The sequence below is a fragment of the Benincasa hispida genome, chromosome 5 (genome assembly GCF_027475165.1).
Source record: "Benincasa hispida cultivar pf3 chromosome 5, pf3_genome.v1.1, whole genome shotgun sequence".
In the NCBI taxonomy this organism is placed as follows: Eukaryota; Viridiplantae; Streptophyta; class Magnoliopsida; order Cucurbitales; family Cucurbitaceae; genus Benincasa; species Benincasa hispida.
The window spans coordinates 32,535,098-32,603,630 of NC_143482.1; the positions used below are offsets into that span (position 1 = coordinate 32,535,098).

Genomic DNA, 68,533 nt, shown 5'->3' on the forward strand with positions numbered 1-68,533 from the left:
AACGTCCTGGAGGATGAAGCAACATTTGCCTCATCCTTCTTCCTCTCCTTACTTTTCAGTAAAGATTGGTAGGTCTACAACTCATTGAGAAGAGTTGTAAGGTTATATTTCACTTTGTTAAGAATCACATTACTAACAAAGTACAGGAAGCTCTCCAGGAAAGAATGAAGGATTATGTTAACTTGGTTGCCTTCATTGATGGTAGACTCATTCAACTCCGCCACATTAAAGTGTACCATCATGTTAAGCACATGTTCACGAACAGAGGTGTCTTCTTCCATTTTGGAGTTGAATATGTACTTAAGAGTCTCATGCATAAGCTGTTCAGATGGTTGTCCAAACATCACCCGCAGGGACTTCATGATCTCACATGCTGAGACCATAGGCTCATGTTTCTTGGCCAAGACTTCAAAAAGACTTGCCAAGATAAAGGCTCGGGCCTTCTCATTCGCCCGTGTCCATCGCTCGTATGCCTCCCGAACATTTTGAGCGTAATTGAGAGCTGGAATAGGAGGACAGACCTCCATAAGAGCGAACATGAGATCCACGATGATAAGAATCATTGTGATCATGTGTTCCATGTTGAAAAGTTATCGCTAGTTAATTTTTCGGCGCTAAGCAAAGCTAACGTGGCTGTGGCCATTTTGAAAAGTTGTTGCTGAAAATATGAACAAAACTTTATTAGATTTTGCTAAACCATGTTTAACCAATTAGTTTTGCAAAATAGTTTCAAGTACCCTAAGTTAAAAACTTCTATTTTGCAATGATGCCTCAGTGAGGCAAGACAAACGTCACCGGTGGGGTGATCAGATGTCCCTTTGCTGGGATTCGACATTCTCAACTATTAGGCAGAACCAACTCTTAGAACTGAACCTAACAGCCATCATTTATTCGGTCAGAACTGTTATCCTTTAACAATTTCGCGTAAGTGTGACCCCTCGCTTTCAGTGCCAGAGTCTCGCCCTAATGAGCCCATCATAGGGAAAAGGCAGATTAGGACAAGAGACTAAGTTACCTTATCCTCTTACAGGAGATCAAATAAAGAAACACACAAAAACTGCCATCCTTTAGGGGGACACTCCCAGGGTGCATCGAGGCGATGCGCAGTAACTTTATTCAATCCAATGAGGGAGACCGAGGGATATGCTGTCACATTTTCCGCTCCCACTTACTATGAACATTCTCTCCATCCACCTTGATATTACCTACCGAAACACCATCTGTTAGGGGGACATGCCAAAGGTGCCTCGAGGCCGAGGGTAGATCTCACGGTGTGGACTATTTAGAAGAAATGTGAAAGGTTTAAGTGAAGCAACTTATGCCCCAAGTACCTCCCACTGAATGTTCTACCTAGGGGTTCATTAACCTAGACAATCCAACAACTGATTTTAGTCTAAGTCGTCTTTTTAAGTCCACTCATAAATAACTTTTGTCTATGAAATATGAACAAGTTCAAGTAGTCACATTTAAACACTTTAATGGACTGTCCTTAACTTGATGCATGCATCAAATCTATCTAATTCATCTTTCTAGGTAGGGGTGTTATGTTTCCGTCAACTTAAATACCCCAGCCTAGACAGAACCCGCCTTAAACAAAAGGCCCCTTATAGATAGATTTGCTACACTTTAACCTTTTATTAGTCAATTTAATCCTATTAAACTGATTAAAAGATTAAAGCCTTAGGGTTGCTAATCATATTAGAACCATGATCTTAGGTCTATATGATCCAAGTTTTAAATATTTTAAAACATGAATTAAACCTAAGTGAGCATGCATGTCTTTCTTATTACTTTTAGTTCTAATTTCTCTTTAAATTTTAAAAAGAAACAACTAAAAAAATATCGCGCACAACTAGGTGTTTATAACACTTATAAAAAAACCTATGTGTCATGCTTCATGCAATTTTCGATCATTATTATACATAACTTTTATATATATGCGTAATAACCAAGAAAAACATGATTTCTATTCACCCTTATACTATAACAATTATAATATAAAGATGATGCATGTTAATGCTTTTTATGCATGCATAAATATAACTCTTATATTATATGATGCATTAGCATGCTCTTACATAATTAAATCATGCTTCTCTAAATTATAACATTTACAATAAAGAGATGATGCATGATCTATGCATAACCTAAGGTGGGATTTACTATATGTGCATACCATATGACATATAAAAACCATACATTGCATGTATTAAACTAAGGATTAATGGATCGGGATGAGCCTTTACAAAAATTGGAATGAAATAACCCTATCTATTACATTTTCCATCGAGCGAACCGGGTCTTGAACCGCCAGGAGAATTCCATCGTTTAGTAAATGCCGAAGGTAGACGATCGCCCAGCACACACTAGACGATAGGCGCAAAAACTAAACGATCGCTTAGACGACAACGAGGCGCGAAGCCTGATCGTCTAGGCGATCGCTTAACGCAGTGAAGGGTAAACGATTTGTCGTGCGTTGCTAAGTGATCGTTTAGTCAGTTACTAAGCGATGAAGCTTATTGAACTAAACGATCGTCTAATGCGCGTGCGCGTTAAACGATACGCAAGCATCCCATCGTCTACACGACCCAATACTCAGCAATCACTTACCTCATCGTCTACACGACCCGATACTCAAAGATCGCTTACCCCATCGTCTAGTCTTCTTCCTCGAGAATTGCAACTCTTGCTTCGATCTTTTTCACGAATGACTCAAAACTCAAACTGACTATGAATTACAAACTTGATAACGATTAATAATGTCCAAAAACGCAGGGACCTTTACAATCAACTAAAAATGTAAAAGAATTAAATCAAACCGAGGCTAACATCCCAGAAAACTCCATTAATCCGCACATCCACAACAATTTAATGATTAAACAGAGCAGATATGCACCCACCAAGAATGTATATGCAATTCGTTGCAACAATGAAATTGGAATATCAGAACCTGGCTCTGATACCAATTGAAGGAACTCTTAACGAAGAGCATCCATGAGTGCGTTCGGATCTTTCCGATTTCATTGTGAACGAAATACAACACACATTCTAACAGATAGTTATGTAATTTAACACTAAGTAACGGCATGCTTTGATAAATAAAAAACAAAGGATTAAGTTCACATACTAGTTGAAGACTCTCTTCAATCTCGAACTCAACACAGCGGAAGAACCTTTACGTTCTCTATCACTCAGCAAACCAGTCAGGTACGGCAGCAAGATCGTCTACATGAACGGCAGCAACACGAACAAGCACGAGCAAGCAAAAGCGAGGACGACACCACCAATTGGATCCTTTGGTATTCTCGGAGTGAGAATCCAAAGTGTGGTCTTTGGTGAAATTGGTAGAGGTAGGAGGAATAGGCTGATCATGTAGACGATAAGCAAGTGGGAGAGAATGCTATTGTATAGCGAAGTGCTTATCGTTTAGATAAAGCTACACGATCGTGTAGGTTTACTAAGCGATCATCTAGTAATAGGTAAACGATTGTTTAGAAAACACGGCATGCTAGGCGATCGTTTAGGAAAGCTAAGCGATTGTTTAGAGAAAGGCGTGCGATCGTTTAGATGCGAGGCGTGTGATCGTTTAGATGATGAGACTCTATCGTATAGGCTCTCAGCTAGGTGACCAATACTTTTTCACACGGATTGCAAATATTTTTGAACTATTTGTCAAATGAAACAAATTTTCATTCTATTCTTCGGATACAACAACCAAATACGGCTTCTCCCACTAACGCACGATTGAGGAGAATATTTCGGCCAATTATCTCATAATGAACCAATTTAATAATAAATGAATATAATCATTTATATTCTTACCCTATAGTTTGATATCACATATCTCCTATAGTAATTTCTCCTCCACTTGATATAAATCATATTTATATCTAATTTCCTTTAAAAATAATGTATCTCATATATTTAGCCAATTATATCATATATAATTAACCAGTTCAATTATATCATATATAATCGAACCCCTTCTTGTCAATTTGAACATTTCAAACTGACCAAACACTGATTCTCGACTTTATCCAAGCTACCTAGGGGACCTTATAAACCTGTGGCTCGAAGCTTCAATGGTACGTGAATAGCTGACTAAACTCTTTAGCCATGAGATTCACCATCCGTTAACTACTAGGCATTCTACTAAAGACCAACAGCTGAACTCTTCTTATAACAGATATATTTCTTTGTCCATCGGATATAACCATTCATGAGCACGATGACCCTTCACAGATGCTCGTAAGTACAGTTGGCCAATTTACCATTTTCCCCCTGTAGTTACATCTTACTTCTTAAGTACCACTGATTCCTCTAATGAACAATACAACATATTCCAACTATGTGTGAACACCTCTTGGGCCAAAAGAAGGTATGTGGCGCCAAATCGTTCAAGCCCTGAAATCATCCCTTAATGAAGCTATCTATCTACTTGCCTCTACTTCGGGAAATGAGTGAATTACATATGTAGCTAAGTTCCCAGCTCCCAAATTAGACGAATCCCCAAAATGGTAGGTTTGAGTCGGTGAACTGGCCACTCGCACTCATACAAATCAAAGGATCGCTCTCAATGGCAAGTGTTCTCAACTCACTCAAGATTAAGGTCATGTTACCTATGATCATCCTAGAGAAGTGAAGTCTCTGTCATGAACGATGTTATATAACGAGACGTTAACACTTCGTGGTCAGGTCTTATATAAACTCTTTGTATAAGACTCCCCCGCTCGCATGTCCCCTACACGATTAATCAAGATCAGACCATCTGTGACAAGTCACAACACTTATGACCATTCCACAAAACGAGCGGCATCCGTAACATTACCAGGATAAGGTTTCCCTCCTATATCCATATACTACAGACCATTTTGGTTATCACTTAAGACATGATCCACTTGTATGTCACCACATACATGCTTAAGTTACATACAGATAACTATGGATTTTATGTTTATTGGTTTATGGTAAAGCAAATAAAACATACAATTGAGCAAAAACAAGATGTGAAGTAAAATATCATATATTATACAACACAAGTGTTCGTATAAACTATTTACAAACTACAGGACACAAGACTTTAGGGCATCAAACCCAATATAAATTGATGCAGAGTTTTAGTAATTTTAGCCTAACTACAATACTCGCATTTATCAAATTCATTCATGGATAACTTAGGTATCATTTCTAGCCTAATCTTGTTGCTAATTAATTTCTTATTAACATGACAAAGTATAGCATGCCAAACATTCATAGAACATAGCATATACACAGTAGATTTCATTTTATTAATGTTTAAATTTAATTTGAACATTCCCTCAGTTGCATACCTCTTTCCTACGAATACATTATTTTTTTAAAAGGTATATAAATTTACCCCTATGGTTTGAGTAAATCTGGCCTTGTTGAGGAGATAGCCCAAGACCAAATTCTTTCTTATCTCTAGAGTGTGCAGGACATCTTTCAACATGAGAGTCTTCCCAGAGGTAAACTTTAGCTCCACCTTGTCGATTCCAGCAACTTTCGTAGAGTGGTGATCCCCTAACAGAATATTCTTATCCTTAGTTTCAGTATAAGTTTTAAGTAGACTAAGGTCGTGACAGACATGGTGTGTGGCACCAGTGTCTATCCACTACCCCTCAGAACCACCGATCACATTTACTTCTGTGATCATGACAACTAACGGTTCTTCTGTCAGGTTTGTCTGACCAGTAGGATGACGCCTATTCCTACAGTTGTTAGTTATGTGTCCAGGTTTATTACAGTTAAAGCAAAGGAATTGTACCATTTCTCCCGAGGGGGGTTTCTAATTCTTTTGTTGGTTTTGGTTGCTAGAACCACAATTCTGATCTTTCCTTTTTGTCCCCTTGGAATTTTGGTCAGACTTTATCATGGCAGAGGTGGATCTCCCAGGTTCTACTTCCGTGCTTCCTCCTCAATCCTTAGTTAGGTGATAAGACTCTCCAAGGAAAACTCCTTGGTTTATGCCTCAAGGTGTTCTTAAAATCTTTCAACAAAAGGGACAGTTTGTCAATAATAACAACAACTTGGAATTGTTCATCTAGAGGCATACCTTCAGTTATTATTTCATGGGCTATCTTCTGCAGTTCATGTGACTAGGCCTCCACAGATTGGTCATCTGTCATCTAGAACTTGAGGTAACAGCTGATAACATATTTTTTTTACCCGGCCTTCTCGGTGTCGTATTTCTTTTGCAAGACATCCCAGACTTCCTTTGTTGTCTTCATCGTGTTGTAGTAGTCATAAAGATCATCAGTCAAACCATTTAATATAAAAATTTTACAGAAAAAATCTTTCTCTTCACAATCAACAGCTTCTTTTATTTTTTGTTCAATTGGATCTTCTATCGGGACGGTTGGCTTATCCATGGTGCAAGCATCGGTAACTTTCTTGATAGTAAGGAAAAACAGTATCTTCTACTTCCACCGTTTGAAGGTCGCTCTTTCGAACCAAAATGGACGGTTGAGGTTAAGTGTCATAATATCGTTGTTGCTGATGAGAGCCATTACAGAATTGGTAGACAAATCGCATTAAAAATGTTGGAACTGACTACCTTTCGACGGTGAAACTCGATAGCAGCAAATAGTCAAGAACCGACGATCGTAAAAAATGTGGAACCTGCAAAACAAAAACTCGTTACGGGCTAAGTCATGGATCTCACTCTCTTTAAGACGTTTCGTGGCTCTGCCCAGGTGTGCAAGTAGGTCAACGGTATTGTCACGTTGTGTTCAAGATAAAAGAGTCCCAAAAAAGGTCTCGATCGGAAATGCATCATCACCGACCGGAAACTCACACCGTTCAGACTGATTTGCTCGAAAAAAGATTGAAAAATTTAAAACTGAAAAGAGGGTTGAGAGAGTAGAGAGTATTCTGAGATGAGGAAATGAATGAGATGATTGAGGTGGCTAAAGCTTTGCGCCTTTTATAGGTGCAGAGAGCCAATAGAAAAAGACGTAGACAACGCTCGGCCATAGAACGTGCAGAACCGCAAATTGTGTGGAGCCATTGAACGTGCACGCTAAAGACTTGACTGTGCTCATCGCGACATGTGGAGTGTTGAAAAAGTAATAATAAAATAATAATTAATAGTAATAATTTTTTTTCAAAAAATAATCACACGCTCGCCTCGCCATGTCCGATTGGAAGCGGCGATGCGCGCATATGGGGTTTCTAGTGTATCCATATTGTCTATTTCCTCATTTCCTCTAAAATATGGGTACCCTTTAGGGCTCAAACCCAAAGTCCAAGATGAGAGTATATGAAGGAAAATTCACTTCCCAACTTAATTGATGTAGGATTCTCAAAAGCCTTTTTTTTTTTAAACTCAATTTTCACCGACGTATAAATTTTCTTTGTTTAAATATTTTAGCTTACTCTTTTATTCGTTTCTCGATTTTTAGTATCAAGGCTTAGTACTAATTCGGCCACTTTAATTTTTCATTAGAAAAATAAAAAATAAAAAAGATTTAGTAATGTAGATAGAGGATTAGGATAGACAACGACAGGGAGATGAGAGAGAAAAAAGAGAGGAGGGAGAGGGGAGAAAATTAAAAAATATATTTTTTATCCATGACATCTCACCACAAAGCCATCTATAATTTTTTATATTAAATTTAAAGATATTTTTTAAAAAATGAATCTTATAAATCTATTCTTAAAAGTCAGTACCAAAATAGTCCATTTGAAATGAACTAAATGCACATATTTTTTAAAACTGAGGGGAAAAAAAGTTATTTTTCCAATTATTTGTAGAGGGGAGTTGAGAGGCAAATCGAAATTGATTTTTTCCGAATTTTGTTCACTTACCTTCTCCCTCGTGAACGCATCGCACAAGCCCCCACCCCCCTTTGTTCACCTTCTCCAGCCGCCGGCTTGTCTTCCTCTCCGGCGACGTCCAGCCACTGTGGGTGGCGTGTTTTCTTCTGTCTCTCGGTGATGACCCCAAACGGACTAAAGTTAATTGACTTGCGAGAGCCATGCGTTTGTGATCCCTGGTCTGAATACCCGTAGCCGGTAAACCTCAGATTTGTGAATTTGAACCTTCTCTCTCTTCGGAGGCTGCGATGAGCTGCTTCAACGACGCCGCCGCCGCTAGCCCCCTATAGATGAATGGGTTCTCTATCTCACATGGTGCCCCTCTGCAATGCCCTCTTTCTCTTCCCAAGTCCTCAAAAAACCCGCTTTGTTTCGCCCCAAATCCAAGCAACGCCCGGATTCAACTCGCCTCTGTATCGTTCAGTCCCTTCTCAACCTCTCTTCTCAAGGTCACCTTCCGGAAGCCCTCTCCTACCTCGACCCATTGGCCCAAAGAGGCATACGCTTACCCACTAGCACTTTCGTCAACCTTTTACGACTCTGTGGCAAAGCCAAGTTCTTAAAAGGAGGTAAATGCGTTCATTTGCATTTGAAACACACGGGTTTCAAACGCCCTACCACTATTGTAGCCAACCATTTGATTGGTATGTACTTTGAATGTGGCAATGATATAGAGGCACGTAAGGTGTTTGATAAAATGTCTGTAAGGAATTTGTACTCTTGGAACCATATGCTTGCTGGGTATGCTAAGTTGGGAAATGTACATCATGCTAGGAAGTTGTTCGATAGAATGATGGAGAAGGATGTTGTTTCGTGGAATACTATGGTTCTTGCTTATGCTAAGAAGGGGTATTTCAATGAAGCTATTGGGTTATATAGAGACTTCAGGAGATTCGATATAGGGTTTAATGAGTTTAGTTTTGCTGGTGTTTTGATTCTTTGTGTGAAGCTTAAAGAATTGCAGCTTGCGAAGCAGGTTCATGGGCAGATATTGGTTGTTGGATTCTTGTCTAATGTAGTGCTTTCTAGTTCTATTGTTGATGCATATGCTAAATGTGGGGAGATGGGATGTGCAAGGAGATTGTTTGACGAAATGCTCGTCAAAGATATCCTTGCATGGACCACAATGGTCTCTGGATATGCTAAATGGGGTGATATGAATTTGGCAAGCGAATTGTTTCACCAAATGCCTGAAAAGAATCCTGTCTCTTGGACAGCTCTGATATCAGGCTATGCAAGAAACAGTTTAGGGCACGAAGCACTTGATTACTTTACAAAAATGATGAAGTTTCGAATTAATCCTGACCAATATACATTCAGTAGTTGTCTCTGCGCTTGTGCCAGCATTGCTGCACTAAAGCATGGTAAACAAGTACATGCCCATTTGATTAGAACCAACTTCAGATGCAACACAATAGTCGTCAGCTCTATGATTGACATGTATTCAAAGTGTGGTATGTTAGAAGCTAGCTGCCACGTTTTTTATCTTATGGGAAATAAGCAGGATGTTGTATTGTGGAATACAATGATATCTGCTCTAGCTCAGCATGGTCATGGGGAAAAAGCAATGCAGATGTTCAATGACATGGTTGAATCGGGATTGAAGCCTGATAGGATCACCTTCATTGTGATCCTTAGTGCGTGTAGTCATTCAGGTCTTGTGCAAGAAGGACTTCGGTTTTTCAAGGCCATGACCTATGATCACGGTGTTCTCCCCGATCAAGAACATTATGCATGCTTAATTGACCTCTTGGGTCGAGCTGGATGTTTTATTGAGTTGGTAAACGAGCTAGAGAAGATGTCTTGTAAACCTGATGATCGGGTATGGAATGCGTTACTCGGAGTCTGTAGGATACATGGTAATATAGAGCTTGGAAGAAAAGTGGCGGAACACGTAATTGGGTTGGAGCCTCAATCTTCTGCAGCTTATGTATCTCTTGCAAGTTTGTATGCTCTTCTTGGGAAATGGGAGTCAGTAGAAAAGGTCAGGGAACTAATGGAAGAGAGATTTGTAAGGAAAGAACGTGCAATTAGTTGGATTGGAATTGGAAATAAGGTACATTCTTTCATTGCATCTGACAGATTACATCCACTGAAGGAAGAAATATACTCGATATTGGAGCAGTTAGCCAGCCATACAGAAGAAGATTTTTCAATCATTTGAAAAGAAGTTGTAAGTTATTGCCCTGCAGGTTGTTTTCGAGGTGACCTGCTGCAGAATCTTGCCTGTTAAGAATGGAAATTGCAGGTTAGTCCACAGAGAATGTGAAATTTCACACAAGTGATCTAATACGTAGGATGATGATAAAATGCTCGATATTTACACCACGGCCAGATTTTTTTTGCTCTGAGTCAACATTTGCCAAAGTCGAACCAATGGGTATTACTCCTTGATCTTAATTTGTTTATCTCATTCTTAATCAATAATAATGGCTAGAGTTAGTTTCTAAATTCTACTTCTTATGTGTACAGTTTTTGTGTTGTAAATTTTGGTCATTGTAGCTTTAGCCAATATTTCCATGATGCTTTTAAAGGGTCGCTAAGGGAGTCATCACCTTCAAATGCTTCAGCTTGTTACTTTAGAAAGCAACTCTTAAGATTTGTTTGATTACTGTTTTTTTGTTTGTTTCTTTTGAAAAAGAATAACAAAATTGAAATGTGTTTGATAAATTTTTTTTCCTGCTTTTCGAGTTGAAATAAAATTTAGTACATAGTTTATAATAAAATATGTAATGTAACCATTATAAAGAGTTTAGTTTATAGCAGTCAATATAATTATAACCTAAAAGCAAAATTTAAAGAATAACAGTAATAAATTTTAGGTTAAAATATAACTTTGAAAGTTGTTTTATTTAAGTTCCTATACTTTTAATAAAGCTTTAAAATGCTCCGTATCTAAGATATACGAATTCAGTTTCACCTAATGTTCCACCGGAAATGGGCAGATTCGCGGTCAGTTTTTTTTTTTTTTAGTGAATGTGTACTTTACATATGCAGCCTTTCTTTCAAAATTACTCATAAAAAAGAAAAGAAAATTAATCATTATCTAGTAGTTAAAAAATATTATTTTTTATTTTGATTTACACCATTTAATTACCGACCTAATTTCAAATTTTAATTAATTTATAGATAATTTGATTTTAATTTTAATTTCAAACTTAAACCAAGATATTATCTTTTACATGTGTGTGTGTATATATATATATATATATATATTTCAAATTTGATTTGGATCTAATTCACCCAATTTCATACTTTAATTTAAACCAAAATATTATTCTTTTATAATTTTATTAAGATCACAATGTTTGAAATTTGCCATGGTGATTTAGATAAAAATTATTCCTAAAAAAAATTCGCTCACTGCCACGATTTAGGAATTAACAAATTAAATCCTTGTGCCAATCTTAATTTTATTTGATTTATATTGACAAAACTAAACCATCTTCTTAATGGACCTTTTTAATAAATTGTTTAGATTTTAAATATTTAGTGGAACATTAAATGCCGCACTTGTGGAAAAAAAAAAACCATAGAAGTACATAAAAAAGTGGGGAAAAAAAAAGATATAAACGTAAAAAAGGATGTAAATGTTGGGAAATTGCCAAAAGACAGATTTGAGTGGGTTGAAGACTTTTGGGATAATTTTTCAAAATTATGGGAGTGTTTGGGGCAATAACTATCTTAAAACTATAATAACCACCTCTTGTTATAGTAAATATTATTTTGTATTCTTCTATTAATTATAGTCAATACTATTTTAAAATCCTCATTTACTATAGTATTTACTATTTGCTGTCGTTTTTAATATTTTACATTCATCATTTTTTTATTCTTTGTTACAAGATTTACTATTTTCTTCTCAAACTAAAATAGTCTACACTTTAATGCATATTATTATAACTCAAACTAAAATAATATAATTTAGGATTATAATAACTCATTCCTTACCCAAATGCCCCCTAAGAGTTTTAAAATAAATGGACATAACATGTGAAATGTCCATTATGCCCTTAATGAGAAAAACATTTTTTTTTTGTTCTCTATAACACACATTTTGGACTTACATACTTTTCTCTCATATTTTCTCCAACTTCTCTCTAATTTATCTTCTCTCAAGCTCTCTTGTCATGCCCCAAGATTGTTAGAAAGTTTACCAGTCGCTCAATCTCATTCTCTTTGTGGTAAGTTTTTATGATTTCTTTTTATAGAGATTGCAAAAATGTTGAACTTCCTAATCTTCTATTATGTTTTATTTGGATACATTTATGAAAGTTAAGAGTTTAAATTGATATATTTATGAAAGTTCAGGGTTTAAATTAATACACTTATGAAACATCAAAGTTTATATTGATATAATTATTAATTTGGGATCAAAGTTCAAGGTTTATATTATATAATTCCCAAAGTTTAGGGGTATAATAATAATAACAACAACAATAATAATATATTCTTGTTAGCATACAACTTAAAAATCATTTTGGTGTGAATTTGAGGAGCGCGGTGCTGTACAACGAGAACACAAATATGGAGAAAATATAATATAATAATAATATATACACATTCTCGGCTAGCCTCGTGAATTGAAAGAATTTCAGCATGATTTGAGGAAGTGATTGTTATGTTCTGTTTCACCGATCGTTATAATATAACAATTCTTCCATATGTTAATAGATAATTTGTTTGAGATCTAGTTTTGTGTGAATCAGATAAATATTCAAAATTTGTATAACCAACTAGATCAATTGCACTAAGATATGGTACTTTAGGACCAAGAAGTTCTTATTATCATCTTGAAGTTGAAATATATCTTTTTACATCTAGTGAACGAACTTCTATTAGAATATTCATTGGATGTACTTTGTCCATCTAAAATCTTTTCAAAACTTTACCTGTATAAGTTGATTGATGAACAAATATCTCATCTACTAAATGCTCAATTTGCAAGCCAAGGCAAAGTTTTTTTTTCCGAGATCTTTCATCTCAAATTCTTTCTTAAGATTGCCTCTGAAAGTTCTTCAGGAGTCCCGATTATATTTAAGTTATCAACATATACAGTTATAATAGCAAATCCTGACTGTGATTTCTTTAGAAAAATACATTGACTTACTGGATTGTTTTAATATCCTTCTTTCAACAAATATCCACTCAGACGATTGCACCACATTCGTCCTGATTGTTTAAATCCATATAGCAATCTCTATAACTTTATTAAATACAATTCCCGGGAATTTGATTTATATGTTTCAGGTACCTCAAATCCTTCTGGGATATAAATGTCATTATGAACATATCCATAAAAATATGTTGTGACTACATCTATAAGATGCATATCCGAACTTTCATACACAGTCAAACCAATTAATTATTTTAGTGTAATTGCATCCACCACTGTCTCCTCATAATCAATTTTAGGTCTTTGTGGAAAAACCTTGTGCAACTAATCTTGCTTTATTTCTTATGACCTCATTATTTTCATTTTTTTTCCTCACGGATGCCCATTTGTATCCCACAGGTTTAGCACCTTCTGGTGTTCATGGTCCAAAAACCTGACACTTTGAAAGTAGGTTTAATTCTGCCTTGATTGCTTCTTTTCACTAAAGCCAATCTTTTCTATGCAAACATTCTTCAATAGATTTTGGTTCAAAATCCTCATTTTTAGATATAATATCAAGAGTAACATTATATGCATTAATGTTGTCGATAACTACATGAGTTCGATTTCATCTCTTTCCTGTCATGACATAGTTATTGAAATATCATTATTATCTTTATGTATTTCACCTTCCTCATTAGTCATGTCATGAATTTCTTCATGGGTATTTGCATACTCAACTAAGTCTTCTTGACTATTAATTATTTTTCTTTTTCGAAGATTTTTATCTTTGAAACCCACCGGTCTGCCACGCTTCTGGCGTGTTTCAGACTCATTAGTTACAATTTGTTGTATTGAGATATCAAATTTCGATGGAACATTTGCAGCTGGTATATGTGACTTAGTTACTTTCTTTGTATCTATAAGTACATCTGGTAATTGATTTGCTATATTTTGCAAATAAATTATCTTTTGAACGTCAAGTTTACCTTTATTCGTACGGTGAACTAAATGAGACAATAACGATGCATTCCATGTAATTTCTTTTTCCAACTTCTTAATTCCTCCTCTTAATGTTGAAAAATTTGTTTCATTAAAATGACAATCAGGAAATTGTGCACATCACCCGTCAAGGGTTCAAAATATTTGATAATTGATGGGGAATAATATCCAATATATATTCTTATCCTCCTTTGAAGACCTATCTTAATACGGAGCAATTGGAACATATACTACACATCCAAAAATTCTTAGATGGGAAATATTTGGCTCATGGCCATAAGCTAATTGTAATTGTGAGTACTTATGATAAAATATTAGTCGAATGCACATAAGTGACACTGCATGCAAAATAGCATGTTCCCATACAGATGTAGGAAGCTTAGCTCTCACAAGCGATGGTCTAGCAATTAACTGCAAACGTTTTATGAATGATTATACTAAACCATTTTGTCTATGAACATGAGCTATAGGATATTCAACACTTATCCCAATTGACATACAATAATTATAAAAAACTTGGGATGTAAATTCACCAGCATTATCAAGACAAATGGTTTAATTGTATAATCAGAAAATTGTGCTCTTAACTTATTTATTTGAGCAAGTAATCTTGCAAATGCAAGATTTGACTTGATAATAAGCACATGTGTGACCATCTGCTGGATGCGTCTATTAATACCATAAAATATCTAAGTGATTCACTTGGTGGGTTAATAGGTCCATATATCACCATAAATTTGTTCTAAAAATACAGGTGATTCAATCCCCAATTTGACTGATGATAGTCCAATGATTAATTTGTCTTAAGAGCAAGCATCACATGATAATTCATTAGATTGAAGAATCTTTTGGCTCTTCAATGGATGTTCATTTGAATTTTCAATAATTATTCTCATCATTATAGACTTTGGATGATCTAATTTATTATGCCAAATTGTAAATATGTCTGGATTAATGAAGTTCAAGTTCATTGTTGCATATGTTTCAATTACTCGTATATGAGTATATTATAATACAGGAGATAAAGCAGACAAATCTTCTAGTATACGTTTTTTATATGAGACAGTAGATGTGATATAAAGATACTTCATATTATTTTTTCTGTTAGTCTCAATATGATAACCATTGCAATGTATATCTTTAAAACTAAGTAGATTTATCTATTATTGACTAGAAAACAATGCGTTGTCAATTGTAAACTTTGTTCCTCTAGGCAAAATAATATGTGCTATTCCAAACCCTTCAATTAGGTTTGCAGAACCTGATATTGTATTGGCTTTTGCTTCCAACATTATCAGTTTTGAAAAATATTTTTTTTACTTGTAAGTATTGTATGTGTAGTTGCATTGTCTGTCAAACATAAATCTTTTTTACTCATTATTTAGTCACCCAACATATGAAAATGATCCAGGTTTCTTCATTAAAAGAAAATAATTATAATAAGGAAAACAACATATGGAATATATAAAGGTTAACATTTACTAAGAGGGAAAAAAACTTGGAGATGAATTAAAAAAACAACATTAAGTCTAGATATTTGCAAAGTCAAAGGAAGCACTTGATATTCCATCAATTCTACTGATTTTCTCTTCAGGAGATTCAAAAAAGTGTGCCACATCCAAATTTGTCATATGGGATGGGTCAAATATGTCATTATCCTTGTATGAAAATTTTTCTTCCACATTTTTCTCTTTTTCCTTCAGGGATACTTGGTAGAGATCAACTAAGTGTTTTGACGTACGACATGTACATGACCAATGTTCAATCATTCCGCATAGGAAGCATTTATTTTCAACACTTTTTTAACTCTTATATTGTGGAGCTTTTCCTGTGTGATCATAGTTTTGTGTGTGTTTTCCCGGTTGATCGAGATTTATGATTTTTCATTAATAACTCATTATTTTGTTCGACCACAAAAAGACATGAGATTAGTTCATAATATTGTTTAAAACCTTTCTCTCGATATTGCTACTGTATGAGCATATTCGAGACATGAAATGTAGAAAATGTCTTCTCTAACATATCAGCATCAGTAATTTTCTCTCCGCATAACAATAGTTTCAAACTAATTTTAAATAATATGGAGTTGTAATCACTTACTGATTTGAAATCTTCTAGCCTCAAGTGCATCCACTCATAACAAGCTTTAGGAAAAATAACTGCTTTTTATGATCATACCTCTATTTCAAATTTTTCCACAAGATACGTGGATCTTTTATTGTAAGATACTTCATTTTCAATCCCTCATGGAGATGATGACGAAGGAAAATCATAGCTTTTGCTTTGTCCTAATTGAATGTCGTATTTTCTTCTTTAATAGTCTCTCTAAGATTCATAGCATCCAGGTGGATTTCAGCATCAAGTACCCATGACAAATAATTAATACCGTTAATTTCAAATGGTGGAAATTCTAATTTTGTGAGATTTTTCATGGCAGCACTATCATAAAATATTATATTTATATTAGAAATTTAATAGATATTAAATATAAAAAACAACATTAGATTTATTAATTATAACGAAGGGGGACAAACCAACATACCTTTAGCGAGGGAAACAATAGGAGCTTGTGTTGATAATGTGTTGTAAATTTGAGGAGCATAACGTTACTCAACGACAACGCAAATATGGAAAAAAATATAATGTAATAATAATATATAATAAAATAAATAAATAAATAACAAAAAGTAAATAAAATAACAAAGAATTAATTTCTCCACTTTCTCTAATCTTTTTGGATTGATCACCAATATGTGTATCTTTCAAAACCCACCAAATGCCATTATTTATATGCAATTTTGCAAGTAGGAGGTAGATTACATGGACACTAATAGTGTGTAATCTTGAAACAAGTGGACAATAATGGATAAGTGACACATGACCAATGAACATTATAATGGACATCTATATTACACGTAATTTAACATATTTATAATACATTCAACATCTAAGATTTAAAAAAATATCTAAACTGTCGCATTTAAATTTTTTTACAAAATAGAAATGTGTATATAAAGACTACATATAAAATGGAAGCTGATTGTGTATCTGAGAGATGCGCATTCGCACAAATGACAAAAAATCTACCTTATATCTCTAATCAAATTTCTTTTTTAAAATACAATATATATCTTATTAACCCCATTAAATCAGGTTTAACACTTAGTTGAGTTGGCAAATAAAAATAATAAAAACATGCCAAACAGGTTAAAAATTGCAAAGTCACACTTGGTTAAAAATATCATATCATTTTTTATTCGTTAAATTCCGCTTTCCTCCTTTCTTCTTCTTCTTCAACCTCTTCCTCCTCCTCCTCCTCTTCTTCTCTCTCCTTCTTTCCTCACTCATATTGTTCGTCGTTCAATGCTCGTTGTCGTGCCAACGGTCAACTACTCTTGTCTCGACCATATGCTCGTTGTTTCTAAGTTAAATTATGGAAATGAGAATTGAAAATTTGTGGAGCTTTTTTGTGCAGAGAGCTACAATTGAGTGTGTGAATTTGATGGATGTCTTTGTGTTTTCTTTTTTGGTTATATTTTTTTAGAGGGAGGATGCAAAAACAACAGAGTGGAGAGAACACAATAGTAAGGTATGCCGAAGAATAATAATAAAAAGGAAAAATTAGAAAAAAAAAAACAAAAACAAAAACAAAAACAAAGAAATGGAATGGGAAGAGAAAAAGTTGATATTGAAGAGATTACCTTGATTTCATTTATCAATGAAATGTTTCTTTTAAAAAAAATTACAACGAAAACATGTGGCATCATCGGAGTTTGCCAACTTATGTCTTCAATTTTAATTTGGGACATAAGACAACTTTTTATTAGTCTATACTTTGATCATTTGCAAATTTAACATTTATTTGATAAAAGACATACCAATTTTTGTTTGGTCCAAAGTTTCTCATTTGATAACATCAATAAAGGTAAAACTAAAATAATGAGGACAAAAAACAAAAATTAGGTTTATGGTTTTTGCTATACTTGCAAATTCCAAAAAATAATGGCTAGATTTACAAATATATTTATAATTTTAACTATTATTCTTGCAACTGCCCATATATATATATATATATATATATATGTACAAACGCACTTTATGATGGGGAAGTTTCAAATAACAGAGGAAGTTAATATTGAGAAAACAAATAAGTTAACAATTAGGTTGAGGTGCGGATATCTCGCTCTCTTTAAGTAGATTCAAGCCTTCTGCAATGTATGTTGTATCTCTTTATAATATCAACCACTGGTGCAGCAAATATTTCTCTGGCCTGTCCCCTTCAGGATACAACCCAACTGAAATATTGAGTAGCTCAAACCACTCTACACTGAAAGGTTGAGCTCAAGGCTCTACAACTAAGAACACCCTTCTTTTGGCCAATTGTTCTTAAAGAACTAATGAGAGAAGAATATATATATATATTGTTGAATTTGTGTATCTTGAGGGAAAGATACTACCACTATTTATAATCAAATTTAGATCTTGATTTCTAATGTTCATAATAAATAACATCTAAATCTAAGTGTGTTAAACTTTCTATTTAAGTATATAAATCAAGTATGTTAACATCTCTTTCTTGAACTCCATTGAAACTCTAAAAGGAAGTTGTTTAAATATTGAAAATGTAACAACATTCCCCCACTCATTTTTAATACATAAAATAGGCATCAAAATAATATTGGTCAAAAGAAAGATTATCATGCATCATAAAAGATGACTTTGCATTCAACCTTTACTAGTGAAATAATAATCTCTATTCCAGTGGTAGTAGTGGTCTTTGACCGACACTATAAAACTAATAGGGAAATAGAAAACTTATTATTCACACATAATTATCCAAGTGTTGACATGAGTTTTATTGGTTAGCACTTTAAGGCCTTGTGCAGATCCCAGTATTTCATGAATGTATTTGAGAATAAGCCTTATATTCTCATGAAGAGCGGCCTCACTCTCACACTCATATAGGTAAAATTTGTCAAAGGTGCTCCTATAACATAACACACCTCGCTCATAAGAGCTATAAATTTTATTAAGAGTTTTTTGAAAAACTTAACCCTCCACATCATTATAGGATAATGCACTCACATCATAGGGATGGATCAAAATATAAAGATGGTGCATTTCTTAGTCACCTTAACTGTCCACATCATTATAGGATAATGCACTCACATCATATGGATGGATCAAAATATAAAGATAGTGCATTTCTCGGCCACCTTATAATTCATTTTTCCTTTGAACCTAGTTCCCATTCTCTCTGATCACTAGGTGGGCATCCTTATATATGGCTCATGAAAATTATAAAGGCTTCAACTACATCCCCTTCGATGTGTTCCAAACCCTTTCTCTAGTTAAGTTCTTTGTTAATGGATCTGCAAGATTACCACAAGGTTTAACATAATTTACATTAATGATCTTTTTACTCAAATAAGATCTCACGCTATTGTGTTCTCTTCTTATAGATTTGGATTTACCGTTATAAAATTATTTTTCACTCTACAAATTGTGGCAGTGTTATCACAATTTAACAAGATTAGAGGTACTAGTTTCTACCACATTAGAATTTCATATAATAAATCTCTTAACCAGTTGGTTTTCTCACTAGTTGAAGCTAAAGCAATAAGCTCTGCTTCCATAGTGAAGTTAGTAATAACTATCAAATAGCACCACCTCCTAAGGTAAAAATTTACGCTGTAGTAGATAGAGAATCACCTGTGAAGGGAATTAAATCCCGAGCATATTTGAGTGAAAAAATTACATCCATTCGATTTTCCATTTTAAAGAAACAAAAGACAACATACTAAAACAAAGTAGAATATGATAAACAACATACTTAACATGCATTATAAAGGAGAAGCAAAAGAGAAGAATGATTCGTACCTTCGTAGACTCTCAAGCTTCTCGAAATTTCTCTTGTTTTCCACATGAACGTCTCCTCAACGATCACCGACACTACCACAAGAATAACCTTCTTATTCCCTAGGATTCCAAGAGTTGTATGAGTGGTCTCCAACATTTAGAAGAGGAAGAAGTAGAGAGATTGTAGAGACAGTGTAGCGAGGAATTAATTTGGTGGCTAGGGTATGATTTTCACAAAATCAATTCTTGTCCTAAATGGGCTAATAAGTTGAATTTATATGGAGAAAGGTTTACCCCTTCTTCAAGTATTTCCCTTTTAACCATTGATGTCAATTAATTAAATAACCCTTTTTTAATTAATTGGCACATTAATTAAATAATCATATATTAAATCTAATTTAATGAATAATTAATTAATTAATATATATAAACATCACATGTTTATATTCTTCCACCTCTCTATCATTTCTTACTCAATTAATTGACCATTAATTTATCAATTAAGTAACTATATTAAATAATATTTAATATGGAGTTAATTAACATATAAATAACACATATTTATATGTATACATCTCTTTAGGATCCAATTCATATAAATCTAATATTTGAATTTCATTCAAATATATCTCTCTTACAATTGAATTATAGATCACATCTATAATTAATTATATATAAATCAAATCAATATACAATTTCCTCAATTGACTTGAACAATTCAAATCTTTCCTCATTAATATTCTTTTGTGAGCTAACAAGTGGACTGGTGGACCTACAGATCAGAAACTCTAACGATGTGAGATTAATTGGCTAAACTCATTAACCAAATTAATCAATATTTGTTAATTGTAGGTACACTCCACTGAAGACCCATAACTACACTCTTCTCACTGTAGATATATTTTTGTGTCCATGGATATAGACTAATAACAACAAGTTAGTCCTTCACGAGTGTTCGTAACACCAACTCGGCCAAATTACCATTGACCCTTGGGTTACCTCTGTATCCTTAAGTACTAGTGCTCCTCTAATGAACAACTTGTTTATGGTCTAATCATTAAACAGAAACCCCTCTCGGGCCAATGAGAGGGTAGGGTCCTTTGTTCAAGTCCCAGAGACACCACCTAAGGGAACACTCATCTACTTACCCTAATGTCGGGAAGGAGTGAATTTCGTCTTATATTATTATGTTCCCAGCTCCCTGCTCGGTCTTGTCTCTAAAATGCTAGGCTTATTGAGTCGGCGAACTGGCCACTCTCACCTATACAAATCAAAGGATAATTCTTTGTGAACAGGAGTTCATAATACACTCAAGATTAAGATTAAGTTACCTAGGTCATCCTATTGGAATAGAAGCCTAACTAGTCAACGGTGTTACATCTATTGGTTACTATTTCACGGTCTAATCTTATGCAAACTCATTACATAGGATACCCCCACTCACATGTCACCTACACGAACGTGTTGGATCTTTACATTTGTATCAAATACAAAGTGGGTTGTATCCATAGTGTCACCAGGATAAGGTACCTAACCTTATCCCTATACTATAGACCCTTTAGGTTATATCTTGAACATTGATCCCTGTATGTTTCCACATACTATTGAGGACTCATAAGACAACCTTGGATGTTAGTTTATTGGATTTAGGGTTGTTAGGACAAAATAGAATACAACACAATGAATAACATTTATTGAAATAACATCGATAACTCTTTATTGATGACAGCCAATTAATTACATTTACTATCTATGAGTTTTTGAGCATAAAACCCAAAAAACTCCCACTTGAACTAAAACTCTAGTCAGTGGGATATACATAATATCAATATCCAAAGCAACGGGAATGGTAAATAAATACAATAAACTAGGGCATTCATATACCCATTACACATCTTCCACTTGCCCTATATTATACAATGTACATGTCTCCTATACCAAGATTCTCTATATGACTCTCAGACACTTTAGCCAAGAGAGCCTTCGTAAATGGATTAGCAATGTTGTGCTCTAAAGCGATCTTTGTGACAATCGCATCTCCTCGTTGCACAATCTCCCGTATCAGATGATACTTCCTTTCAATATGTTTTCCTCGTTTGTGGTTACGAGGTTCTTTAGAGTTGGCTACTGTCCTACTATTGTCACAGTATAAGGTGATAGATAAGTCCATGTTTGGAACCACTTCCAAATCACTTAGGAACTTTTTTAACCAAACTGCTTCCTTTGCTGCTTCACAAACAGCTATATACTCAGCCTTCAGTGGAGTCTGCAATACATCCTTGCTTTATGCTATGTCATACTACAGCTCCCCTGTTCAAGGTAAACACTGATTCTGACGTAGATTTCCTAGAATCCTTGTCAATTTAGAAATCAAAGTCAATGTATCTCGTAAAGATAAAATCCTTAGACTCATATACCAGCTTGTAGTCCCTCGTTCTCCTAAGATACTTGAGGATATTCTTAACAGCAGTCCAGTAGTCTAATACTGGATTGGACTGGTACCTACTGACTATTCCCATTACATAACAAATGTTTGGCCTAGTGCAGAACATAGTATAGATTAAGCTGCCTACAACTAAGGTATATGGAATACGTCTCATATCCTCAATTTCTTGAGGTGTCTTAGGACACTACTCCTTAGACAAGTGAACCCCGTGCCTGAAAGGTAATAAACCCTTCTTAGAGTTTTGCATCAAATATCGAATCAACATTTCGTCTATATAAATTTCATGAGACAAAGCCAACGTTTTGTTCTTGCGATCCTTAATAATTTGGTTCTCAAGTACATACTGCGCCTCTCCCAAATCTTTAATTTGGTATTGAATTGCCAGTCAATTCTTAATATCAGTAAGGTACCTTACATCATTCCCAATGACTAAGATATCATCCACATAAAGTACTAAGAAAAAGATACTTTACCATTAATGATCTTCTTATAGACACAAGATTCATCAACGTTTTGATCAAAACCAAAAGATTTGATTTCAGTATAAAATCTAATATTTTAAGATCTTGATGTTTGTTGTAACCCATAAATGGATCGATTTAGCTTGTATACTTTTTGCTCCTGACCTTGGGCTAAAAACTCCTCGGGCTGAGACATAAAGATGTTCTCTTCATGATTGTCATTCAAAAAGGTAGTCTTGACATCCATTTTCTATATCTCATAGTCATAATATGTGGCTATGGATAAGAGAATTCTTATAGACTTAAGCATAGCAATAGGAGAAAAAGTTTCCTTATAGTCAACCCCTTCCCTTTGGGTATAACCCTTTGCTACAAGTCTAGTTTTGAAAGTCTATACCTCTCCAGCTATATCTCTCTTTCTTTTATAGATTCATTTATACCCTATGGATTTAACCCCTTTAGTTAAATCTACAAGTTTTCATACTTAATTGAAGTACATAGACTCCATTCAAGGTCCATGGTTTTGACCCATTGGTCCTTGTCTACATCATCCATTGCCTGTTTATGGGATAACGGATCCTTAATACCATCATCTGGTATGACAACCTGAGTTTCAATTAAACCCAATTAACAGTCAGGTTGTGATATAACCCTCCCAGTGCATTGAGGCACTCTCAACGATTGAGAATGACGAGACAGACTTTAAGTAATGGCTTCTTCATTAACTCTTGATGAAAGACCAACTGCATTAATAACCCTTGTTGATTCTCCATTAGCTTCTTTTAATACTAATTTTCTCCGTGATTTATGATCTCTCATTTGGTCTTCTTCCAAGAATGTAGAATTTTTCGATACAAACACCTTGTTTTCTTGAGGACCATAGAATAGACCACCTTTCGTTTCCTTAGGGTAATCAATAAATTGGCATAACCTTGAATGAGGTTCCAACTTCGTAGGATTTATCACTAACACACGTGCAGGACAACCCCCGATTATGTAGTAACGTAAACTAGGATTACGCCCCTTTCATAACTCGAAAGGCGTTTCAAAAACACTTTTCAAGGGAACATTATTCAAGATACAAACTGTAGTCTCTACTTCATACCCTCAAAACGAGCTAGGAAATTGAGCATAGCTCATCATAAAACAAACCATGTCTAACAATGCTCTATTTCTTCTTTTTGATACACCGTTCTGCTGAGGTGTACCAGGTATTAAGAGTTGAGATTGAATTCCATGTTCTATCAAATAGTCCTAGAATTCTAAATCTATGTACTCTCTACCTCAATTAGATCGAAGTTTCTTAATTGTTTTACCTAACAAGTTTTTAACTTCCGCCTGTACTCCTTGAAATTTTCAAAGACTTCAGACTTATGTCCCATTAGGTATAAGTAACCATACCTCAAATAATCATCTATGAAAGAGATGAAGTATTTGTACCCTCCTTGAGCTTTTACATTCATTGGACTACAAAGATCTGAATGTATGAGCTCTAAGGGCTCTTTGGCTCTATAACCTTTTTCACTAAAATTTCTTTGTCATTTTTCCTTCAAGACATGATTCACATGGAGGGAATGAATCATCTTCTAACTCGCTTAGAAGTCTATTCTTTACTAATCTCTCAATCCTATCGTGATTTATGTGACCTAATCTCAAATGCCAAAAATACGTATTATTGTTACTTGGAGAAATTCTTTGCCTTTTAGTTTGAGCATTCATAGTTTTAAATGTCTCATGATTTAAAAGTGCTTTTGATTCAGTTGGTCTTAACACATATAAATTTTCTTCTAGTTTAGCTGAACAAATTGTGACGTCGTTTTTCATAACGAATGCTTCATTGAATGAAAAAGAAATAGAATATGATTGTTCAATTAAACAAGAAATAGATACAAGACTCCTCTTAATTTTGGGAACTATATTAAAGTTTTCCAAAATTAAATATTTATTTCTGAAAAACAACTAGCAGCTCCCATTGCACGAGTTGAAATGGCATCTCTAATTCCAACATTGAGTGCCATTTCACCCTCCTCGAGCTGCTGGAAGGAACTAATTCCCTGTATAGAAGAATAAACGTGATTAGTGATTCCCGAATCAAATATCTAGGAATTATGGCCATTTTCCACTAAACAAGTTTCTAGGACCAATAAATCATATTTAATACTTTGCTAAAATTGGATTTAGATGCAATTTACTCATAGAATTTGTTTATGTTTCAGCATGTCAAACTTGGTTATACAACTCTTAACCTCCGATAAATTCAATGGAGAGGGTTATTTAAATTGGAAGTCGAACATAAACACAATACTAGTAGTTGATGATCTAAGATTTGTTTTAACGAAAGAACGTCCTCCTCTTCCCAATCCTAACACAACCTGAAATGTTCGGGATATCTATGATAGATTGGTCCAGGAAAATGCAAAAGTTAGAGCCTATATTTTGGCAAGCATATCTGATGTGCTTACCAAAAATCATGAAACTGTGGTCACCGCGAGAGAGATCATGGAGTCGTTGCAAGGGATGTTTGAACAGTCGTCCTCATCGATACGACATGAAGATATTAAATACCTTTATAATTCGCGTATGAAGAAGGGGACTTTTGTTAGAAAACATGTCCTAGACATGATAGTCTACTTCAATATAGCGGAGACAAACGAGGTTATCATAGACGAGAAGAGCCAAGTGAGTATGATAATGGAATCTCTACCGAAGAGTTTTCTGACCTTTCATACAAATTCTGTAATGAATAAGATTGATTAAAACTTGACGACTCTTCTCAACGAACTCCAGACTTATCAATCTTTAATGAAAAATAAAGAAGGGGAAGCAAATATTGTTTCCCAAAGAAAATTTCAGAAGGGTGTTTCATCTAGTTCAAAACCCTCTGAAAAGAAGTCTGGATCTTCGAAGGATAAGAGTGTCCAGATGAAGAAAAAAGGAAAAGGGAAGAAACAGTCTCTTGCTACTAAAAGCAAGACAAAAATTGCAAAAGGAAAATGTTTCCATTGCAACGTCGACAGGCATTGGAAACGCAATTTCCCTGATTATCTTACGGAAAAGAAAGCTGAGAAGGAAAATCAAGGTAAATTTGATTTACTTGTAATAGAAACATGTTTAGTGGAAAGTTCTCACTTAACCTGGATACTGGATTCAGGCGCCGCTAACCATATTTGCACTTTCTTATAGTAAACTAGTTCCTGGAAGCAGCTATTAGAAAATGAATGACTTTCAAGGTGGGAACGGGTGCAATCATTTCAGTAGAAGAAGTGGGAGACATCAAGTTATTTTGTGGAGAACCTTACATTTTACTTGAAAATGTATATTATGTACCTAAAATGAAAAGGGACTTAATCTTTATATCTTGTTTACTGGAACATATGTATAAAGTCACTTTTGATATAAATGAAGTGTTCATTAGTTCAAAAAGGTGTTCAAATTTGTACAGCTAAACTTGAAAATAACTTGTATGTGTTAAAACCAACTAAGGCAAAAGCCATTTTGAATATAGAGATGTTTAAAATAGAAAAAACTCAAAATAAGAAAAGAAAGATTTCTCCTAATACCTATTTTTAGCACTTAAGACTTGGTCACTTAAATCTCAATAGGATTGGGAGATTGGTTAAAAATGATCATCTAAATCAGTTAGAAGACATATCTTTACCTCCATGTGAATCATGTCTTAAGGAAAAGATGACTGAAAGATCTTTTTTAGAAAAACGTCTTAGAGCTAAAGAACCTCTAGAACTTATACATTCAGACCTTTGTGGTTTGATGAATCTCAAAGCTCGGGGAGGATCTGAATATTATGTCAATTTCATTGATGATTATTCCAAATATGGCAATGTTTACCTAATGCATCATAAGTCTGAGACTCTTGAAAAGTCCAAAGAATATAAGACTGATGTTGATAACCTATTAGGTAAAAGGATAAAAACACTTTGATCAGATTAGGGTGGTGAGTAGGATTTACAATTCTAGAACTATTTAGTAGAACATGGAATTCAATCTCAACTCACAGCACCTGGTACACCACAGCAAAATGGAGTAACAGAAAGGAGAAATCAAACCTTGTTAGACATGGTTCGTTCAATGATGAGTTATGCCCAGTTACCTCAGTTCTTTTGGGGGTATATAGTACAAGCTGTTGTACATATACTGAACATGGTTCCCTCAAAAAGTGTTTCAGAAACACCGTATGAACCATGGAGAGGACATAAAGGTAGTTTGCGTCACTTCAAAATTTCGGGATGCCCGACACATATGTTGGTGCAAAACCCTAAAAAGTTGGAAATCATGCTTTGAAACATTTTAAGAATAACTCATTTTAAAATATTTTGTCACTCACAGTTACTGGTTATCTTTCAAAGGTCTATAGGCTCTTCCAATCTCTATTTGGCCTAAAACATGGATTAGTATCCATTGGTTAACTTTTGGACAACATTGTTGAGGTTGATGCCCTAAATCTAGTAGGTTTCTATAGTTTGTAAATATATTGAACAAAATCATTGTTTATTTAATAAAATATATGATATTTTATTCAAATTAATTGTCTACTTAATAAAATATATGATATTTTATTCCATTTTTTAGTTGCCTTAACCACAAAAAAAAAATAAACTACCATCCAAGATTATCTTATAACTTAAACATGTATGTAGAGACATACGGGTGGATCATGTTTAAGTGACCTAAATGATCTGTAGTAGATGGATAAGGTTGGGTACCTTATCCTGGTGACACTATGAGTATGGCCCGCTTTGTAGATGTTACAATTATTGGAAAGTGCTACAAATAATATGATCCTGATAATATATATAGACATGTGAGCGGGGATATTTTATATAAAGGAGTTTTTATAAGACCGGACCACAAAATTTTTAGTCTCATTATATAACGTCGTTCATAATAGAGACTTACATTTCACCAAGATGACCATAGGTAATATGACCTGAATCCTGGGTGAGTTGTGAACTCCTGCCTAGGAGGGCGGTCCTTTGATTTGTATGGGTGAGAGTGGCCAGATCCCGACTCAATAAGCCTACCATTTTGGGTATTCGTCTGATTAGGGAGCTGGGAACACATCTTCACAAGAAGGAATTCATTCCTTCCCCAAGGTCGAGGTAAGTAGATAAATTGTTTCCTTAAGGGCTGATTCTGGGGCTTGAATAATGTGGCGCCACACTCTCTCTTGACCCAAGAGAAGTTTAGTCATAGTTGAACTATGATCTATTGTTCATTAAAGGGATCAATGGTACTTAAGGAGTTAGATGAAACTACAGGAAAAAACGATAATTTTGTCCTAGCTGTACTTACGAGCAATTTGTGAGTGGTCATCGTACTGTTGATTGGTTATATTCAATGCACACAGAAATATATCTATAGTGTAAAGAGTGCAGTTGTTGGTCTTTAGTGGAATGCCGACAGTTAATGGATGGTTAATAATTTAATTAAAGAGTTTGATTAATTATTCATATACCGTTGGAGCTTCAAGCTAGGTTCATGAGGTTCCCTTGGTAGCTCAATAGGATTAAATGAGAATCAGTTTTTGGATTAACTTGAATTGTTCAAATTAATAGAGTGATTTAATTATATATGATATAATTATGTTATTTTAATTATATGTGATATAATTATTATAATGTATTTGATATATTATAGCTTTAGTGAGAGGAAATAAATATTTGAATATGATTCAAATATTATTAATATGAATTGGATTCATAATTGTTAAATTTAATATAAATTTGATTTATATTAAACGTCATATAAGAGAGAAAAGAAACTATAGGTTATATTGTATATGATACAATATTAAAACTATAGATTATATGTTATATTTGATATAACATATAATTTAATATATAACATATGATAAGTAAGTTATCATATACATACATACATAATATGTATGTATGTATGTATTAAATATTATTTTTAAATGAGGGAGGGAGTTACAACTCTCTTCCCCTCTTTTCTCTCCACCCACGTAAGTGGATGTATGGATCTTTTAGATATAGACAAGAGCGAGTCTCCTTCAATTCTTAATCTCCCTTCCCCTCTTTTCTCTCCACCCACGAAAATGGATGTATGGATCTTTTAGATATAGACAGGAGCGAGACTCCTTCAATTCTTAATCTTCATCGTTTTTTAGTGTGAAAAAGACATAAATAGTTCTGCAAGTTTTGGGTTGTTGGTGAATGATCTACAAACTTCCTCCTCTCCTCTCATCTAATTTCCCTCATTCCAAAATAGTTAGAGCCCACCACTCCTGGGTTCTCTACCTGAGAATACTAAGGAAATCATTGTGGTTGTGTTCGTATTTTGTTCGAGGGATTCTTGAAGATAGTCTTCAAAGGTATGGGTTTCTGAAACTCTAAGTTTTTCTTTTGTTAAAGCATGTTGTAATTTATGTAAATGCATTTCTTGTTCTTTATTTACTGTAAAAACTTACATTCAATGAAAAATGGGAATTGGGACGATCTTGCTTCTGCTCAAGGTTCTCTTCTCTTAGAGTTCCTTCACTCACACACTTAACAGCTTCTAAATATTCCAACCAGTTATGTGTACTCTCTTAATTCCTAACTAATCCTTAAATTCTGATTTGAGTCCATACTTAGTCGTTTTTATAGCTTAAAATTCATAGCACTCTTTGATGGACTCAAAAATTGCTTACCAACTCCAAACTCCAAAATTAGGCCAATGCCAAGCCCATGGCAACTAGGCATACGGCAAAGATAGATGTGGGCGTTGGGACACACACAGGGTGCTTAAGCACGCACACAGGGCGTTTGGATGGATGGCAAGGCCAGCAGCACGCGTGCACAAGCTGGGTGTCAAAGGCATGCGGACTGGGCGTCGAATGAACATGTGTCTGGGCGAGCGATCGCATCCACTATCGCACAGATGGGCACTGTTGCACACATAGTAGGTGTGTTTTGCACAGCTGACGCGTGCGTGAGGCACTCCATTGATAGACCAACTCCCCGTTTAACTTCTTCAACCTCCAACCAATATCCTATTCTCGAACACCTAATTTCCAGCTTGCTTTTTCAGTAATCAATTTATCATTTTCAACCACGACAACTTCAAATTTCTTTTATAAACCTCTTAAACAACCTTTAAATTACTTACCTCCAAGTTTGAGCTTCTAATTCTTCCTCAAGAGCTCACAATCCACCAAACTTCTCATCTTGCTTGACTTTGCTAGACCAACCTTGAGTTTTCTTCAATTTTCAGCAACTTTTCAGCCAAATTTCTCCAAGCAGCTTCGGTCTCCTTCTTCGCAGATCAAGCTTTGATTTGGTTGCAAAAGTTATCCTTTTGCATGAGTAAAATGGACAAACCAAGCTTCTCTTCTTATCTTCTATTTATAAAATCGACTGCATGCCTCATTTGCATAATAATTTGACATCTCATGCCACTAATTGTCGTCTTAAGCCCAATATTAAACCACTGAGTCCACTAATTAAAATTAAGAAATTATTTTCATAATGCTTAACGAATAAAACATAATGGAGATGGCCTTCACCTCAAGCATCTTTCTCGGCCACGAACTCCCTGCTTATCGCCTCATGCCTAATTACTCTTCATCACCTCATGCTTGCCACAATGCAAGACCTCCCAACGCCTCCTCTCATGGCTCAGCTTGCATACATCTTGTGGATTTAAACTCTTAATCATTCCCACCATGAGTTCCTATAGCCAACGCCTAGTTCCCATACTAGGCCACACTTTCCTGCATATTTCATTCACTTCTCTACCCTTTCCAAGCTCCACGCCTAACCTTCTTTTACCAATCATCCTTAAGTTTTACTAAATGTTTTAAGAATACTTAACTCCTAAAGCAACCTTCACATAGTTCTACTTGGGTCTTTTCAAGCTTAACACTTAGGCAATTTTCTTCTTCCACTTCTCATCTCATTAACTCTTATGCCTAAAATACTATTGTTAAATTCACCAAGTACTACAAAGCATTCATAACAATCAAGTTAACTTCAACTTAAGGAAATTTATGGACTAAGGTTTAGGGTTTACAAGTACTGTCACACCTAAATATGACCTCTAATTCTGAGTTTTATCAATTGACAAAATATCACACAAGAGAGTAATAAATTCTGCGTACTTAAACTGTTTAGCGGAATTGATCTAACAACATGGCAGCAAATCGTAAGAGCCATTAATGATATTTCCATTCATATAACACAAACATCCAACTTCAACACCACCCATTATAGTTATGGACTAAAATCTAATATTAGTAAAAAAAAAAAAAAGTCATAAGTAAATGATAGACAATATTTTAAGGAGAAATACAATAAAATATAACTTATAAAATATTGACAAGTTTCGTCAAATTTATCTCACAAATACATCATAAAAATAGGCAAAAAGCTATAAATTATTTACACAATTCATTTGGCAACACTGCAACTTTTTAGGGTTGTTCTAGTTGACACGATTCTTATGCCCAAATGTTATACAATTAAGTCTCCTTGAAGCTTGTATCATGAGCTCGTGCACAAATTCTCTGACCATGCAATTATAGGCATCAATTCTTCTATTTCTATTCCATTTGTGACTTAGTAGCGTCTTTTGTTCGTATAGTAAAAAATCTCTCAAAATAGTCCATCGTTCATCATTCATTCTAAATTTTCCTTCTCAACTAATATTTTGGAATTGAATAAAATACTAAGATTGTATGCTTCACAATGTGCACTAGGTCCAATTCATGACCCGCTCGGACCTTAATTTCATATAAATCTTCTACCATCTTATTCACTTTAATTTTTTGAGCATTTATCCTTAATTATTTTTAGTGTCCTTTATTAACTTGGGAATAGTTTCTAAAAAGAAATACATAAATAAATAAATACTTCAAATATTATTATTTGCTTATATATTCTTCTATATAACTTTATAAAATATTATGATTTTGTAATTAATATTACTTAAGTTAGATGCTACATCAATATATTTTATATTTTTATAAATGTTAAATTACAGGTTTTCTCTAAATTTTAAATATAATAAATCTCTAAAATTTTAATATTGCGTCTAATAAATCACATATCTCTTAAAATTTTATCGATTTTTAGTAAAAAAAACAAAATTTATACAATACAAACTAGATAATTGAGCACCTTTGGTCGAGGATAGAATGCCTTATCAAATATTCTACCCTTTAATATAGTAATGAATATCATAATAACATTTTAACATAGTAACATCTTGATCCCTTTATACAAAAATGAATATCTATGAGATTTACCGTTGCCTGCAAACCTCTACTAATTAACGAAAATTTATAATACCGAACTACTCCTATCACTACAAAGACGTAGCAACAGTGGCAAGTTTGGATCGATCCACAGGGTAGCGTGATTTGTTAGTTGGGCTAATTTGCTAGTTATAGCAATAAATGGGGGATTTAGTGTGACATAGAGAATGAGTGTGAAATTAAAATAAAGTGACGGGTATTCTAGCTCTTTGGTGTAAATGAACTCCTATGTAATTTCTCATCATCAAATTATTTAAATTAACTCATATTGAACATGGTTGCACAACAACTTACTTGATTAGCCCTAACAAGCATCTACAAGGGCAAACAACTAATTAAAACTTAATCATACAAGCGACCCAAGTCTAAGAAACTTCTGAAGAAGTCCTAATTAATTAAATGCAATCAATTCTACCAAATTTATAGCAATTGTGAAGAATCAATTAACACTTGCATTAAATTCCAAGTTTCTATTGTGTAGTTAATTAATTGGATAGCCAACCTAATTAAACTGGTTTCTCTGAACTAAACCAAATCAAACAATTTAGGATTCAAGACTAGACTAAAAACCTTAGCATGCAAGACTGAATTTTCGCTACTTAGTGACTTAAGCTAGACGAAGAAATAATACATCGTGCAAGCCCAAAAATCGTTAACAATCGAAATACATTTAAAGGAAAGATCGTTTGACACATAAATCGAAGAATTAAAACAAATTCAAAGATGCATAAATACAATATGAAATTAATACAAAAAATCCTCAAAGTCATTACATAGGTTTACATCCCAAGACCTAGAATCGAGCAACTCACCTCATCGTCTTCATAGACAAAGGAATAAGAGACGAGCCGATCCGAGCCATGGAATACAACCCAAAATTTATAAAAGCTAACCTAAAATAAGATGCAAAAAAAATGAAAAATAAGTTGGGTTGACGGCCTCTCTTTTCTCCATCTCTCTGCATATCTAAAACCCTAAATAGGAGGGTGTATTTATAGAAAAATTTGGGGCAGCACATGGCGCTTCAGCTGCGCTTTGACTTTCTGTTGGTGGGCATCGGACATAGCCCTACTCCCCCCTACGATTCATTCATGTCGCGTGCGCCTCTCTTTTTTCCGTCAGAGTTTGTAGCGCCACAGCACTTCAGGGTAGCACCGCAGCACTCTCGCTGTCTTCAAGCACTGCGCATAGCGCCTAGTTAGCGTAGCAACGCTCCCTCCAAGGGCAAAACTGTAACGTTCCCTCTTTTGCAGCTATTTACTCCGTTTTGGCCCGAAATGCACCCAAAACGTTCCAATGGTCTCTCTGCTCATTTATCTTTCAAAAACACTAAATAAAGCATTAAATACCTAAATACCAACATGATTTAGGTGAGAATAGATAACTCCGTTAGAGGGCTACCAATACACAATTCGATTTGTCCACATCTAGAACTCTGTACATGCAATTATTTTTTAAGAGACATGTATACACAATCTGATTGAATATTTAAATAAAACATATAAAACCATACAATAAACTGCAAACAAAATATATATATATATATATACATGCACTAAATCAACTAAAAAGTTTATTTTCTCAAAAGTAAAGAAGAAGATGAAAAATCATTTTTCTTTTTTTTCTTTTTTCCTTTTCTTCTTTTCCTTTTTCTTTTTTTTTTTTCTTTTTTTTTTTTTTTTTTTTTTTGAGGGGAAAGGATGAAAAAATCATGTTAATCCACATTATATATATTATATACATGCATTGGATCAACTAAAAAAGCTGAATCTTTCACAAGATAAACAATATTAGATAGAAAATCATGTAAATAGTTTTAGTAATATCTAAGGAAAACCTAAAAAATGTATTCTAAAATCTGAATTTATACATGTATGCATTTGATGAACTTAAAAACACTAAATCTTTCACATAATAAACAATATATAAAAAGATCAAATAAATATTAATAATAATATCTAAGGAAAACCTAAAAATGCATTCTAATATATATATATATACATGCATTTACTTAAAAACACTTAGCCCCATTTGATAATTATTAGGTTTTTTGTTTTTATTTTTGAAAATTAAACCTATTTCAGCCACATTTCTTGCAATGATTTACATCTTTCTTAAGTAAAATAGTTTATTCTTAGCCAAATTTTAAAAACGAAAACAACTTTTTGAAAGCTACTTTTTAGTCCTCAAAATTTGATTGGTTTTTTAAATCATTGTTGAAAAGTAGATAACAAAGGAAGAAATTTAGAAGTGGAAGAAGTATCCATATGCTTAATTTCCAAAAACAAAAAAACAAAAAATAAAATAGTTATCAAACGTGATCTTAATTTTTCCCAAAATAACAATAGATGGAAGGTCATATTAACAATATTTATAATAATTAAGAAAAACTTAACAAAGCATTCTACAATCTAATCAAGAACAAATATATACGTGCATTAAATAAACTTAAAAAAACTAAATTAAGAAAATAAATAACACCTTGAAAGTGAAGATGAAAACTTTTAAAGGAGGGAAGACATTTGAAATAAGTTGGAAGTGAAGACGGAAGAAGAACAATTTGATTTTTTTTTTTTCTAATTTCGGATATATAATTTGGTAGTGTGAGAGAGTTGGGTAAATAAATAATAAAATAGAGAGAGAGTAGGGTGTTCAAAAAATTCGATGACCTGAAAAAATCGATCAACTCAATCCAACCCGTGCGATTTGGGTTGGGTTATCAACTCATTTGGGTTGGGTTGGGTTGGGTTCAAATAAATGAAAATTTTATGAGTTGAGTTGGTTCGTGGGTTCACCTAATATAACTCAAACCAACCCGAACCAACCCAAATTTATTATCAACTTTAAAATATATACTTTTTGTTACTTATAACACAATTATTTATACATATATTGATTTTAATTTTATTTAATTTCAATATTTTTTTAATAATTTATTCTTTAACAACTCTTAAAAGTAGTTTCTTTGCACTTTAGAAAGAAAATTTTCACTATATAGATTGAAATTGAGTAGTTAATCTTAATTCAATATGAAATAATTCAATCAGATTTTTACATATTTACGTTTTGTTTCTTTTTAGAACAAAATTTTAAATAAATGATTCAATTAACCCGAATCAAACCAACCCAAATATTTCAGGGTTAAGTTGAGCTAGGTTACTTTCTTAATAAGGGTTATTTGGGTTGAAGAAATTTACAACCCGAATAATTGAGTTAGGTTTAAAAAGTCTTTCAACCCAACCCAACTCAACCCATGAACACCCCTACGAGAGAGTTTGAGAGAAATTTTTTGGAAATCAATATCTAATTGAATTGTTGCATCAAACGGAATTATCGTCACACCACACACGTCTTTTCAACTTTAGGAATATTACAACTTCCAAAATTATGGAATTATAAACTCCATCAACTTGGACTTTGTCAAATTTGGGTGGTTTGTCATTTAGGTCTCGTTTGGTATTCATTTCATTCTTTGTTTTTTATTTTTCCAAATTAAGCGTATTTCCTCTTTATTTCTTACGTTGATTTACATTTTTTTTTTTAAGTACAATGGTTGAATTCTTAATCAAATTTTTAAAAGTTACATTTTTTAGTTTTCAAAATTTAGCTTGATTTTTTAAACTATTGGTAAAAACTAGATAACAAAAAAAGAAATTTGAAAGTGGAAAGAATGTCTATAAGCTTAATTTTCAAAAACCAAAAATCAAATAGTTTGTTAAACAAGACTAATGATTGATGCACTTTGAAAATGAGGAAATGCTTTCATATCCGCTACTTGAACATGTAAAAATCAATCAGCCAAAATTTCAATACTAAGGACTTGTTTGCATTGAAATGAGAAAAATGTATTTTTCAAAAAAAATCATTTTTATTTAAATACATTTGACAAAAACCGCTGAAACCACTCTCCAAGGGTTATTTTGAGTGGTTGTCAAACACTCTAATTTTTTATAAAATTACTTATTTTTTAAATTAAACACTTGAAAACGCATTTCAAAAATACCCTAAATTTGCAAATAACTTTGAAAGTGCCTTATTCTTTTTTAAAAAACCCTATAATTGCACTTAATCCAGCTATGATATAGCTTTATTTTAGAGAAATATAGAAGTATGTCTACTTGTTCATTACTACACTAATCCCATGTCATGCAGAGGGTACTAGTTGAAATTGAAAAGGTAAAATTTTACCAAATGGACTTATCAACAAAGTACAATGATAGTATAGATCAAGCCTTATTAGAACAATACTACCATTTTTCCATTTAATAAGATATATATATCCCACCAAAGTTTGATTGATTTTCAATTATTTTTAGTTTTGAGGGAACGTGGCAAATGTAGTCAAAGTGTGCTTTGGATATTATAATTAAGGTGTAAGTTAGTAACAAGATAAGGAGTTTGTTAAGAGAGAGTTTTATAACTAAAACGAGGGACGAAAGGTTGAAGGCAAATATAAATTTAATTAGTTTAGACTTAGTTGATTTATCTCAAGATTTCACTCACCAGGTTTTAGACATTAGTCTTTATTTTATTAGTTCTCTTCGTCTCGGTATCATAGAACGGAATGCCTCGTCTTTGTCTTAGTATCACTCCAATAAATGGGATAGATGAGCTAAAAATATTAAAAAAAAAAAAAAAAAAAAAATGTCTCTCAAGAGAATAAGTCAAAATACTTCAAATTACTTACCTTCATCCTACAATCCTCGCCATTAAATATTTAGTATATTCAAGTTATATCAACAATACACCATTTACCATTCTTCTGTTAAAAGATTATTCAAGAACAATGTCCAAACTAGGCAGGTCCAAGCCCAAAAGGGTATAAAAGCTTCCATAGGGGTCACACGTCCCAAAAGAAAATGTCAAACCATCGAATTCTAGATCAAGTAGATAAGTTCATAGAGTTTCATCAAATAAAAAATGGTCATTGTCGATAGTGCACATATCTTTAAGCAGGAGTTAAAAGAACAGATTTTATAAATAATCCAACACTGATAATTTCAGCAACGCTTAAAACTTAAATTCTGGGACGACTTCCCATGAAAAATAGACAGAATATGTGCATAATAAGTCAACACATTGCACTCACCTATAGTTTCGAAGATATCCTCCTCTGACAATCCTCAATGTTGAAATAGCTAAATTGATGAGGAAGCCGCGCATGGCCAATTTCCTATATCATATTCCTTACTCCACCTCTAAGCCTTGCATCTAAAGAAATTCCAAACATTCAGCCCACTTACAATCATAGAATCTACATAGTATCACCCTCTCTAGCTCTCTATCCCCAATTCTCACTTAACCATGATAATTTAATAAAAATCCAAGACACCCAAATATTGCAAGATTAAACATATTATCCCATCAATTTATTCAAAGTGCACACAAGAAAACCCCAACGCTCACAAGTACTCTTACATAAATACATACTTGCAATAGAAACAAAATGGTTCACAAAGTTGGTTCGTTGATGTACCATTACTTGCCAATAATTCTGGATGAATTAAATCACGCATCTTGATTTACTAATTTAATTTCCTCTCTAGTGTATTATAATTAGATTGCTCTCACAGCATTAAAAAAGATTCAGTCACAGGACGGCTTTCAACTTTTAGCAAAATGTTGTTGGTGAAACTACACAATGACCTATTGTGAAGAATAACATCACAAGACGGCTTAGTGACAGCACGTTCAATACTTGCTGTTTCGACACTTAGTGACTGCACGTTGTCGAAACATTATTGCATGGAAGTTCTTGAGCGACCTTGGAATGAAATAACTTGACCCTACTTTTAAAAAAAATTTTAAAAAATAAAATAAAATAAATATATGGATATGGCTTCTACTGTGATGTACTATTTTCGTTCGGAAAAATTTTCTTTCTTTGTATGAACTCTAATTAGCTTCCAAACAAAGACTCTAAACTAAATATGATGTCTATGGATTTTGAATTTCATCTTCAACAATTTTTTTCATTTACAAAGTTCCAATTTTGGTCAATTGAACAAGTATGTGGAGAGCCGGGTTAAATCCTAAACCCTAATACAATCCATTCTAAAGTTCCATGAAACTAGAATCAATAAATATCACAAACTTAGGTAACATGGTGCAAAAAATCAAAATAATAATTAAAAACAAAGTCAAACCCAACCCTACACTGTAATAAGATTCTCAGTAATCCATAATCCATATTCCCAACGGCAAAACCCACTGTAATCAGATTCCTAATAATTCTGATTATAGGATAAAGCATCTGGAAGATAATGGGATTTTTTTGTTTATAACGAACGCATTCTTTTTGGCTGTTTTCAGGTCAAGGAACAATGTTTGGATTAAATTAGAAGCAAGGCAAGTGTATTGTAAATTCAGCCACCAAAAAAAAAAAAATCTGCAGTGGAATCCCTAAAGAACAAACGGCTACAAAAATTAAATACAAATTAAAATGGAAAGTTTTGCTGACCAGAAATTGTTGAGAGCTTCATTCAGTAGTGTGTATCTGTAAATACATAGTTAGAATGGTAAGTTCTGCTGATCAGAAATTGTCTGGAGCTTCATTCGATGGGGTGATACCGATCAGATACACACACACACCTTGGAGGAAGTTTTCTCAGTATAAATAACCAACGCTGATGGAACAAACTCTACCAACTGCAGAAGTATGCACGTCGAAAGATGTATTCTTTTGGTTTCCGGCTGATAGAACTACTTTTGATGAAATTAGAAGGGATCATACTAGTAAACAGAACTCTCTAATCAAAGTCCTAATCTATTGTTGAGAGCTTCATTCAATGGGGTGATACCGATCAGATACACGCCTCGGAGGAAGTTTTCTCAGTATAAACAGAACCAATGCCGAAGGCACAACCTCTACCAACTGCAGTAACATGTGCATCAGATGTATCAGAATTCTATACAACCATAAGTAAATAAATTAGAAAAAGATGAGAAAAAGTTTGTTCAACTTCAATGGATAGGTTAATAAGACCAGAGACGCAAATAACTACTTTCAAGATAAGAAAATCCAATAAAGAACACAACCCCGCAAAACTACTCTAGTTGCTACAATTCGCCATCAGTTTTGGGTCTCGTGGGCCTTAATTATCACGTTGACTCAGTTTGGTTGGTTTGAGACTCTCATTTGAAGACTATTTTCAAGCCCAAATTGAAGCACAAGAGAAGACGAGGGAAAATTTAGTGCATTGTCGTACCATCGCAACAGGCCACCACAAAGCCCAATGTCTAGGCACCACCCTAGCACTGTGGCACCTACTTGAGGCGTGATTTTCTCTCTTTTTCTGGAGGAATCAGGAGTCAAAATCCTAGTATTCTGTAACTCCTTGTTATGGAAATAATAAGATTAGTAGTAGAATATTAGTATGGAAATTGGGAGGAACAGGTAAGTAATTAGATAGCAAAGTTAGATAGGGCTTTTAGTTATAAATAGAGGATGTGGAAAGGAAAAGAGGGAAGTATTTTGTGGGATTTCCTAATACGGGAATTTGGGAGAGTCTAGCCTTTTCGAAAGGCTAAGAATTTCTTGTTATTTTCTATGATATTATAGCATATTTCAATATATTTCCATATTTGATTGTTCTTTGAGTTTATTCTGTGTTCCTAAGTACTTTCTTGTTAGGAGGTATCCTAACATGTTCCTCCCACCTTGGTACATATGCTGATCACGTAGAAGGGGAAAAAAAAAAGGCACGCCACATCAAAGAGAGCGCTGACGAAAATTGAAGAAAATCAAAGAGGAATCCAAGGAAGGCAAAATCGAAAGTCATTGAACGCAACTTCTTATTTGGGAGATGATACGAGTGCAGAAAAACCTCCAAAGGGTTTCCACCCACCCAGCAATGATGCCAAAAATAAACTTTCAAGCTTCTCCCAAGGAGCACTTAACAATAGACACAGAAGAAAGGAAAACCAGAGGCAATAGGTTTCCAGAGGTTCTTACTAGGTCTAGGGCTCTTAGAACTAGAGCCCTACCACTTGCAACCCACTCAAAAGGTGCAGGTCATCCCTGTTCAAAATAACTTTTTTCCACAAAGCATCCAACTCTGGGAAGAACTACCACAACCACTTAGTTCAAAGAAATTTGTTACATGATCAGAGGTCCCAATCTTCCTCGCTAGCCGATCTACTGATGAAGATTTTGATAGATTCTGAATTAAACAGATATGGGGACCCATTATTTTTTTTGTCCGAGTTAAAATCTATTGATTCCTTTTTTTTATCAAAATTCGACTTTTGGGTCTCTTTCTTGGGCGGGACATCAAGTACACGTATCTTTACCGATTAACCAATTTCTAAATGCAGGAGTAGATCCTAAAGAGATTCCACCTATGTTGTAACTGCTTCTGAAAAGTTCTCTCGTGGATTTTCCTCCCTATGTAAATGATGTCAGCTAAACCATTTTAATATCGTGAACATTTTTTTATGAAGTGAAAAAAAAAATTTAACTAATAGCCCTATCAATTCCAACGAGTAGAATCATTCTCGAACCTCCATAGTTGTTTTACTCAAAATTCTAACTAAAATGAAAATAATCTATGCATTGTAGAGAAAAGATTAGAATATAAATTAGGGATTTAAAAACTTGCCATGTAGTATATTAGGTTGAGAATGGGATGATCTAGGACGTCAAGGTCTGCATCCTTGTCAAATGCAGATAGGGCAAGCTACAAGATGAACAAATGCATATATATTTATGTATGTATTAATCGCTTAAAGAATGCATATATACATATGTATGCCTCAAAAAAAATTGTTGGACCAAAATTACTGTAACCAGAAGGAAACTCACCACAAAACATCGTATAAAGAAGCAGCTAAAACATATTGTTGTCACACACCCAACCTGCAAAGATAAAGAAACAGCTAAAATAAGTTTTTTTTCTTTTTTCTTTTTATTCATATCCTCAAGTATTTGAGCGAACTTCATTCTCATGAACCCTATCATATTTGGTTGTCAAGGTAATTCATAAATATTAAATAATATTAAATTCTAGGAAGGTGATCACCATGACCTGAACTCGTTCCCTCTAATCCCTTTATTATTTAAATGACCCCCCCCCCCCCCCGTTAACCACTAGCCCAAACCATGGTGGTTACGCAAAAGTTAGAAATCAGCACGAGCCTCATCAAAACTTAATCTTTAAAAGAATTAATTCATCATTGATCCTTGAAATATACACCATCTGTCAGTTATGTCCTCGATGTTTTACATGCTTAATCTCATTTCACCAATCAAATCCTGATTGGAATTAAATAATGGAACAGCACCATAGCATCTGAAATAATCAGGGTATTCTTTAATTGAATACTATATGAACTATGAAATACAAAGATGTCATCACGACACCCTTCTAATATTCAATTTGAATGGCATTATTGAGCAGCATAAATTTATAGAACTTATTGCTTTCTTAAAATCAATTGCTTTAAACGTTTCTAATCCTACGATATATTTATGTTTTCCAAATGCAGTTTATAAAAACACATTAAGGAACCCACCTCATACAACTTTTTTTGGCGTCCTCTAGATTCAATAGGGAACTGCCTCAGCATGACAAATAGCCTGTTAAAAGAGTAATTGTTAAAGAGTGGAACATAATTCACCACAGCTTGAATTCATAAACAAACTAACAAACAAACAAACGAAAAACCACAGTTCCTGAATTCATATTTATTACCTCCCACCATATATCAGGAAACCCAGTGCAGCAGAAAATGAAACCACTGGAAATAATAAAGAAAAAAATTACAATTAACATATGCCTTCATAAACTAGAATGCGAAAGCCACAAGGTTCCAGTCGAAATGGGCATCAATTATAAATCCCATTTCTTCTCATTTGATATATTAAGAGAAAAAGAATGCAAGTTTTGAGCTGCAACCTGAAAAGAAGAGCTTAGCAGCTATAACTGAACCCGGAGAATGGTCTAACATCACAATTATCCAAATGCAGATCTGAAACACGATGACAAATAAAATAATTGAAATAGAGCTGAATGTAAACAGATCAGTCAAATTAAGCTCATTTTGGGTTTCATATAGCACTAACAACTTTTAGCTGACATCTCTTATTTTACCTGTATAACATACATAACTCCATTGATGATACAGTAAGTAGGCTTAAGTTTGTCAATAGGAAGACTTCGGGCCTGAAAGAAAAATAATCACCAATATGGATTACCAACAATGAATCTTGCATAGAATTGATATAATATGTAATATAACTTCGTTTGGATTAAATAATAATAATAATAATAACAAATTACCTGATGGTATATCTCTGCCCAAAATAGAACAAGCAGTGTGTACGTCGAAAAGAATAGAAGTCCAGGAATCTCCATAACCACCATTTCAACAACCTTTACCAGCATGAAAGTTTCAAGCCGTACAGTCCAGAGAAAATAATCGCAGTTACATAATGAGAAAATGAACGTGGGTCTCTCTGAGTATCTAGATTATCAATTTTAAGTCTACATAATGACTTGCTTTTTGATACGGGAATAAGATGCCTTGTTGACTGTGGATTATGATGGTTAACAAAATTACATAATGCAACAAATCATCATCTAATAATGCTATGGTTCCCACTATCAGATAAGGAAAGAAATCCATGGATTTTTATGATAAACACTCCAACAGCAACCACAAGACTGTTGTTTCTTTATGTTCATTTATTAATTTCACTTTCAGAAACTCTTCTGGATGTTCCATATTCGGAAACAAAGAAATTTGAATGAGGTATTACCACAAATAAAAATACAAACATAAAAAAATATTAATAAATAAATAATCTAGTTGTGCATGAATAACGGTCATTTGCTTTTCATTCTTTTCTCCCTTTTCTTCTATTCAAGTAATCTTTGTATGTTGAATGAAAGCTTTGCTGAATGAAGAATAATTTGAATATTCAGGAAATGTTCTAGAATGTAGCCCTATAACAAAGGGAAGGTGCTTATAATAAGATCAAACAAAAGTTTTAGTTTATCTTTTTCCTATTTCAACTCTTAAACAATCTCAAGAGAATATCAAAATGAGGCCTAGAGACACTCAATCATCAAGTGATAACCATTGCTTGAATAGGGGATTAAAAGTTTAAGACAATCATAGTTGGGATAGTGACAATTACCAGAAGAAACCTACCTTCGGTCTTATGAGGAAGACACTCTTATAAAGCCCAAAGAGAATAGCCCTCACTGTCAAAATGAAAATAAGGGTAGATTAGCTCATAAAAAAATAAACTTAAACTTAAATGAAAATTAACAACTATACAATCTTACATCCATTTACAATGAAATTCATCAAATGGAACCCCTTTTGTGTAGTCCACTCGAACTCTGGTACTCTTATTTGAATCCGAATAAGTTGAACCTGGAAACTTGAGCAATTACTATAAGTATTAGGTGTTAATTATGAAGACAAAATGCTGTGTTCTTTTTCCCAAGACAGCTACTTAATTCAAGTTAAGCAACTTCTTCCCTTTTTTTTTTTTAAAGAGAAGCCAACAAAAGAATACAAAAGGACATAACTTCACCAAAAGGAGCTACCAAAAAACTAACTAGCTATCTCAGAAAAAAGAAAAAGAAGTTCCGATCCAAGAGAACCATGTCTACAGCATTTTGAGAAATACACATTTTTAGCCCTTAAGTTTTGAGTCTAGTTTCTATTTTGTTACACATTTAGTGCTTAAATTTTGAGTTTAGTTTCAAATTAATCCCTAGGCTTTAAAATGTTACAATTTTATGTTTCAAATTTGAGTTTTGTTTCAATTTGGTCCCTAGGTTCCAAGATTTAAACTTTTAACCTCAACCTTGATTTTTCAGTAAATACTCATTTTCTGTATTTAATTTTAATGTATGTTAATTAATTAAATTTCACTATTTTCATCACTTCACTATTGAAATTGAATTTACAATCTTACTTCTTAATTATCTTAAATTAATTAATAAACATTGACATCAACAATGGAGAGGGTGTATTTAATGAAAAATCGAGGTTGAAAATGTAAAAACTTGAAAGCTAGGGACCAAATTGAAACATAACTCAAGGGTAAAATTATAACATTTTGAAACTTAGGGACTAAATTGAAATCAAACTCAAAATTCAATGACTAAATGTGTAACATTTTGAGACCTAAAGGCCAAAGGGAAACTAGACCCAAAATCTAGGGACAAAAAAGGTGCTTTTCCCAAGAATTTTATGAAATTCCTTTGATGGCGATGCTCAAAGGGAAGTATTTAATCTAATACAAGACTGGACATATTCCGAAGACCTCTCACAGTCAACACTCTTGAAAATTCTTCTTTCTATCCAATCAAATCTTCCATAAGATCAAGGGGAAGAAAAAGCAGAGAACCAAAGAATAAAACCCTGATAACAAAATGGAGGGAGGCAAAGCACCTCCTCCATCCTAAAGCAACAACTTCTCTTCCACGTGTCTGCACCTACAACAATGTGCACATACAAAGTACACCTAATGCAACCTTTTGCAAGGTGTCCAAGGGCTGTGCAGTGACTAGCACATTGAGTGTTCCGTCTTGTTTCCTAACCAACGTGTAATAGCTATATTGAGTTTCCATAAACACTCGAAAAGCACTCTCCACTACAATTCAATGGAACTTTATTCTTAAGATTACAAATAAAATTTTGACATTAATTGATCACTCCGAATTACCAAATAATTAAATCCCAACTCGTATGAGTGTGAAACACAAATAATATCTTAAAATTAACCTCAGAAAATCAGTTCTTCTAACCATTGTTATAACCTCACACATACAGTATAAGCACACAGCACACCCACAGGTCTATTTTAATATAATAATAAATATGAAAGAGGCATCTTAATTCTGGGATTGTATCCATTAGGTAAGACGGCATGTTAAATTCCAACAAAGATATTAACACAGCAAAAGAAAAGCTTCAAATAACTAATGAAATTCACAAGATACGGAACAAAAAGACAGTAAAGAACAGAGAAAAGTGGAGTACTAAGGCAATGAGGGAGATGAGGCCATAAGAGGCGGACAAGGTGTAGTAAATCCCTCTCTGCCAATCTTGGGATTCATCAATTTCATTCCACCATTGGAGTCCCCCGACCGTAGAGGTGATTGTCGCTAAAGCCCTCGCCATTAGAGCTTGAAAATGGAGAAAGAAGAAAATCGCAGAAAGAGAAAGGGTTCTTCTTCTTATGCTTCGTTAATGCCGCGCGAAAGGGAAAGAAGAAGGCTTCTTCGCCATTAATGCGGGGCGCGGCTACGAGAGAGCGTAATTTGGTCTATGAGAGAGGAAATCTTGGACACGTGGACGGTTCTTAACTTGACTTGTGCAAAAATGAATGACACGTATGATAATATGACGCGGATTAAAATATGATAATTATCAATATCTCAGCATTTCCTTTTCTTTTTTTGGTTCAGAAAATCTATATATCAGGATTTTGATTTTACGGATAATTATGATTAGTTATGAAAATTAAGTGTAGGTTTGGATTGAGAAAACAAATTATTTAGATGAATTAGATAGTTTATATCCCTAAGATATATAATTCAACTTATCTACTTTGACAATTAAAGCAAGACGAAATATAGGGTTAATGTTAAAGCAAGAATTCATAGAAAAAGGTATGAATTGGTTATTAGAGCGTCCATCTATTCAAAAATATAAATCTAATTAAACAAAAAATTCAAAGATGCAAGAAATCACAAATGTATTAACCGTTGAAAAAGTTTAGTTCTCACAAGTTTACATCGGATTTCCTAAACCTAAACTAAAAACTAACTTCGATGAAACATCCAAACGAGGAAGACGAGATTGAGCAACACCCAATGTAAGATTATAATCTAAAATTAATGCTAAAACTATGAAAATGGGAGAAGAAGAAGAATATTAGGTTGTGGTTGCTCTGGTTCTCTCCATCTCCTCCATGATGAAACCCTAAAAATGAAAGAGGCTATATATAAAAGATGTGGTAGCATTGCATCTCCGAGGCTTTTCTTCCACAACACTACCACCCACGTGCATGCTTGGAGATACGATGGCACTACGGCACCATGGAGATTGTTGCAATACTATGTTGCTACGTAGGGTTTTGCCTTGCACACAACAAGCACGTCCCTCTATTCATGATGGGATAGCGTTACGGCATCACAAGGCAACACCGCATCGTCTGCCTGTGCATTGCTCTATGCCTTCAATGTTGTGAGACAGTGCAGCGCTATCTCCATGGGGGCAGTTTCGTTATTTTTCCCTCTTTTGCTGCAAGTTGCTCCATTTTGACCTGTTTTACACCCAAACATCTCAAAAGTCTCATTTGCTCGATTTCTTGTTTAAGAACACGTTTAAACATTAAATTCATAAGAGCTAACCTGATTAGGCCAAAAAAGATTTCCCATTTTGATAGCTATCACTAAAAAAATTTGTGAGTTTGATCCTTTGAGGACAATAATCGGTCTCTCAAAGTCGTTTAACTATACTATAACTTGACGTGTGTACTTGCGCTCATCAGTTATCTGGTCACTTTGATGCTAACCGGGCTAGTGATCCTACTAATTAACATTCCACCACGTGTTACTGTTTCTACTTAGGTGATTCCTTCATTTCTAGGTGGAGTATGCACTTGCTGACTCTACTTTTGAGTTACTATGATTTCGTTGGCTTCTTATTGATATAGGTGTTACTGAACAGATATTTCACCGTGACAATCGTAGTCTCATCTAGATTGATCACATATGATATATTCCATAAACTAGGGTTGGCAACAGGGTCGAGGTGGGTCAGGAGGGACTCCCCGTCCCCATCCCGCCCCCGTCCCCGCAAATTGAAGGCGAGGACGAGGATTCCTCTCAGAGAAATGGGTCCCCAGGGACCCATTCCCAACCTTTTTTTTAATATATATATATATAATAATAATAAAATAAAAAAATTAATTAGGACGGGGACGGGGCGGGGATGCCCTCCCTGTCCCCGACCTGGGACCCGGTTTGACCCCTATCCCCGGTCAAATAGGGGATTCTCTATGCCCAATCGAGGTGGGGACCCGCAGGAATTTTTGCCAACCCTACCATGAACGCACCAAACACATTGAAAAGCTTTGTTATTTTGTTCTTCATCATCTCCTAAGCAACACTCTCCTCTTATGATCTATCTCCATCACAGAACAACCAATTGATATCTTCACCAAAGTTTTGTCATCCAGTCACTTCACTCAAATTAGTTCACAAACTCAAGTTGGTGTCACACTACTATCTTTAGTTTGAGGGAGGTTATTAACGTAAATTATGTAATTAGATTCAATTAAGCCTTAAATTATTCTAGCATTTCTTTTATGTTCTTTGGTTTGTATATAGACTCGGGGATTTATTTCAACGTAAATTATAACATTTGATTCAATAATATACTCAAATTAACAGGAGAAAAGGTATGTTTATAAGGGATTTGTCATTGGTCGTTGAATCTCTAATTGCAATGACTCTAAGTCAAATCAATGAATGAATACGTGTATAAGCTCTAGATCTTGAATTTCTCTAAATGGAATGATTTGTATGTATAGCATTTTTAAGGTTAAATGTGAGTTTAACTCTTGGTGAAAATGGAGTTAAAATAAATTAAGGAGTAACTAAAATCAAGTTTGGTAAATTAAAAAGGAACATGAAAGTTTGGAAGAGAAAAGATAAGTATTAAGTTATTAATTTAATAATATATTAAAAAAAATAGAAAGAAAAAGAGATAAAAAGAAGGAAAAGGAAGTCGGTGGTAAGGGTGAGCACGGACACCCGAAAAACCGATCTGAACTATTGAAGTCGACTGAACCGAACGTTAGAAGTCGACTTTTTCAATTAGACGGTTGGGCTTGATTTTTTCAAAACACTGGAAAAAACCAACCAACACTGATCAAAGATGGCTCCGAACCTAAACGTTGTCGCCTGATTTTTTATATATAGTTTACTTATATATAGCCTCACCCCTCAGCCCAACCCACTACCCAGTCACTACCCATGAGCCCACAGGGCACAACCCACTAATCTCTCAGTCTAGCCCTCACTCTCAGCCCTCAGCCTGCCTCACATCACACGTCTCACAATTCATGTCTCACAAACAGGGAAAAGGAAAATGAAACACTCAGATTCTTTATTCTTCAAACTCACGGCACAGGCACGCGGCACGCGGCACTCGACAGTGCAGACAGACGAACAACCACATTACAAGTTTACAACGAACATCAAAACATTGAAGCTTTTTTCATCTTCCAAACTTGAAGCTTGATTTTTCATCTTTCAAACTACCCAATAAGTTTTTTCATCTTCCAAACTTGAAGCTTCATTATTTTCCAGTTTTGGTTTGCTGTGAAGTGAAAGTTTATATTATGATATATTTATAGGATAAATATAGAAGAGGAAAAAGAAAAGTTATAAATACGACGGAGAAGATAGATAAGGCTGCCATTAACGTTGATGAACATGAAGAAGAAGTCATTGAGAAGCCAACAAAAATGCACAAGAATGTGAAAAAAAATCCATAGTTTGGGAAGATTTTGAGCGATTGAAAGGTGATCCTAATGACTGTTATGCTAGTTGTAAATATTGTGGAGCTACTTATGCGTGTCATTTAAAGCGTAATGGTATCGGGACGATGAAAAATCACTTGGATAATTGTAAAAATTACCCTTACCAAAGAAAGAGAGATCCAACTCAAAAGACTTTAGCTTTCAAACCAAAAGAAGAAGGGGTTGGGGATGGTCCTTGACAACTTGTATGCGAGGAGTTTAATTTATAAAGTTGTCGTGAAGCTTTGGCTAAAATGTTAATTCTAGAGGAATTTCCTTTCAAGTTTGTTGAAAGTAAGGGTTTTAAGAATTTTGTTAGTACATTAACATGTTCCCAAGTTTCTAAGTTTGTTGTTCCATCACGATTTCCATGGCTAGGGATATTCTAAGATGTATGTTAATGAAAAACAAAAATTGAAGAACATGTTTGCTAAAATGAAATATAAAGTTTGCCTCACTACTGATTGTTGGACTTTAGGACAGAACGTAAACTATATGATATTGACTACACATTTTGTTCATTGTGACTGGAAATTACATAAAAGAATTCTTAACTTCAGTGTTATTGACAACCATAGAGGGGACACCATTGGGAGGAATATTGAAAAGATTTTGAAAGATTGGGGCATTGAGAAGGTCATGATTTTAACTGTTGATAATGCCAGTTCAAATGATACTACTATTCCTTATATGATTAGGAGATTCAGTAAGGGGTTGATATGTAATGGTGAATATTTGCATGTTAGATGTTATGCACACAAATTAAATCTTATTGTATGTGATGCTTTGAGGGAACATAATAAAAGCATTAGTAGAATTCGAAATGTTGTTAGGTATCTAAGATCTTCTCCTTCACATATGATGAAGTTTAAAAAGTGTGTTGAAAAAGAAAGGATATCTTGCAATAATGTTGTGTGTCTTGATATTCCCACTAAATGGAACTCCACGCATTTGATGCTTGAGGTAACTACAAATTTTGCAAGAGTTTTCAATAGGTTAGAGGATGATAATTCTTATAGAAATGATTCACCGCCCACTAAGAATTATTGGGCAAATGCTAGGCTTAGATTCTTGAAAGTTTTTTATAATGTCACATTGAAACTTTCAGGAACTTTGTTTACAACTTCAAATTTGGCTTTCCATGAGACATGTAGAATTCAAAAATGCATACAATTGAATGCTAGTAGTGTAATTAAAATGATTTATACTATGGTTAATAATATGAAAGCTAAATCTGACAAGTATTAGGGGAATGATGAGAAGAAGAAAAAATTGCTCTTGTGTATTGTTATGGTGCTCGATCCTCATTATAAGATGAAGTGCTTAACATATTATTAGAATGACCTTTACAGGCCATAGATTGCTAAGACAAAGACTAGGAATGTGGAGAATGTTTTGAGACGTATTTTTCATGAGTACAACAATGGACTTGGTAGTGGTAGCTATTATAGTTGTAGTGCTTGTTTGGATTGGTGTCCTAAATCTCTATTGTAATCTCGTAGTTTGTAAATATTGTATAAACAAATTTTTATTGATAAAATAATTGTTATTTTATGAGCATACACTCAATCCAATAAACTAATATCCTAGGTTTTTATGTAATTTAAACATGTATGTAGAAACATACAAGTGGATCATGTTTAAATGATAACTTAAACGGTCTGTAGTAGATGAATAAGGCTAGGTACCTTATCCTGGTAACACTACGGATACAAACCACTTTGTAGATGTTACAAGTGTTATAAAGTGCTACAAATGATATGATCCTGATAATTCATGTGGAGACATGTGAGCGGGAATATCCTATACAAAGAGTTTGTATAAGACCAGACCACGAAATAACTAGTCTTATTATATAACGTCGTTAATGATAGAGACTTACATTTCACCAGGATGACCATAGGTGACATGACCTGAATCCTGAGTGAGTTGTGAACTCCTGCCTATGAAAGCGGTCTTTTGATTTGTATGGGTGAGAGTGGCCAGATTGTCAACTTAATATGCCTACCATTTTGGGGATTTGTCTGATTGAGAAGTTGGGAACACAACTACACAAGGCAGAACTCATCCCTTCTCTAATGTTGGGGTAAGTAGATAAATTACTCCCCTAAGGGCTGATTCTGGAGCTTGAACATTGTGGCCACACCCTCTCTTGGCCCAAGAGGGACTTAGTCATAGTTGGACCATGACTTGTTGTTCATTAGAGGAATCAATGGTACTTAAGGAGTTAGATGTAACTACAAAGGCAAACCAGTAATTTTTGGAAACAATTATGGATGTGGATGTGGAAGATCAAATGGAAGTGGGAGTGGATCAGAATTATGGCTACACAAATGTGTTTTGAACCACTAAGACCACAACTTTTGATTGGGAGTCAGAGATTGATGTATACTTGTTGGATTCTCTTGAAAATAGTAATGATGATAGCACTTTTGACATACTTCATTGGTGAAGCAAAATGAGCATCGGTTTGTGATTCTTAATCATATTAGTAGAGATATTTTGACGATTCTAGTATCTACCGTAGCATCTGAGTCTGCTTTTAGTACAAGAGCACGAGTGATTAATTCAAATCGTTGTTCATTGGCTCCAAGAATGGTGGAGGCCCTTGTATGCACTCAGAATTGGTTAAATTCAGACTCAATCAATCTTGAACTTCAGAATCAAGAGTTTGAAGAATATATAAAGTTTGAAGAAGGTATGAGTTTTTTTTTCCATCTTAATTGTAATTTTTAAATTCTAATTTCATAAGATTACGGTTTGTCATGGATGGAGAAAAAGACGTCGACAAGATGGAAGATTTTAAATAATTATGTTGGATTCGATTACCTTTTGTATTGAAATTTTGGAGTTCGGACGATCGTTTACATTTAAAGTTTCAAGAAGGTACTCATTTAATTTTCAATTCTTCGTTCTTAATTATGAATTTTTAATTTTAATTCTTCTTTTTAAATTTCCAAGTTGTCATGTCATGGATCACGGATTGGGAAATATCAACAAGATTGTATAAGTTTTGAATTTTAGAATTTTGTAGAAGTCTTGGATTTTACATTTTAGGACTTTGGATTGTTGTTGGATTTTATAATTGAATTTTAGAATTTTGTAGATGTTTTGGATTTTAGGACTTTGGAATTTATAAATATTTTGTTGAAATTTTAGATTTTAGAATTTTGTAGAAGCTTTGGATTTTAGGACTTTGGAATTAATACTTTGTTGGAATTTTGGATTTTAGAATTGAATTTTAGAATTTTGTAGAATTTATTATCCTATAAGCTATATACTAGGGAAAAAATGTCACAAGTCCAACGGGCCCAATAAGCCCAACAACATAGGTACCATAATAATAATAATAATAATAATAATAACAACTAAAATTTTAAAAAGCGGTCGATTACGCTGAACCGACCGAACTAGTTTACTAGTTCGGACGATCAGTTTACTTTAGTATTCAGAGAAATTGATTTTTTCGTAGATTAAACCAATTTGGTCGATTTCGGCTTCAGTTTTCCATGAAAACAGATCCTGCCCGGCCGATGCTCACCCCTAGTCGGTGGAAGAATTATAAAAAAAAAAAAAAACAAAAACAAAAAAACAAAGGAGTCAAACCCCTAGTCGGTGGAAGAATTATAAAAAAAAAAAAAAAAACAAAACAAAACAAAAACAAAAAAAAAACAAAGGAGTCTCTCTTTTTTAGTCAATGCTACCATTTTCTCTCGAACAACTTCCATTTATTTTCAACTAAACCACTGAGGATCAAGTGGAGAAGAGATTCAAGGGCTTCAGGAGCTTTGGAGTTGTGGAATCTGAGGAAATTGAGGGGAAAATAGAAGTTGGTCTGGAATTCCGATGTTTCTGAACAAGCTATGGAATTTTGAGGATTCCGAGAATCCAAGTTGTAGAAAAGAAATCAGAAGCTGAAATTTGAGGTTAGTAAGTTAAGAGGTTTTCCAACATTTTTCATGAAGGATGTCTGTGCTAATTTTGGTTGGAAGTTGATGAATTTATAGGAAAACTGAAGTTACTCGAAAATTCAGCCAAAACAGACAGTGGAGTTTTGAAGCTGATTCCAAGTTATCCAAAGGTTTTCGAAGCTTCAAACTCTCAGGTATTAATATGTTTATTAAAATTTATGAAAGACGTTTGAAGTTATTTAGTTGAGAGTATGTGAATTCGAGCTGGAAAATTAAAAGTCGAAGCTAGAAAAAAAAAAAAAAAAAAAACAGGGGAGACAGCTTTCACCTGTGTGCGTAATGCAGTGCTGCATAGCGCCACACATCACCTCTTTAAGACCCAATCTTGTTTTTTTTTTAGTTTCCATTGAGTCTAGTTGGGTAGTTGGAATTCCACAAGTTATGTTAGAGATCAACTAAGTATCTTGGAAGATATTTTAGCCTTGGAAAGCATGATTTAAGGTCTCGGGTTGAATTTATGAATTATTTGAACTCTTTTGGACTGAATGGAATAATTAGGAAATGACCTTAAGTTATATCTGAATTTTAGGCCAAACAGTGATTGGGGAAACTTATAAGCCTAAGGCCACGAATCAAAGACTATGAGTGATTTGTTTTCAAATATATTTATATATATATATATAGACTCTTTAAAAATTATGAATAAAACCTAAAGAATTTCATAAAATAAATTACTTTTACAAGAATTCAAATAACTAGAAATCTTTGATTGGGGTCCCCCTAAACGTAAAATTCAATTAAGAAACATAATTTAAAACTCTAAACATTTGACTGTTAACAACTGTAACATGATAAATATGAAAGACATGTGCGGAAGCTTCTGTCTAGTTCCAATGACATGGTTACGGATTCTCCTTGTCATTCGTCGGTATGTCCTTAAATCTCGTGGGGTTCTATAGTTTGTAATGTACCAACATCTTATTTATCTAATAAAATATGTGATATTTTATTTGACATTTAGTTGCATTAAACCCACAAACCAATAAACTAACGTCTAAGGTTATCTTGTAGCTTAAACATGTATGTAGAGATATACAGGTAGATCATGTTTAAGTGACAACCTAAATGGTCTGTAGTAGATGGATAAGGTTGGATACCTTATCCCGATGACACTACAAGTAGACTCGCTTTGTAGATGTTACAATTGTTGTAAAGTGCTACAAATGATCTAATCCTGATCATTCATGTGGAGACAGAGGAGACATGTGAGCGGTGCTATACAAAGGAGTTTGTATAAGACCGACCACGAAATGACTAATCTCATTATATAACGTCGTTTATAACAAAGACTTACATTTCACCAAGATGACCATGGGTAACATGACCTAAATCCCGAGTGAGTTGTGAACTCTTGCCTATCAAGGCAGTCCTTTGATTTGTATGAGCAAGAGTGGGCAAATCACTAACTCAACAAGTCTACCATTTTGGGGATTCGTCTGATTGGGGAGCTGGGAACACAGTTACACAATAAGGAATTCACTCATTCCCTAATATCGAGGTAAATAGATAAATTGATCCCTTAAGGGCTGATTCCGGGGCTTGAACAATGTGGTGTTACACTCTCTCCTAGCCCGAGAGGGGTTTGGGCATAGTTGGACTATGATTTATTGTTCATTAGAGGTATCAGTGGTACTTAAGAAGTTAGATATAACTACAGAGGTAAAACGGTAATTTTGGCCCAGTTATACTTACGAGCATTTTGTGAAAGGTCATTGTACTATTGACTGGTTATATCCAACGGATACAAAAATATATCTGTAGTATGAAGAGTGCAGCTATCAGTCTTTAGTGGAATGCTCGACAGTTAATGGATGATGAATAATTTAATTAAAGGAGTTTAATTAATTTTTTACATACCATTGGAGTTTCAAGCCACAGGTCCATAAGGTCCCCTATGCTCAACGGGAATTAATGAGAATCAATTTTTGGATTAATTTGAATTGTTCAAATTGATCGAGGGGATTAATTATATGTGATATAATTAATTTAATCTAATTATATATAATATAATTATTATAATGTATTTGATACATTATAATATAAAGTATATATGAGAGAAAATAAATATTTGAATATGATTCAAATATTAAATATGTGAATTGGATTCATATAATTAAATTTAATATAAATGGGATTTATATTAAATGTCGTTGGTGAGAGAATTTAAACTATAGGTTAAATTGTATTAGATACAATATTAAACTATATGTTATATGTTATATTTAATATGACATATAGTTTAATATATATTATATGATAAAGTAGTTATCATATAAATATATATTAAAGTATTTATTAAAATTATTTTTATTTATTATTTTTATAGTTTGAAAAATAATTTTAGAACTTCCTCTCCCTTTTCTCTCTACTAGGTTAGTGAGAAGTTTGTTTATTACGAGGGGTTGTTTCATCTTCTTCTTCCTAAAGGAAAATTACAGAAGGATTCTGTAATTTTTTTCTCTCAAGCTTCCTTAATCTCTTGCTCATGTCTCTTTAAAAATCCCTCATCTAAAATAGTCAGTGTAACGACTCGACTCCCTAGGACTTAAACTAGTTCATTACTATAGACATGCTTGCATACAAATTAAATTGACATCTTTTCATAATTTAATTATCTTTATTAAAACTAAATAACTGAAATCCATTTAGCACGGTACCCTTAAACTCATAAAAAAAAACTAGAAAATTTTCAAAGAAAAAGAAAGAAAAGTTTTAAAAGCAAAACACTCGAAACTTCAAGTTCAAACATCAAGATTAAAATTCTAAAACATAAAATCTTCAACACATGAGCGAAAGCATATGACTAGTCTTAGTGACTCGATCACAGATTTCGCTTGTCATTCACTGGCGCGTACTTACCCTTACGTGAAAAATAAACATGAGAAATAATGAGTAAAAACACTCAATAAGTAACCCCACTATCGGGGTCAGGATAAGCATCTATGTCTTTTAGATGCCACTCTCTAGTAGGGTAAGCATAACCCTCTAGTTTCCATGGGTCGGCTAGTTGGTGAATAACTGAACCCACTATACCGTAGATTAGGTGTACCTACAAATCTCTGGTGAATCCCGAAGGAAACACAAACCTCTGGTGAATCTCGAAGAAATCACAAATCTCTGGTGAAATCCCTGTTGGTTTGTATGTTCTAAAAATTGTAGTTTGTAATGTTAAACATATTTTATTATCAATAAAGATGTTATTGACGTTTATTCAATAAAATTGTTGTTGAATATATGAATTGCACTTATAAAGACTAAATCCAATAAACTAAAAGATCCATGACTATTTCATGAATACTTGAACTTTATGTGGAGACATAAGAGTGGGTCAGGTTTGAGTAAATAGTCAAAATGATCTATAGTATATGAATAAGGTTGGGTGCCTTATTCTGATAACACTATTGGATGCGGCCAACTCTGTAGTTGTTACAATTTGTTGTAAAGTGCTACAAACGAAGTGATCTTGATTTGTTCATATATTGACATGAGGAATTGAGGCGTCCTATGCAATGAGTTTGTATAAGATCATACCAAGAATTAAGTCACTTTAACTTTATAACGTTTTTTACTATTTAACTGACTATTTCAAAGCGATGACCTTGATAACTTGACCTTAATCCTGAGCTAACTATGAACCCCTGTTTATTCGGGATTATCCTTAAACTTGCATAGGTGAGGGTTGGCTTAAAAGCGCTGGCTCAATAAGCCTCTCATTTCAGGGGTAAGACTAGGTAGATAGCTGGGGACATAGGGTGCAAGACGAAATTCACTCCTACCCGCTTTTAGAGATAATAAAGAGGTTGTTCCCTTAAATGCTGACTATAGGTCTTGAACAAGGGGCCCCACCCTCTCACTGGCCCAAGAGGGACTCAGTTTAGTGATTGGATCACAAACCAATTGTTCATTAGAGGATCAGTGAGACTTAAGAAGCAATATGTAATCTCGGGGATAAAACAACTTTTGACCTAGCCGTTATTATGAACAACCTGTGAAGGGTTAACTTACTAATCGTGGTTATATAAAGTGGACATAATATATCTACAGTGAGAAGAGTGCAACTATTGGTCTTTAATGGAATGACAGGATAGTTAACGAATGGTGGTTAATTAGGTTAAAGAGTTTAGTCGGTTAATCGCGGATCGTGAAGCCCATGATCTATAGGTCCCTTAGGTTCCCTTACTAGCTCATATCGAACTAAACCTTAGAACAGTGTGACGAACTAATTTGAAGTGTTCAAATTCGATTTTTGGAGCAAAGCGTTAAATATATACAATATATTTAACCTAATGCTTAATTGTGAATTAACATAAAGAGAGAGAAAATAAGAGATATTTAAATAAGATTTAAATATCAAGATTATGAATAGGAATTCATATAAATTGGGATAGTGTTGGATTTAATATTAAGTTAAATTAATTAAATTATTTAATATTAATTTAATTTTAAAATTGATTATTATAATTAATTTTGAAATTAAATAGAATTGGTCAAAATTGCATCAAAAGTCAAATTGTTGACTAAGTAAAAAATGTAATGGAAGTCAAATTGTTGAATTTTGATTTTTGAAAGTCAAAAAGTAAAATTTGTTGACATTGGACTTTGGGAGTCAAACTTTGACCAAGTTAGTGGAAAGATCCAATATTTATGAGTAGGAAATGCCAACTTTTACATGGCTAAGTGTGGTCTTCATTTGAAGACATTTGTCCTACCAAATCCCACTTTGAGTTAACGGATTTTTTAGTGTCAAATTCTAAGTTGCATGTTTGCATGTAATGGTCTTTAAAAGAGAGTGTTTATTGTTTTTGAAGAACTCTTGGCCATAGTGAGTTTTGATGAGATTATGTGATAGCCTCATCCTTTTTTTCTCTTAAAGCTTTAGCATTTGTCCTCTCTAAATTAGTCAAATTCCACCATCCCGTTCTAAGGCCAAAGAATAGTCGGGAAGACGCTCGTGGTGGTCTACGAACCGCTCGTGAGGAGATTTGAGCTGATTTGGAGAAGATTCAAAGACTACAAAGGTTGTATTCTTTTCCCCCTTTTAATTGTTTTATTGCATGCATGCTTATCTTTGTAATTAATCTAATTAGAGTACTTTATATTCATTTTTCTTTCGTTGCGGATGTATTCATTACATCAATCCTGAAGGAGATTACCACCTATGATGAATCCTGAAGTAAACACAAACCTCTGGTGAATCCCGAAGGAATCACAAACCTCTGGTGAAATCCCGAAAGAGATCACCACATCTGGTGGGTATCTAATTACAGGTAAGGGTAACTATCACTATCATAAACATGCCATGCATCATAAAACATAGTCCCACAAACATGCAAATACATATCATCATACTCATTGTTCATCTTAGCCAATCATATAAACAGAGAATAGTTTAGTTCATGCTAGCATTTATAACATGTTGCAAAACATAATCAGATTAACTAATTTGTCCTCATGCATTTTGATACAAACAACCTCAAAATTCTCAGGCTAAATCTTAAATTTTATCACCTAGCACATAGGCAGTTCCAGTAGTAATATTACTTACCTCAAATTTGGTCATGAATGAAAATCCAAGAAACTAATTTTCTTATAAGTTTTGAAAGACTTGGATCAATCCTATAACATAAATTTCAAGGTTAATTTAGCAACCAAGGCCTAAAATAGTGAATCCAAAATTTAAATTACTCCCTTTGGGTCTAAATCCAATCAACCAAAATTCCCAAATATCCCTAACTTTAACTTACCAAAAATGTGGTTTGGTCCAAAATTAATTGTAAAACTAAACTCTGCTGGCTAGCCTGAATTTAAGTTAAGTCCAATATTTAATAGCTAAACTTCCACAATTACTCTTAATCCAAAAGGCCCAAAGTGTTGAAATTCACCAAAACTTACCAAAGTTAAACCAAAATATTATTACCCAAGATGGGGCTTGAAATCCAAATCACTTGAAATCTTCCAAATCAACACAACGAAAAGCCACCTAATACCAAACCCGAATCTAAAGGGACCCAATTTTACACAAATTTTGAGATTCTGGCAAGAGCAAAACAACGCCATCGACAACATCAAGGAAAGGAGGTTGGACGGCGACAACCCGATGGTCGACGCAATGTTTGAAAGACTGACAACAGCTGGATCGACGAATAGAAGACACCAGAATAAGCGATCGAGGAAGGGTTGAGCATCGAGTATCCCATCGAGCATCGAGTTCTTCCCATCGAGTATTCAGTAGAGAACCATCAAAATTTCCATCGAGTTTTTCCATTGATGATTGAGTTTGCTCGAAATGTTCCGCTTTAAACTTTTCTTTTAGTTATCTGGACAGATGGCTTAATCTGGGCCCTTAATCTCCAATAGTAGGTGAGGTGGCTTAAGAAGATTTCATGCATAAGGGTTGGACGGTAGTATAAAAAGGAAAGAGAACTTCAAGAGCTCGTTTTAGACGATTCCTTCGAGCAAATCAGACGAACTTGGTACGTTGGAAAGCTCTATGAGTCTAGTTTTTTAAGCCGAGCCATTGGAAGTAAGTCTCACCAGAAGAAGACCGGAGAATGAAGGAAGTATCGTTGGGTTCCATTTTTAGGTGAATTTGGGCTATCGACAAAGAAATCAAGATCCAGGCCGAACAACATGAAATTTCAAGCTGAAAACTTAAGGTAATATTGTTATCACCTTTATGAGTAAGTTTGTAGAAGGAACTTTTCCAAGATAAGGTTTGGGGTTTGAGTTACATATTTTGGAAGCTAAACCTAGAAAGTGTTGAACAAGCAAGCAGCTTCGCAGTTTAGGGCCATTGAGGAAGATTTAAAGCTCCAAATCAAACCACAAAGATATTTATGCTGAAATTTTGAGGTAACATTGACAATTCTGAGCATGTTTGAAGAATAAATTTTCTTAAAATGAGTTCTGGTTTTCGAGTTATTGACATTAGAATCTGAATTTGGAATTTGTTGGGCGAACAGGCAACTACTTACTAAATGTGGGTTTGGCACCCCAAAAATCCTACTAAGTACTGGGTGTGGGTGTCAGAAAGAGGCGAGCAACTGAAGTTTAAGCCCTTTTAAATTTGACTAAGTACCCGATACCCTAAGGTAAGTTACAAAGAATTGAAAGCGAAAGGAATAAATGTGAGCTTAATTCTGAAAGCAAGTCTAAAAAGGGAAACCATGGCTAGTAACTAAAGTATTGTGATATGTTCACAGTGTGACATTAGTAGGAGAAGCTCATCAATCTTAAAGAGAGTTCCCAAAGACTGTGAGTGATTCTAATGTTTACAAATGTTTATGAATGATATAGCAAGTCATGCTTTAATGAAAGTTACTTATTGATAGCCAACCTCAAACGTTTGCCAAGCTATTCCTTTACTGATGTTTATGAATGCTTGGTAGATTAATAACTTATAGAATATGGATAGGTATGGTCCAGGCATGATGTTCATAAGTAATTAATGTCTAGTGCTTATGAAGTATGTTGCCCCAGACAAAGCCTGAATGGTTAGAGTCTGCTATTAGGGAAAGTTAAGTCTATAAGACAAAGCTAAGTCTATAAGACAAAGCTAAGCGTGATGTTTATGTGAAGGACTCCTAGTAAAGTATGTTTGGCTCAATACCTCGAAGTGGTAACCGAGCTTAGAGGCGGGTGATGATAGGATCCTAGCTACGTACACATAGGGCCAGTGGAACTGGGAAGGTGATGTACAGAAGAGCCACATCCCAGGAGATGAATTCAAGTTTCAACAAAACTTGTTAATGAAGAATGTTATGCGTTGAGTTGGTTCCGCATTAGCAAAAACTATGAAGAGTGATAAACTATGTGATTTCAATGATAATTTTGATAAGTTTATATGTTTTCAAGCAATTAAGTTACATGAGATTGCTTAGCATTTTCCTCAATTATGTACTTGTTTTAGCGCATGCCAAGGTTGTTGGGAATGGTGTCCTAAATCTCCTTTTAATCTCGTAGTTTGTAAACTCAGTAAACATATTGTTGTTAATAAAATAAGTGTTATTTTATAAGCATTTACTCAATCCAATAAACTAAGATCCGAGGTTATTTTATGTAAATTTAAACAAGTATGCAAAGACATACAGGTGGATCTTGTTTAAATTAATAACCTAAATGATCCGTAGTAGATGGATAAGAAGGGATACCTTATCCTGGTGATACTACGAATACAACCTGCTTTGTAGATGATACAAGTGTTGTAAAGTGCTACAAATGATTTGATCCTGGTCATTTATGTGGAGACATACAGCGGGGGTATCCTATACAAAGAGTTTGTATAAGACCAGACCACAAAATCATTAGTCTCTTTATATAACACCGTTGATAATAGAGATTTGCATTTCACTAAGATGACCATAGGTGACATGGCCTGAATCCTGAGTGAGTTGGGAACTCCTGCTCATGAAGGCGATCCTTTGATTTGTATGGGTGAGAGTGCCTAGATTGCCAACTCAAAAGGCCTACTATTTTGGGGATTCGTCTGATTGGGGAGCTAGGAATTTAGCTACACAAAATGGAATTCATTCATTCCCCGATGCAGGGGTAAGTAGATAAATTGCTCCCTTAAGGGCTGATTCCGGGTCTTGAACATAGTGGTCACACCCTCTCTTGGGAAGAGAGAACTCAATCATAGTGGGACTATGACTTATTGTTCATTAGAGGAATTAGTGGTACTTAAGGAGTTAGATATAACTACAGGGCAAAACGATAAATTGACCAAGCTATACTTACGAGCGATTTGTGAAGGGTCATCACATTGTTGACTGGTTATATCGAATGGACACAGAAATATATCTGTAGTATGAAGAGTGCAGCTGTCGGTCTTTAGTGGAGTGCCCGACAGTTAACGGATGGTGATATCGTGATTAAAGAATTTAGTCAGTTATTCACGTATAGTTCGAGCTTCAAGCTACAGGTCCATAAGCTCCCCTTGGTAGCTCAATTGGTTCAAGTTGAGAATCAGATTTTGGGTTAGTTTGAAGTGTTCAAATTAACAAGAGGGAATTCGATTACATATTTGATATAATTAAATTAATTCAATTATATTTGATATAATTAAATTAATTAAATTATATGTGATATAATTAAATTAATTAAATTATATGTGATATAATTGTTATAATGTATTTGATACATTATTTGATTTGAGGATTTAATATAAATATGATTTATATTAAATGCCATAAAATAGAAAAAGAACTATGGTTTATATGTTGCATATGATGCTATATTAAAACTATAGGTTATGAATATAATATGATAAGTTAGTTATTGTACTTATTTATAATTCATTAATTATATGAGAATTAATATTTCTTTTTCTCAATAATCGACTTGAGTGGTTGGTTATTCATGGTTTTATGGTAACTATGAGATAAAAAGGAAAATTAGTTTTTTTTAAATCATTCTATTGGATACATCTCACAAAAACACTATCAAGTAAAAACTAGTTTTACCAAACGATAGCCTTAGAGCCTAAACGATCAAACGTTGAGTTTACTATACGATAGTACTCGTTACTACATGATCGAGTATCAAGTCTACACATTAGGCTTCTTCTTCTATACGATCGTTTGATTGCATACTCGATCGTTTACTTCCTCCATCCTCTATCCAAAATCATACAGAGCCCACAACTCCCGGATTCTCACACCGAGAATACCAAGGTAATCTTGTGGTGGTGTCTTGTTCTGTTCAAGGATCGATGATCGAGTTATACTCACTGGTTATTGAGGATCTTCCAGTTGATCATTGCGTTCGTGTTGTTTGGACGTGTTGGTGATCGATTGAGGGGAATACGTGAAGAAAGGGTTTTTTAGAGGTATTATCACTCGATCCTTTGTATTTATTTTAAGAAGCATGCTGTAATTTATTCTTTAGTGCATAATCTCTTTTGTATGACTGTAAATATATGTGTTTTTTCACAATGGAATTTGGAATGATCCGCTTCCGTTCACTGGTTCTTTAATTTAGAGTTCCTTCAATTAGTATCAAAGCCAAGTTGTTATGATTTCCAAATTCCGTTGCGTATTGAATTTCGTTTACAATCTTTGTGGGTTTTATGAATTCTGCAATGCATTTAAGTGTTAAATGTGGTTGTGGATAATGTTGATGGATAATTTCGGGATAATTGCCTCTATTTAAAGCTTTCATTAAGTTTACAAAGTTAATTTGTAAGGGCCCCTGTGTTTTTGGGCATAATTAACAAGCAATCGAGTTTGTATTCAAGTTTTTGTTTTGTTTGAGACATTCGTGATGAAGCTTTAGACGCATGGAGATGTTGTTTGCTTCGAAGAAGAAGACCAATTGTTGATCGCATCGTGTGGCCAAAGCTAAACAATTGTTTAGATTTGGCTATGCGATCGTGTAGAAAAGTTCTACTCGATCATGTAGTATTATGCTAAACGATCGCATGGCTAATGCTATACGATCGAGTAAAGAGTTTACTCGATCATGTTGCGTTGTCTACTCGATTGCATAGACGCTCGGGGTAAACGATCACTGAATATATGATAGTCGACGCATGACGCGCGCACGAACCGATCATGTAGACTAGCATGCTCATTGCATAGTCACTGGCTAATCGATCACTCGATATACGATACTCGACGCTTTCTCCTCGATTGTTTAGACAATCATGTTTCATCGCATAGTCGTTGTCTACTCAATCACATGGCATGCATTGCTCGATGTGCATGGCCTTCATGCTTATCACATAGTCCAAGGTCACTCGATCATCCCTACACGATCGTTTATACTCGATAGGCATTACTCGACGATCTGAAGGAAATGCTACACGATTAAATGACGAGGCTTCGCCCGGGTGGTTCAAGACCTGGTTCGCCTGTTTAAACCGGGTGACTCGATGCTCTTTGTAATAGTTAGCTTTTCTTTCCGGTTTTGAGGCTAATTATCTCGGTCCATCAATTTTTTATTTAATGTGATGTATGTTAGTTTATATGCCATAATGTATGACATATAGTTTTAAAACCCATCATAGGTTATGCATTTATTCATGCATCATCTTTATATTATAAGTGTTATAATATAGTAGTTTGCATGATTAAATTACATTAAAGCATGCTCATGCATTATATAATATAAGAGTTATAATATATGCATGCATTAAGCATATTCATGTATCATCTTTATATTATAAGTGTTATAGTATAAGGATGTTTGTCAACATGTATGCTTAGTTCATTACAAGTTATATAAAAGTTATATATAGTAATGAATGAACATTGCATGAAGCATGACACTTAGGTTTATTTATAAAAGTTAAGAATACCTTGAGTTATAATTAATGAAATTAGAATTAAAATCAATAAGAAAGAGTTGCATGCAAACTTAGGCTTTAATCATGTTTTAAAAGAGTTTTAAAATTTGATTGAGATAGGCCTAAGCTCACAAATTTCTAATGAGATTAGAAATTAGATTAATCTTTTAAATTGGTTTAATAGGATTAAATTGATTTGAATAAAAGATTAAATTTGTAATAAATCTATCGATAAGGGACCTTTTGTCTAAGGCGGGTTCTAGCTAGGCTAGGGTATTTAAGCTGACGGAAACGAAACACCCCTACCTGGGAACCTACCTGGAAAGGTGAATTAGATAGATTTGCTACAAGCATGCAATTGTTGATTAATATTTGTTAAAGTGTTTAATGAATGTTAATCAAAGTTGTTTAACTTTCCAAACTAAGTGTTACTTTTGGACAAACTTAAACAGTCACTTAGTAAAAATAATTAGTCGTATTTTTCTATAATGGACGACTTCATGGCACCAAAGATGCGGTGATCATGAAAAGGGAGGTAGTGCCTTTCAGCGCAAAGGACATCAATGAGTTATATCAGATGAAGGATATCCCAGAGGCACCGGGTAATAAAATCATTGATGATCCCACAGAAGAATAAATGGAAGATGCGCTGAAGATATTAACGCAACCAGGTACGCAGTGGTCGGTATCTATGAAAGGCATCAGAACCCTTACGTCCAATAAACTGCTTCCGGAGGCACGACTTTGGGTGTATTTGGTGAAACGGCAACTCATCCCGACTTCTCATGACAAAACAGTTTCGAGGGATAGAGTCATGGCCACATACTGCATAGCACGCGACATTCCAATAGATGTGGGCCAATTGATTGCAAGGCAGATTCGAGGTTTTGTGGGGCATATAAGAGGCCAGTATTTCTTCCCTTGGACAGTGCCTTTCATTGGGTGTAGGTATTAAGGAAGAACCAATGCCAGAAATCCATGGCCTCACCAACGTCAAGATTTTGAGAATGCTTCTCAAAGATTCCCCTCATTGCTCTGAGCTTCCACTAAAAAGGCCCATTACCGACTTAAATGCGCCGCAGCAGCCAAAGCCCAAGAAACAGCGCAAGGTTAACAAAGGCAAGGAAAAAGTCCAAGAGCCATCACCACAAGATCAAGAACCATTGGACCCTTTACTTTTGATCATTCGCCCTCCAAGCCCTTCTACGGAACCCCTTTTCCCACTCCCTTAACATTTTACTAATCTCTTTCTTGCCCCCAATTCACCCAACACATATCCAGCAACACCATCCTCCCCTTCATTTTCACCACAATTTTCTCCTCCACCGCCGCATGTTAATGTCCCACATGATTTGGGTGAAGGAACTTCTGCCCAACCCCAAAACATTGATGGTGAAACATCGCAGGCGCAACCCACCATTGCCACCCTAACTACTGCCCTTGCTGATATGTGTTCTCTTCTATCTCATCAACATGACTTTTTCTGCCAGCGAATAACGAAATTACACGAGTGACAAGCAGAGTTGCAACGCAATGTTGCAATGACAAGGCAGGTGCTGATCAACATTCAACGCAATATCTACACGATCCACCTGAACCAAAGACAAGTGGCAGAGCGCAACCATGAGTACTTCAACTTTTTGACAGTCGATCTACATGGTCCCTGGTGTCTCCGCATTTACAACAATATCTACACTTTGAAGAAGCTTCTCGTGTTCCTCCACAAAATCCTCCTCCTAAGCCTTCTGAACCTCCTCCTCAATAATTCTACAAATTTTTTGTTGCAGTGATTCTTTCATTTTTAATTCATTCATTATTTCTATGTATAGAATCTATTCCTTGATTCTTTGTACATGCTCAAATTTTGTATTGCGATATTTGTAATTCTTTGTATACTTGGTTAATTTTTAATACAAATGAGTAACAATTCTTTGTATGCATTAGCCTCTTATTTATCATCCTTTGTCAATTATTGCGATGTTCTTTATCTTATATTTTGCGTTATTCATTGCGCTGCCATGATGAGTATTATGCATACCCTTAGCAACATGTCTCACACTTTGTATTTTCTGACTAACACTTAGATAATTCGTAGCAATAGCACTGCTTTACCTTTTATCCTTCAAGACTCTGCTCAACCTTCTTTTCAAAATTTTAACTAAGTGTTTTGTCTATTCTGTCCAAAACAACGCAATGGGAACCTTGCACATCTTTAAATTTAGGGGTGGGGAAGGTCTGAGTAGATGCGATCAAGCGGATGTGGTTATCATTAGAAAATGCATTCATTGACAAAAAAAACAATTCATACAAACTCCAATGTCAGCGCAAGGGAAAACCCAAACCTAATAAGAGTTAAGTCATGAAAGGAACCTGCTCGTAGTTGGATGTTCGCATGACACCCGTGGGAGCAAGCCAAAACGAAGATGGGTTTCCAAGAACGACGCAATATGAAAAGAAAGAAAAAGAAAAAAAAAAGGAAAATAAGAATATGAGAGACAACTCCTCTGACCAGCGAAAGTTAAACTTAGCTGAAAATCAAGAGTTAAAGTTGAGATTGGCACACAACCGTAGTTGGATGTTCGCATGACACCCATGGGAGCAAGCCAAAATGAAGGGTGTAACCATGATCAACAGTCTCTAATAAAATGACGCAAACTAGACCAACGCATACTGACGCACCAAGTTATTTTTGCATGAAGAGATAAACATTCTTTTCAAAACAAAAAGGGAATTTTTGAGTAAGAGATTTGTTGTATAAAAGAATAAAGTAGAGCATGTTTATGAATTATTAAAGGATAGAAGGAAATTGCGTTGTTAAGTAATGTTGTGTAGGTGGAGCATTCGGAGCAACCAATCGACGCAAAATTGAGGATAAGAACTGAACAATATTGCCTTAGTGGAAGATATGCTTGAGGACAAGCATATATCTAAATTTGGGGGTGTGATAGCTTGTAGAAATATAAGTTATTTATACTGTTTTATTTAGAGATTACGACAAAAAGAAAAGAAAGTTGCGTCGATGGTATACAAATTGGCTAAGAAATGCGAAAATTATAAAATGTCGTAAATACACCCACTAACACGATTGCAATGGTAGGATAGAATGTTTCAGTTTCTGTTTTGCAAGAAATCAGTCACCGCATGTGTTCATGGCTCCAAGATAAAATAAACAACGCATCTACGTCGCATTGCGCCCATCAATCAAGAACGAAGAGATGATCAACGCAATGACGGCGCAGGCGACAATCGGTCGAGAGCTCTAGCGATCAACACAATTTCAATCGCATGTGGTAATAAAAAACAACACTGCATACGACGATAGATCGAAGATGTGAAGAGAAACGCATTTGCGGAAGATTATGACAAATGTACAGCTTTCAATTGTGCATTTCTGACGGGTTGATTGCGTAACAGAAGGAATTTTTCATTCCGCCATTTCAAGAACTACCATAACTATATAGTGGGGGCCATAGAGTCAACGAGCCAAGCTTCACCTATAAATAGCTTCTTCAAATTCGTTGATACATATACAGATACAGATACTGATACATATAGAGGTGAGACTCTGAGCAGAGAAACCTTCCAATTCCTGTAGTTGAAGCTCTGTGCAAAGGTCAATTCTACTGGGAAAGCAAGCCTGAGAGGGAAGTTTTCCTCTCCACCACTTCCACATGCCGATAAGCATAATCTCCGTTCGAGATCTGTGTCAAGACGTTGACACTCTTTCTATATTTGTTTCTAATCTCTATTTCATCATCTGTATTCATCTTCTCTAATCTTTCATTCACAACATGTATCGAATGCTTAATTTTAGAATTAAATGTTATGATAGTCACCATTGTCATCTCTCTGTCTCTTTCCGTACATCCATAACCCATTTTCTCCATGATGTGTTCTTAATCCCCTGGGTAAATAGAAAGAATTAAGCGAGTGAGTTAATTTGCACTAAGGAAATAATTAAGTTTAGCTAAAGCATGCTCGACGGCATATTCACTTGTGAGAGCAGAAGTGAAGACGTTATTTCACCTATCGAGAGAAGGTTGGAAGAATGTGTTAAGTAAAGCGAGAAGTACTTCCAGAGATGGAAACAACCTTGCGTTCATCACGTTCATCCCTGTTTCACCATAGAGATATGGGAACGCGGCCGATCACCGAGAGGTGTACGCCAAGGGAAAGCAGAACTTTAGTTACGTCCTTAACATGATTGACAAACTTACGATGTTTTTACTCCTACTCTTTCTCTTTCTGCTTCATTCATAACGACTTGCCATCGCATACATCGATTCTTTGTACAACTTCACAGTCAGTTCTCGACCTCAATATCGTGTATCATGTATCGTGTATCGTGTATCATATTAGTTTAGGATTTATTTTATTACACATTTTTACTTTCACCGCAATTTACATTTCTGTATAAATCAACATTCTTTATTCATTATTAAAAACCGGTCGCATGTATCACATAAGTAACGCATTAACGAAAACAATCCCTGTGTTCGACCTTGGATCATTCTGAGAAACTTGCGTTAGAATTATACTTGGATTCAGTGCAAGGAAACTTGTGACACGCACTACTCCATCGCATACTACAAGCATATCATTAACAACGCATATATTTAGACATAGTATCACATAAAAATTCTCTTTATCGCAAAGAACTTGAGCGCATATTTAGCCCATCATTCATTTCACTCACAAGCCATGCTTTAGAGTAGATAAATAGATTAAATTTATGTCATCAAGTTTATGG

At 34.4% G+C, this 68,533-nt stretch overlaps 1 protein-coding gene and 2 pseudogenes across 3 annotated transcripts; 2 read left to right on the forward strand and 1 right to left on the reverse strand.

The window, feature by feature from the left end:
* Positions 1-7,700: 7,700 nt before the first annotated feature.
* LOC150036047 (pentatricopeptide repeat-containing protein At2g21090 pseudogene) lies at positions 7,701-10,506 on the forward strand (annotated as a pseudogene). The gene has a single exon (XR_016529552.1). The product of XR_016529552.1 is annotated as a pentatricopeptide repeat-containing protein At2g21090 pseudogene (transcript).
* Positions 10,507-38,278: 27,772 nt separating this feature from the next.
* LOC120078644 (tobamovirus multiplication protein 1-like) lies at positions 38,279-45,304 on the reverse strand. 2 transcript variants are annotated; one of them, XM_039032938.2, is made up of 11 exons: positions 44,976-45,304; positions 43,265-43,355; positions 43,128-43,180; positions 42,254-42,346; positions 42,065-42,136; positions 41,870-41,942; positions 41,666-41,711; positions 41,487-41,550; positions 40,777-40,830; positions 40,574-40,651; positions 38,279-38,847 (listed from the first exon to the last, which is right to left on the reverse strand). In XM_039032938.2, the coding sequence occupies exons 1-11, from the start codon at positions 45,114-45,116 to the stop codon at positions 38,755-38,757; spliced, it is 858 nt and encodes a 285-aa protein (XP_038888866.1). In that variant the 5' UTR covers positions 45,117-45,304; the 3' UTR covers positions 38,279-38,754. The 2 variants fall into 2 exon arrangements, with proteins under 2 accessions (XP_038888866.1, XP_038888867.1); XM_039032939.2 differs by having other exon boundaries at positions 43,265-43,362; positions 44,976-45,243.
* Positions 45,305-46,020: 716 nt separating this feature from the next.
* LOC150036048 (zinc finger BED domain-containing protein RICESLEEPER 2-like) lies at positions 46,021-51,338 on the forward strand (annotated as a pseudogene).
* The last annotated feature ends 17,195 nt before the right edge of the window (positions 51,339-68,533 follow it).

Excerpts from the sequence above, each read along its gene's own strand:
- LOC120078644 (XM_039032938.2), bottom strand. The coding sequence starts at position 45,116 with ATGGCGAGGGCTTTAGCGACAATCACCTCTACGGTCGGGGGACTCCAA. Across the intron at positions 42,347-43,127 it reads TCTTCCTCATAAGACCGAAG|GTTGTTGAAATGGTGGTTAT; the intron begins GTAGGTTTCTTC and ends ATGCTGGTAAAG. Across the intron at positions 40,652-40,776 it reads TCTTTATACGATGTTTTGTG|CTTGCCCTATCTGCATTTGA; the intron begins GTGAGTTTCCTT and ends TTCATCTTGTAG.